Source organism: Rana temporaria, chromosome 10 (genome assembly GCF_905171775.1).
Source record: "Rana temporaria chromosome 10, aRanTem1.1, whole genome shotgun sequence".
Lineage (NCBI taxonomy): Eukaryota > Metazoa > Chordata > Amphibia > Anura > Ranidae > Rana > Rana temporaria.
In genome coordinates, this window is record NC_053498.1 from 42,295,839 (window position 1) to 42,367,927 (window position 72,089).

The following is a 72,089-nucleotide window of genomic DNA, read 5'->3' on the forward strand; positions in this document are numbered from 1 at the left end:
CAGGGTTGCCCGCTATCCCCAATTATATTTGTTCTCTCGTTGGAGCCTTTTTTAAGAATTATAAGAGCAAATAATGATATACGGGGGATCCGGGTAGGGGAGGTGGATTATAAGGTGGCAGCATATGCCGATGATCTACTGTTCACATTAACATCCCCGATAACATCGCTTCCATGCTTATTAGCTGAAATAAAAAGATACGGAAAAATTTCCAATTTTAAAGTTAATTATAACAAATCAGAAGCAATGGGAGTTGAGGTGGACAGTGGATTACGGCAACAACTAGCCAGTAATTTCCCTTTTAGATGGACGGAATCCCATGTAGAATACCTAGGGACAAAAATACCAAGAAACTTGGGTAGGCTTTATGAACTAAATTTTCTACCCTTATTAAAACAAATAAAACTAGATCTACTAAGGTGGGACAAAGAAATCTTTTCATGGTTTGGCCGAATAAACATAGTTAAAATGAATACTATGCCTAGACTACTCTATTTATTTCAGACCCTTCCCATAACACTCCCGAGGGGATTTTTGAAAGATTTAAGCTCTAAATTTACGAAGTTCATATGGGCAGGAAAACCGGCCAGAGTCCGGAGGAACATATTGATCTTATCCAAAGAAAAAGGAGGAGTGGGCCTACCAGACCCTATGGGGTATTACGAGGCTTCTCATCTTGCACGAGTTGTGGACTGGTGTTCACACCAGACAAACAAACCCTGGGTGAACCTGGAACAAGAAGTTAGCAATATCCCCATAGAAGGAATGGCGTGGCTGGATATGAATAAGATATCTCAGTCTGCAAAGAAACATCCCATGATAAAGGCCACACTTAGAGTTATCAGAAGGATAGGTATGAAATCGAATCTGGTGAAGTGTATTGGCCCTATGACACCTATTCTGGGAAACCCGAGCTTTGAGCCAGGTATAAGAGACCGACAGTTTAAAAACTTAAGACGGAAGGGAGCCAGTAGGCTGATACACTTCATGAGAGAAAACCATGTAATGCAAAGTGAAGATTTAGAGATGGCATACGGAGAAGATATAGACAGTTGGAGACGAAATCAATTAAGAACGTTTCTAGGCTCTCTGAAGATCCATGAGGCAGAAATAGGAAGCCTCTCCAAATTTGAGGAAATCTGTTTAAAAAAAGAACCAATGAGACATACGCTGTCTTATATGTATAATATATTGACTGAAGTTAACGCCCCACAAGAGCTCGTCTTTATGCAGGCATGGGAAAAGGATCTGGGCATCAAGTTTACTGAGACACAGAAAAATAAGATTTTTGCATTCACACATAAGGCCTCAATTGCTTCTAGGTACCAGGAGGGGGGATACAAAGTCCTGACAAGGTGGTATAGGACACCATCAATACTAAACCGGCTCTTCCCTAATACGTCCAAAGTCTGTTGGAGATGCCAGAAGGAAGAGGGCACTATGGTACACATATTTTGGGACTGTCGGGTGATAAGAGAATTCTGGGAGATGGTCTCGGAGACGGTCCTGGAAATTACCGGGATTGACCTGGGACACAGACCCGCGGCATTCTTGTTACTCGACATTCCCATAGCAATGGAAAAATATAAACAATCCCTAATACGCCATTTGATAACAGCTGCGAAGGCCTGTATACCAATCTTATGGAAGAACACCTCGTCCCCAACCAAATCGCAATGGCTAAGTAGAATAAACGAGATACAGATGATGGAGAACCTCACAATGGGAATACAGGAACGAGAGGAGACCTACTGGAGGGTACGGACTCCATATAGGGAATACAGGGAGCGGAGCGGATAGGGGGGGAAGAGGGGAGAGACTACGGCCGACTTTTTTTTTTTTTTTTTTTTATTATATATATATATATATATTTTTTTTTTTTTTTTTTTGTCTTCTATTCTTATTTTAGTTGGGGGAAGGGGGGGGAGGGTAGGGAGGGTGATTAATAATTTTGGAGGCACAGGACACCTCTCTGAGGATGGTATAAGAAGACCGCGGGTATATACAAGAGAGGAGACCGGGGCTGTAGAAGGGGGATCAGAAGGGGTACAGGAGGTCGCAATATAAAGCATAAGAAATGTTAAGATAAGGAGTGCAATGTATGATGTAAAGATGAAGCTGTACCTAGTCTGACTTGTATGTAGAAAATATGTGTAAAATAAAGAGTTATAAAAAAAAAAAAAAAGACAGAAGACACTGGTAGAGCAGCAGGCACTGGGCAAGGTGGTGTGAAGAGAACAGCTGGAGTTAAGAGGAACTCCAACCCACTTGCAGAGTCACGTTGAACAAGTAGCGGGAACTTCCGGAATGCAGTGGTCAGAGGATAGCCGGGTTTGATAACAGGCAGGCAGCGAGGTACACAAGGATCAGCAGGAGCAAGGTCAAATGGATAGCCGGGATCTGAAGCCAGGTATTCAGGAGGAATCAGGGTCCAGAGGGAGAGTCAAGCAAGCCGGGTCGGTAACAGGAATCTGGTAGATAATACAGGCGTCAGGAAATCAGGGAACTGCTGAAGACCAGTCAGCACCACCTGATGGTCAGAGCTCTCTTTAAATAGGCATCAGGAAGGATCTCCCTATCACATGATGAGCCTATGGCTCCCATTTCTTCTACTGGCAAGATTGCCAGTACTTCTTCTATGGCCATTTCTTCTACTGGCAAGATTGCCAATACTTCTTCTACGGACATTTCCCTGACACTCCGTCCTTTCCTTACACTCCTTCTCCTGTTTCCCCCCCATGAGTCTCCCCTGAGGAGCCGGGGCTGGGACCATGGCCGCCGCAGGCGTGGGCCACAGCAGCGCCGGTAGTTTTTTTTTGTTTTGTAATTTTACTCAGGTTATGAGTTTTTATATTATTTTGTAGACCCAGCACACGGTTAGTAGTGCTGGCTACAGTGTGAATGATGTTTGAATGTGGGGGTGACATTCCTGCCGGAAAAGGGGTGTCACCCTCGGTTGTGGTGGAGAAGGGATCCCCAGGACAAGGGAGAAGTGATCCCCAGGTCTGTGTGAATGATGTATGAATGTACAGCAACATAATTGGAGCCTTGGCGTGGCGTTGCTGCTCACAAGTCCTAAATGGTGGACTTGGGCTAATCCAATTTGATGAGGATGTGGGGTGTATGAGCTAGGGACCACAGTGGTGTGCATACGTGCATTCTCCTTGTGCCATGAATAATGTGTGTGTTTAATGTGCAAAGATGCCTACTGCAAGGCATCTCCTGACTGCTGCTCCCTCAGAAGACGGGGTAGCCTCGGTTAGGGGGGGACTGTCTGGTTCGGGGGTCAGGTCATCACGTATGACAATCTCCAGGCCCTTTCTCATGGCGAAGTTGTGCAGCATGCAACATGCAGCGATGATCTGGCACACAAAGTTTGGGGAATACAACAGGGTCCCCCCAGACTTATCCAGGCATCAGAAACGTGACTTCAGGAGGCCAAAGGTGCGTTCCACCACTCCACAGGTACGTGTTTGTGCATCATTGTATCTTTGCTCTCCTGGGGTTTGGGGATTCCGGAATGGAGTCATGAGATGGGGTCCAAGTGCATATGCAGAGTCACCTGGAAGGGAAAAGACACTAGGATGTCTGTCATGCATGTGCCCCTCGTGATGTCTGCATCATGGGGGCGAACAGTCATGCCTGACACCCATGTCACTCACCAACCAGCCAGCTGTTCCCATACACGTTTTGTTCAAATTCTGTTGGGATGAGGCTTTGACGGTATATGTAGCTGTCATGGCTGAACCCTGGGTGTTTGGCACGGACATGTCATATGAGGCATTGGGCATCGACTATGACCTGTATGTTGATGGAATGCCAGTGCTTCCAATTGCGGTAAATGTGCTCTGTGTCATGGGAGGGCTGTAGTGCCACATGTGCCCAATCAATGGCCCCCACGGTGCGTGGGAATCCTGCAATTCTGACGAAATTCCACATTGCCTTCACCCGCAGGTCCTCCTGGGTGGGTCTGATGATTTGGTTGGCCATGCGTCTGAGGATTGCGGGTATAACCTGGTGCACACATCTGCTAATGGAGGATTGTGCCATCCCAGCCATGCACAACTCCACTTGTACGCTGAAACGAGCCACTGGCAAGGAAATGGAGTGTTGCCAGTACCTTGACCAGTGGCTCCACTGCATGTGAGCGGCGTGTCTGGCTGGTGATGTCATCTTTCAGGGTTGTGGTTAATTCCATGATGGCAGTAGGGGTGAATCTGAAGATGTGATACACCTCCGAATCACCCATGCCAAAGACGTTTATGCGCGGTCGGTATAACCTCTCCCGTGCCCTCCTCCTCCTCCGTGCCCTCCTCCTTCTACGCGCATCTAAAGCCAGTAGTATAGCTATGACTAGTGTTGCTCACGAATATTCGCATTGCGAATATTCGACTCGAATATAGCATATTCGAGAAATCGCGCTATATTTCGAATTTCGCGGTGAATATTCGCAATTCCGAATATTCGCATTTTTTCAATTTGATTTTTAAAACAGATCACATCCTATCGACGTCTAAAAGCATTGCTGGTATGATTAGAGACCCTGGGCCGAGTAGCTAAGCTGAGGCGATCCTATTATGTTGCCAAATTGAAAAAAAAAAAATTGCGATTTTTCGCTATTGCGAATGCGAAAATGATTGCGAATTTTCGATAACTGTGGTAGGAGAACTCTGATTGTCTCTGATGCAAAAGGGGGGGGCTTTGTGTATGTGTATGTGTATGTTATGAATATTTGTATGTTTGATATTATTATTTTTTGTAAGAAGGAAAAAATTGCGCATACCTTAAAAAAGGGGAGAATACAGCAGCAACTCAAAAATGTTATACAACATAAATTAATACAAGACAGAAAATGGAGTCGCTCTACAAGAATAAAAAATATGTCTAGTGACAAGACATGTGGGCAAATTATAAAATAAGCAAGCGCAAATAACTTGTGAAATACACAGTGAAACAAATATATAAAGAAATATAGTCCCAATAATAGAAAAATAATCTTTCATAAAAATGTCTTTGATATGTGAAGTGAAAAAAAGTCCAAAGCATGCAGCATGAACGTGTTCAATCTTCAAGGTGTTTGATTGACAAACGGCTGTGACAGATGGATAGAGTAAAGAATCACCACCAATGCAAAACACTTTTTATTTTCTATTGTAAAATATCAAGAATATTCTGAGCCAATCAGAGTGCTCCTTCCGCATTTGCCGAATATTCGCAATTATTTTGTATTGTAAAATATCAAGAATATTCTGAGCCAATCAGAGTGCTCCTTCTGCATTTGCCGAATATTCGCAATTATTTTGTATTGTAAAATATCAAGAATATTCTGAGCCAATCAGAGTGCTCCTTCCGCATTTGCCGAATATTCGCAATTATTTTGTATTGTAAAATATCACGAATATTCTGAGCCAATCAGAGTGCTCCTACAGCATTTCTCGAAATTGCGCAATAAATATCGCATTCGCATGTTGCGATATTTCGATAAAATATCACGAATATTCTGAGCCAATCAGAGCGCTCCTCCAGCATTTCTCGAAATTGCGCAATAAATATCGCATTCGCATGTTGCGATATTTCGATAAAATATCACGAATATTCTGAGCCAATCAGAGTGCTCCTACCGCAGTTATCAAAAAATCGCAATTATTTTCGCATTCGCAATAGCGAAAAATCGCAATCATTTACTTTCGATAAAATATCACGAATATTCGAATTTAGCGAATATATCTCGAATATTCGAATATATATTCGAGATATATCGCGAAATCGAATATGGCATATTCTGCTCAACACTAGCTATGACCATGGATGGCCCTGGCATGTTGGTATACAGATTGTTGTCCTGCAAGTGTGGGTGCTCAGCTCGTCCCTAACGGTGCTGCTTTAGCTGACCTGCACACGTCTGGTGCAAAGTTAAAGCTGCTTTTATGAGGGGTAACTTTAGACCGGACATACAGCTTACACGCACATAGGTAGATTCACAAAGAGTTAGGCCGGCTTATCTACAGATAAGCCGACCTAACTCTGAATCTAAGCCGACCTATGTTTAAGTGTATTCTCTAACAGAGATACACTTAAACATATCTAAGATAGGCTGGCTTGCGCCGTTCTATCTTAGATTGCAATGTTTCTTTTGGCCGCTAGATGGCGCTTCCATTGCGGCCGGCGTAGATTATTTAAATGAGGAAATACGCCGATTCACGACCGAACGCAAACGTACGCCAGGCCTATGCCGTCGAATTACGTAGTTTCCGTAAGGGATAGGCCGCCTAAAGTTAGAGCTATGCTCTAGTGGCCTAGCCAATGTTAAGTATGGCCGCCGTTCCCACCGCAAATTTCGAAATGTTAACGTCGTTTGCGTAAGTCGTCCGCGAATCGGGAGTTACGTCGTTTACGTCCGCGTCGAAATCAATAGGCCCGTACGGCCTACTTAGCCGCAATGCGCACTGGGAAATGTAGTCGCCCGGCGCATTCGCAGTGTAAAAAAAACGTCAAAAAACGTGAGGTCAAGCCTCATTTCCATACTACACGCCCCCCTCCCAGTCATTTGAATTAGGCGCCCCTTACGCCCGCTCGTTTTAGGCTACGCCGTCGAAAATTAGCAGGTAAGTGGTTTAAGAACCACTAATAATTTACGGCGGTGTAGCCTAAAAAGACTAGGCCAACCTAAAGTTAGTATTCTGTACGTGAATCTACCTAACAGCGCGTAGCCTGCGCGGACAAACGTACTTTCGTGGATCGCCGTATCTCCCTCATTTGCATGTTTGCATAGCAAAACAATGGTGCGTCCAGCGTATTTTTGCACCCACGATGCGCCGGTGTAGAAAAATTACGTCGGTCGGAAAAACCCTAGGGCCAGATTCATAGAAGAGATACGACGGCGTATCTCTGAAACGCCGTTGTATCTCTCAGAGTATCTATGCGACTGATTTATAGAATCAGTTATGCATAGATAGCCCTTAGATCCGACAAGTGCAATTGTCTTACACCGTCGGATCTTAGGATGCAATACCTCGGCCGCCGCTGGGTGGAGTTTGCGTCGTATTCCAGCGTCGGGTATGCAAATTAGCAGTTACGGCGATCCACAAAGGTTTTTCCCGTCGTTACGTCGGCACAAGTCTTAGGCCCCATACACACGAGAGGATTTATCCGCAGATACGGTCCAGCGGACCGTATCTGCGGATAAATCCTCTCGAGGATTTCAGCAGATTTCTCTGCGATGGAGTGTACACACCATCGCATTGAAATCCGCGCTGAAATCCTCTGGCGATGACGTGTCGCGCCGTCGCCGCTATTATGACGCGGCGACGGGCGCGACGCTGTCATATAAGGAATTCCACGCATGCGTCAAATCATTACGACGCGTGCGGGGAATCCCTTTGGACGAATGGATCCGGTAAGTCTGTACAGACGAGCGGATCCATCCGTTGGAATGGATTCCAGCAGATGGATTTGTTGTGCATCACAGCAAATATCCGATCTGCTGGAATCCATCCCAGAGGAGATTTCTCCGCGGAAACAGATCCGCTGGCGTGTACACACCATAGGATCTATCCGCAGAAACCCATTTGCTGGGATTTATCTGCGGATGGATTCTATCGTGTGTACGGGCCTTAGTTTCCCGTCGCAAAGTTAGGGGTGCTATTAACATGGTGTAAAATTACTCCACCATGTTAAAGTATGCCCGTCGTTCCCGCGTCGCTTTTGAATTTTTTTTTCCCGGGGTAAGTACGTTACGCAAGTCGCGATTCACAAACACGTCGGGCCGCCGTAAGTTCGCGCAAAGCACGTCGGGAAAATTGCGAACGGAGCATGCGCAGTACGTCCGGTGCGGGAGCGCGCCTAGATTAAATGGTACCCGCCCCATTTGAATTGGGCGGGCTTGCGCCGGACGTGTTTACGATACACCGCCGCAAGTTTACAGGTAAGTGCTTTGTGGATCGGGCACTTACACTGAAAACTTGCGGCGGTGTAACGTAAACGGGTTACGTTACATGGCCGCAATTCTACGTGAATCTGGCCCCTAGTTTTCAGGCGTATCTCAGTTTGGGGATACAGCGCATAGATACGATCTTGAGATACGCCGGCGTAAGTGCTTTGTGGATCTGACCCTTGGTGTTTACTGCACTTGTGCTGTAAAGCTTGCACTTAAACCTACTTGGAGTTTACTGCACTTGTGCTGTATAGTTTGCACTTAAACCTACTTGGAGTTTACTGCACTTGTGCTGTATAGTTTGCACCTAAACGTACTTGGTGTTTACTGCACTTGTGCTGTATAGTTTGCATCTAAACCTACTTGGTGTTTACTGCACTTGTGCTGTATAGTTTGCACTTTTTTTTTATAATTGCTTCTTTTCTTTATTTTTTCCAAATTGTATCACATACACAAAAACAAATAACAATGACAGAAAGAGAGAGAAAGAAAAAAATATATATAACAAGACATTTCAATACATATTTAAATAAAAATACATACATACATTACATTAACCCCCCCCAACACTCATGAGCACCATCGACCTCCCCCTCCTCCAATCCCCCCCGTCCCGCCCCCCACCTACCAAAGGCAGGGAGGGACGCCAGGGAGAGAAAGAAAGAGGGGGGGGAGGAGAGAGGAAAAGAGCGCCCCCCCTCCCCTCCCTCCCCCCGTGACCTCCCTACGGCACAAAAAATGAGGAACTTAATACCACCCAAAAAAAAATCTTTTTCTTTCCTCTCTTCTTCCTTGTGCAGAACCTAATAATCCTTAATTCGTGACTGTAGTGAATCCTAGAACCCCACTTCCCCTTCCCTTAAACCCCCTCCACCCAGATCCTTAATAGGATAAAAGGTGGAGATCGGGGGGAAAAAGAAGAGGAGAGAAAAAAAAAAGGAGGGGGGTGTATTTTTCCCTTTTTCTTTATAATTTAGTGACTTTTATTGGTGGCTGTAACCTCTCTTAAAAAAAAAAAAACAGTTCCCATTCTTATGACTCCCAAATAAAATTCCTTAAGGGGAGCCCTCTGTACTAGTCCTCCTATGTTGGCTTAATTAATTCATTATTTCCTCCTCTTTAGTGATCCAAATTAGTGCTGTGAAAAAAAGTGAGAATAAAGAAACAAAAAGAAGAGAGGAGGCCCACATCTCCCCCCTCCCTATCTCCTCCCCCTCTGGCGCCCCCAAGGTGGGGAGAAAAAAACAAAAACTAAGACAGACCTTAAAAAAAATAAAAAAAATAAAAATAAAGGAAAAATTTATCCGCTGTCTCACCCTTCCCCCTCCACCCGCCCCCGAGCCTCTCCGCCCCAACTAATCCTTCCCTATTTCAGGAGAGTAATATATCAACCCTGCCCATACATCCTTAAATTTGTCCTGTTGGTCCTTGACCGTATGTACCCATCTCTCTGCCTCCATTATCCTCTCTACCTCGGTTTTCCATTCCATTATATTAGGGACTTTAGGTTGTTTCCAGTATCTAGGTATCAGTACCTTAGCTGCATTTAATAGGTGCGGTGTGACACTTCTTTTATAGAACTTCATAGATGATGGCATCCCATGTAACAGGAAATGCAATGGGGATCGCTCTATAGGTCTTAATGTCAGTTTTTTTTTATCCAAGGGGATATCTCCTCCCAAAATCTCCTGATCTTGGGACACTGCCACCATATATGAAGAAATTACCCTCTTTGATTGCACCCCCTCCAGCAGTTGGCATTCATTGATGGATAAATCTGAACCAGACGGGTCGGTGTATGGTACCATCTAGTCAGAAACTTATACGACATTTCCTGTATATATGAACTTATTGAGGACTGGTGTGTTATTTCCATCAACCTATTCGATTGTTCCACTGTGAATTTGAGGCCCAACTCCCTTTCCCATTCACGCATGTAATATGGGATTGTCTTGTCTTGGGCACTCTGAACCATTCTGTGCATCCGGGATAACATATGGCCTGATTCCAAGCGGTTAACACACCACTCCTCAAATGTAGTCATAGAGTTTACCGATCTAATTTGGTGTTTCCATTTATTAAACAAGTCTGTCAGCTGCCGGTACCTCCATTCCATCATTGATACCTCCCTCTGCTTTTGCACCAACTCTCTTAAGGGAAGCAATTCCCCAAATGGGGCCACCTCTGAACAATTCCCTCCCCACCCCTCCAAACTACCCTTCTCCTCCCCAGGAGGGAACCATGGAAAGCCCTCCAAAGGAGTAATAGGCGATATTGGAGGAGCAAACTTTCCCAATTTATTCATTCTGTCCCAAATAGACAGCGTTGTTGTAGTTAATGGTGACACATATTCCGATAACCCCCTATATACGGTCGGGATCCAGGGTGCTCCCGCCAAATCCCTTTCTGCCAGTGTTTTCTCCAGGGAGACCCATATCTTACTCTTTGAGTCATGTCTCCAGTTCATAATACGAACCAGGGCCATGGCTCTATAATAAAGTACCATGTCTGGGAGTCCTACCCCCCCTTCCCTCTTTGATCTTTTCAAAATGTCATATGCCAGCCGGGGATGTTTATCCCCCCAGACAAAAGTCCTAAATGCTTTCTTTATTTGTTTAAAAAATATTTGTGGGAGAGCTATAGGGATGGCATACAGGACATAGATAAGCCTTGGAATTATACTCATTTTAAGGGCACTTACTCTCCCAAACCATGTCAGTAAATGACTTCTCCATCTCTGTAAATCTCTTAATATTGACGAGAGCAGTGGTATATAATTCAACTCATATAAACTTTTAACATCTGGGGCTATATGTATTCCCAGATAAAATATAGAATCTGAACGCCATACAAAAGGGTAAGATCTTTGCAGCTTTTTCCTCATCTCTAAGGGCACCTGATTCGGCATCAACACCGATTTCTCTATATTTATTTTAAAGTTGGAGATGAAGCCAAACCTGTCTATCTCTCTAGTCAATTCCATCAGAGACTCTTGAGGTGAGGAGAGATATAGCAACAAATCATCCGCATATGCGGATATCTTGTGTTCCATTGATCCCCCTATTCCCTCTAATCCTACACAAAAAAGGTTCCTTTAATCCCCCTATTCCCTCTAATCCTACACAAAAAAGGTTCCAATACCATAGCAAATAGTAATGGGGACAGTGGACACCCCTGCCTCGTCCCATTCTTTATTTCAAAATAATCTGATAGTCTACCGTTAACTTTAACCCTTGCTCTGGGTTTTGCATACAATGCCATCACCCATCCCATCATTCTCTCCCTCAGGCCCATCTCCCTCAGAACTCCGACCATAAATCCCCACCCCACTCTATCAAAAGCCTTTTCAGCGTCCATTGAGATCACAACTGCCGGGGTTTGATTTGGGCCTTTATGTATCCAGTGTAACACATGGAGGGCTCGTATTGTATTATCTCTGGCCTCTCGGCCTTTCATAAATCCTGTCTGATCCGGATGAATCAGCTTAACAATGTGATCCTGTAGCCTCAAAGCTAAAATTTTAGATAGGAATTTAACATCGGAGTTCAGGAGGGAGATGGGCCTGTAACTAGCACAACACTGCGGGTCCTTCCCCGCTTTCGGGAGGACAGTTACATAAGCAGTTAAAGCATCTGGCGATAATGGACTCGAGATCGACACAGAATTGAGATACCTACAGAGGGGGGTCAGGATTATAGGGGAAAACTTTTTATAATACATATTAGTAAATCCATCTGGTCCTGGACTTTTGCCCTGTGCTGCCTCCAGTATCACTCTCTCTAGCTCCTCTATGGAGATGGGTTTTTCCATTTCCTCCAGGTCTGCTGTTGGTATCAATAAAGAACGATGAGCGCAAACTAAAAATCTAAAAGTGAATATAAAGACAGTCCATAGGGGACTGATAACAATCAATAAAGATATGCAGTGAATTCAAAATTAGTGAAATAACCCAAAACTGATAATAAATCCAAAAATAAAAGTCCAGATATATAAATCAAAGTTTGGATAAATCAATCTGGTGTGCCAGTGATAAAAAAAACTTCTGCACTTCGGGCATCAATGTGAACAATCTTGATAACGCTTTGCTTAGCCTGGGCTCACAGAGCGCTTACCTCCAGACACTAGGTCATGCGTGTCAACGAAATCCTCCCAAAACTGGAACAGAATCCAAACAGTGGGTAACTCGTGTTGCACGGAATCTTCCCAGTGCTGAGATAGAGTCGAGGGGCGTTCTCTGTATCCAATACCAGTATAGGTCCAGGCGCAGCGAAGTCGACTCCACAGGATAGCCACAAGGTGTATCAGGAGCAAATGTAGAAATAAAAAGCTCTCATGGTGAAGTATGCAAGCACTTTAAAATTTAATAAAGGTATAAATGTGCTTACATTGAAAAAACGAATAAAACGCCAAACAGCGGCACTTCCGGTGGACGGTCAGGGTGTCGCGTCACTTCCGGTTACGTCACGACACGTGACTTCATCAGAGGTTACTGAGTGACTAATGGATACTGCCTTATATTGATACAAACAGGAAATGGTCCAGCAGCCATTTTAGATTACAAAATGGCATTTGAACAAAGCTAGGCTGCGGCCATTTTAAAGAAGGGCAAACATAAGGGAAAAAAATACTTATTTATTTGAACTGGTGACGTAACAGAAATACGGACCAGACCATGTCACGCTAAAAACAACGGACATATTGAATATGCACAACTCAAAATGCCAAAAATTTATTATATTAAATTAAATGTAAAACCCACATTAAAACTTGTCAAAATAAAATATGTATATAAATGACAAGATAACAGACTAAGGACACCTATATTGGATAGATAAACGTTTCATAACAATTAACTAATGGGGTCCTAAACATTATTTAATTATTAATTGATGGTAGTCTGTAAATTTTAATAACCTTTCAAGATAACATTTAAAATATTAAAATATTAAAATGTAAAATACATAAAATCTTGAATTGTGAATGAGGTACTGGACTAGACTGGAGTGAGTGATACCCCTTGCTTTTACAAGTGAATACCCCTCCAATGAATAGATCACATCATTGCATTCTAAACCAGAAATCTAAAACAACAAAAAATTGCTTAAAAAACAGTTGACGTCGAACTCAACATTTAACCCATTAGGCACTAAAGTATTTAAAGAGTGAATCCACTGAGATTCTTTCTGACTTATTGTCCTAACCAAATGGGCTCCTCTCCATGGCTTGTTAAATTTATCTATCCCCCAAAACATTAGTTGTTTAGGATCTTTATTATGTTTCTCCGCAAAATGCCTACTAACGTTGTGCTTCGGGAAGCCATTTTCTATATTAACAACATGCTCCTTTATTCGAACCATTAATGCTCTCTTCGTTCTTCCTACATATTGCAAGTTGCAGGAGCACTGGAGAACATATACCACCCCTTCAGTATGGCAACTAATGAAGTCATTAATGGTATGACATTCATTTGTATGGGTGGAGATGAACTCAGTCCTTTTCTTTTGAGGACCTTTAGAATGTTTACAGGCATAACAATATTTACAGGGAACAAAGCCCTTTGTATTAAAGAACGTATAACCACTCTTAGGTGGAGGGTCAACCACATTTTTCACCAAAATTAGGTTTTTCTGGCAATATGGATTTTAAATGCCTGTCTTCTTTCAAAACATGCCAATGTCCTTTGATCAATTTTTCCACATCTTTATGCTGAATATTGTAATCCAAAATAATGACAGGGGCCATCATATCCCGCTGTTTCTTAATATTTCCCTGTAGCATCGTATTTCGATCTAGACCCGCAACTGATTGAATTTGTTCATCAATAAAGTTATCTGAGTATCCTTTGTTTTTAAATCTTGCACCTATGGTGCAAGATTTAAAAACAAAGGATACTCAGATAACTGTAAATATTGTTATGCCTGTAAACATTCTAAAGGTCCTCAAAAGAAAAGGACTGAGTTCATCTCCACCCATACAAATGAATGTCATACCATTAATGACTTCATTAGTTGCCATACTGAAGGGGTGGTATATGTTCTCCAGTGCTCCTGCAACTTGCAATATGTAGCAAGAACAAAGAGAGCATTAATGGTTCGAATAAAGGAGCATGTTGTTAATATAGAAAATGGCTTCCCGAAGCACAACGTTAGTAGGCATTTTGCGGAGAAACATAATAAAGATCCTAAACAACTAATGTTTTGGGGGATAGATAAATTTAACAAGCCATGGAGAGGAGCCCATTTGGTTAGGACAATAAGTCAGAAAGAATCTCAGTGGATTCACTCTTATAATACTTTAGTGCCTAATGGGTTAAATGTTGAGTTCGACGTCAACTGTTTTTTAAGTAATTTTTAGTTACATAGTTACATAGTTACATAGTTAGTCAGGTTGAAAAAAGACACAAGTCCATCCAGTTCAACCACAAAAAATAAAAAAATAAAAAACACAGTAAAATCCTATACACCTAACTCCATACCCACAGTTGATCCAGAGGAAGGCAAAAAACCCCAGCAGAGCATGATCCAATTTGCTAAAGCCGGGGAAAAAATTCCTTCCTGATCCCCCGAGAGGCAGTTGGATTTACCCTGGATCAACTTTACCTACAAATCTTAGTACTCAGTTATATTCTGTACATTTAGGAAATAATCCAGGCCTTTCTTAAAGCAATCTACTGAGCTGGCCAGAACCACCTCTGGAGGGAGTCTGTTCCACATTTTCACAGCTCTTACTGTGAAAAAACCTTTCCGTATTTGGAGGTGAAATCTCTTTTCCTCTAGACGTAAAGAGTGCCCCCTTGTCCTCAGTGTTGACCGTAAAGTGAATAACTCAACACCAAGTTCACTGTATGGACCTCTTATATATTTGTACATGTTGATCATATCCCCCCTTATTCTCCTCTTCTCAAGAGTGAATAAATTCAGTTCCTCTAATCTTTCCTTATAGCTGAGCTCCTCCATGCCTCTTATCAGTTTGGTTGCCCTTCTCTGCACTTTCTCCAGTTCTCCGATGTCCTTTTTGAGAACTGGTGCCCAAAACTGAACTGCATATCTAGTTGTTTTAGATTTCTGGTTTAGAATGCAATGATGTGATCTATTCATTGGAGGGGTATTCACTTGTAAACGCAAGGGGTATCACTCACTCCAGTCTAGTCCAGTACCTCATTCACAATTCAAGATTTTATGTATTTTACATTTTAATATTTTAAATTTTTGGCATTTTGAGTTGTGCATATTCAATATGTCCGTTGTTTTTAGCGTGACATGGTCTGGTCCGTATTTCTGTTACGTCACCAGTTCAAATAAATAAGTATTTTTTTCCCTTATCTTTGCCCTTCTTTAAAATGGCCGCAGCCTAGCTTTTTTCAAATGCCATTTTGTAATCTAAAATGGCTGCTGGACCATTTCCTGTTTGTATCAATATAAGGCAGTATCCATTAGTCACTCAGTAACCTCTGATGAAGTCACGTGTCGTGACGTAATGCATAAGGTTAGACGTGACCGGAAGTGACGCGACACCCTGACAGTCCACCGGAAGTGCCGCTGTTTGGCGTTTTATTCTTTTTTTCAATGTAAGCACATGTATACCTTTATTACATTTTAAAGTGCTTGCATACTTCACCATGAGAGCTTTTTATTTCTACATTTGCTCCTGATACACCTTGTGGCTATCCTGTGGAGTCGACTTCGCTGCGCCTGGACCTATACTGGTATTGGATACAGAGAACGCCCCTCGACTCTATCTCAGCACTGGGAAGATTCCGTGCAACACGAGTTACCCACTGTTTGGATTCTGTTCCAGTTTTGGGAGGATTTCGTTGACACGCATGACCTAGTGTCTGGAGGTAAGCGCTCTGTGAGCCCAGGCTAAGCAAAGAGTTATCAAGATTGTTCACATTGATGCCCGAAGTGCAGAAGTTTTTTTTTATCACTGGCACACCAGATTGATTTATCCAAACTTTGATTTATATATCTGGACTTTTATTTTTGGATTTATTATCAGTTTTGGGTTATTTCACTAATTTTAAATTCACTGCATATCTTTATTGATTGTTATCAGTGTCATGAATATGCATCATGTCTGTCTGCCTACCTGATCTCCATGTGTCCATTAGAGGCAGATCCTGTTCTGGTTTCCCTTCTTATCACTTCCTCTTCCTGTATGGCTCCACCCTAGTCCATCCCAGGAAGCCTATATTAACCTTTGCTCTACAGGTCTGCAGTGCTGTTCAACAGTGTTCCAATGCTCAGTTCCTGTCTGCAGTGTATTGCTAGTTCCTGGTTGCAGAGTGCTACGATCATCTTCCGTGTACCGTTTTGGCTTGTCCCCGACTTCCCTGTCTGCCTGTGCCCCTGACTATTTGCATGTTCCACGGTTATCCTTGTCTGCCTGTTGCCCTGACCTCGGCCTGTCCATCACCACTGTTTGCTGGCTGCTTCCCCCTTCTCCCTGCGGAGTGTGACCTGAGGAATCCCGGGAACGCGACCTGGACCCAGTTGCGGCCAAGACCATCCCTACCACCAAGGGCTCTGGTGAATACAAAACTGGGTCTTAGACTCCGCGCCCTGGGTGATCTTGGGTCACGCTTCCTCCCTGCCAGCAGTAGTCGGCTATAGGGTTCACTTCCCTGCGGTGCATCCCTGACCCCTACAGGGTGCACTTGTCACCTGGCCTCAGGTGACCTGACAGTTTGAACAGCCATGAACCCGGCCGACGTGCCGCTTCCTGCAGATGATCCATTACAGGGCGTTGTTCACAGACTCGAGACGCATGAAGCTAATCAGGCTCAGGTGATGCGTTTCCTTCAGGATCTGGCTTCCCGCTTTGATCAGCTTCAGACCTCGTTGGGAGCCCCGAATCTACAACCCCAAGTACAACCAGCGGCAGCGGCTGCGCCCATCGCACCAGTCGCAGAGTCGCATTCACTGAAGCTACCACCTCCAGTCCGTTTTTCTGGAGACTCCAAGGCCTGCAGGGGGTTTCTTAGCCAGTGCACCATCCATTTTGAACTACAGCCTCAAAACTTCTTGTCTGATCGGGCAAAGGTAGCCTATATTATTTCCCTCCTTTCCGGTGAAGCTTTAGCCTGGGCTGCCCCTATGTGGGAGAGGAATGATCCGGTAGTTTCCAGCCTGTTCAACTTCCTAAAGCTCTTTCGGAACATCTTTGAAGAGCCAGCTCGGGCCTCTTCAGCAGCCAGTGCTCTGCTACGTCTCCGCCAATAATCTCGTTCAGTGGGTCAATATGCTGTTCAGTTCCGTATACTCTCTGCTGAATTGAGCTGGAACAATGAGGCCCTGGTCGCTACCTTTTTACATGGCCTCTCTGACCGAGTGAAGGACGAATTAGCGGGAAGAACCATCCCCGTCGGTCTGGACGATGTCATCTCCCTGTGCAATCAGATCGATATTCGTTTTCAGGAGAGGTCCATTGAGAAAAGACACCAGCACTCCCTAAGTCGTAGTCAGTCTGTGCTTCCCTCACTTCGTCCCGTAGACCACCCCCTGCCTGCTGAGGAACCTATGCAGTTGGGCCGGACCAGACTAACACCCGAAGAACGTGCTAGACGCAGAACTCTGGGCTTGTGCCTCTATTGTGGAGGCAAGGGCCATCTTCGTGCCTCCTGCCCGCTTCGCCCGGGAAACGCTCAGGTCTAATACATTTAGAAGGTGGAGTATTGGACCCAGAAACATCACCTTCCCGTCTGCTCCTTCCGGTGTCCCTTCATGTAGGCACTTCTCCCCTATCGATCTCTGCATATCTGGATTCCGGGGCTGCCGGCAACTTTATGGACTGGAGAACTGCTTCTTCTATGAAGCTTACCCTTTCACCCCTCACTACGCCGCTGGTAGTCTCGGCAATTGATGGCACTATTCTCCCAGGGGGTCCTATTCGCTTCCAGACACTACCCATTAGGATGTCGATAGGGATTCTCCACCAGGAGTGGATATCCTTTCTCATCCTACCTAAAGCCTCCACTCCCATTGTATTGGGCCTTCCTTGGCTACAGCTCCACTCTCCCCATGTGGACTGGGCTTCTGGGCAGATTCTGGCTTGGGGTCCTTCATGTTTCTCGTCATGTCTTTCCAAGGTGACTCCTAAGGGGGAACTTCCGGTTGCTACCACATCAGTATCTTCGGATCTTCCCACTGCTTACAGCGATTACCGGGATGTGTTCTGTAAGAAATCAGCCGAGGTGCTTCCTCCCCACAGATCTTTTGACTGTGCCATTGACCTTGTTCCTGGAGCAATTCTGCCCAGGGGTCGCACATACCCTTTGTCCATCCCAGAGACCCAGGCCATGTCTGAGTATGTCGCAGAAAACCTTGACAGAGGTTTCATTCGGAAATCGTCATCGCCTGCAGGAGCAGGGTTCTTTTTTGTTGCCAAGAAGGATGGTACCTTGAGACCCTGTATTGATTATCGAGGATTAAACGCTGTTACTATTAAGAATCGTTACCCCTTACCCTTGATATCTGAATTGTTCGATAGGTTGAGGGGTGCCTCCATTTTCACTAAGTTGGATCTCAGGGGGGCGTACAACCTCATTCGAATACGAGAAGGCGATGAGTGGAAGACTGCGTTTAACACTCGAGACGGCCATTATGAGTATCTGGTCATGCCTTTCGGGTTATGTAATGCCCCAGCCGTGTTTCAAAACTTTGTCAACGAAATCTTCAGGGACCTGCTGTACCAGTTTGTTGTCATCTATCTGGATGACATTCTAATCTTTTCGGAAAATCTGCATGTCCACAGGAACCATGTTCGCACTGTACTCCAGCGCCTCAGAGAGAATAATCTCTATGCCAAACTGGAGAAATGCTCCTTTGAATGTTCTGAGGTCCTGTTTCTAGGATGCTTTGTTTCAAGCTTGGGCCTTCGTATGGATCCTGGGAAGGTCTTAGCCATTACCAATTGGCCTCTTCCTGCTAGCCTCAAGGCCACACAGCGCTTTCTTGGTTTCACAAATTATTATAGGCAGTTCATCAGGAATTATTCTTCCATTGCCGCGCCTATTATCGCTTTGACCAAGAAGGGTGCTAATGCCAAAGACTGGCCTCCCGAAGCTGTCTCTGCGTTTCACGATCTGAAACAGGCCTTCGTCTCTGGACCTCTTTTGAGGAGACCAAACCCTGAGGAGGCATTCTTTATTGAAGTGGACGCTTCTTCTGTGGGAGTGGGAGCGGTGCTTCTTCAACTTTTTGAGAAGAGACGTCAACCATGTGCGTTCTTTTCCAAAAAAAATTCTCAGGCAGAGAGAAATTATGCCATCGGTGACCGGGAACTTCTCGCAATTAAATTGGCGCTAGAAGAGTGGCATCATCTTTTGGAGGGTTCTCCTCACTCCATAACGATCTTCACCGATCACAAGAATCTACAGTACTTACAGAATGCTAAACGTCTGAATCCCAGACAGGCCAGGTGGAGTCTCTTCTTTTCCCGTTTCAGTTTCACGATTACATACAAACCTGGTTCCTGCAACGGTCGGGCTGATGCGCTTTCTAGATCCTTTGACACCTTGGACGAAGATCTCACTCTTGAACCTGAGCCGATCATTCCAACTTCATGCATTGTTGCCCATTCTACCACCCTGGACTCAAAAATTCCTCCTGGTAAGACCTTTGTCCCCACTGAGCTAAGAGCCAAGATCCTTCGTTGGGGACATGATTCCAAGGTGGCGGGCCATGCTGGTTTCCTCCGGTCCTTCCTACTCATTAGTCGTCACTATTGGTGGCCAAATCTCCGCTCAGATGTTAAAGACTATGTCAAGGCTTGTCATGTCTGTGCTCAGTTCAAATCCTCCACACAAGCTCCTGCTGGTCTCCTCATGCCCTTGCCCATTCCCAAGGAGCCCTGGGCTCACATTGCCATGGATTTTATCACCGATCTTCCACTGTCTGACGGTAATACGGTCATTTGGGTGGTAGTCGATCGGTTCTCCAAAATGGCACATTTTGTTCCCCTTCCTGGTCTGCCTTCTGCTCCTGCTTTGGTCCCCATTTTTGTTCGAGAGATTTTCCGTCTTCATGGGGTTCCTTCTCATATTGTTTCGGACAGGGGTGTTCAATTCACGTCTCGTTTTTGGAGAGCCTTTTGCAAATCCCTCAATATTGCTTTGGATTTTTCCTCTTCTTACCATCCCCAATCCAATGGGCAGACGGAGAGGGTTAATCAGGAGTTAGAGGTTTTTCTTCGTACCTTAGTCTCCGCTCATCATGACGATTGGTCCTCTCTACTTCCATGGGCGGAATTTTCCCATAACAATCATGTGAATACCAGTTCGCAGAGAACACCCTTTTTCTCAGTTTATGGAAGACATCCTCAACTTCCACTTCCCATGACCTGTTCTCTGGATATCCCAGCTTTGGCTTCAGCTCAAGAGTCATTCAATTCCATCTGGAGCGACGTCCATGATTCCCTCCGGGCAGCTGCCGACAAATTCAAAGGCTTTGCTGACCGCCGCAGGCGTAAACCGCCTTCTCTTCAACCAGGGGATAAAGTCTGGCTCTCCACCAGAAACATCAAGCTTCGAGTTCCTTCTCTGAAGTTTGCTCCAAGATTCATTGGTCCATACACCATAATGGCTAAGCTGAATCCAGTTTGTTTCAAGCTTCAGATTCCCAAAAACCTCAAAATCTCTAACTCCTTCCATGTTTCCCTTCTGAAGCCTTTAGTCCTTAATAGGTTCTCTCGTCCTCTCCCCACCACGGCACCAGTCTCTGAGGAGAATCAGGAATATGAGGTCAGTCAAGTACTGGATTCCCGAATCTGTAGAGGCGCTCTTCAGTACCTTGTTCATTGGAAAGGCTTTGGTCCTGAGGAGAGGTCTTGGGTTCCTGCATCAGAGGTCTTTGCACCTCGTCTATTGAAGAATTTTCATCTGAAGTTTCCCTCTAAACCCGGACCCAGGCAGGGAAGGGGGAGGCCTCGTAAGAGGGAGGGTACTGTCATGAATATGCATCATGTCTGTCTGCCTACCTGATCTCCATGTGTCCATTAGAGGCAGATCCTGTTCTGGTTTCCCTTCTTATCACTTCCTCTTCCTGTATGGCTCCACCCTAGTCCATCCCAGGAAGCCTATATTAACCTTTGCTCTACAGGTCTGCAGTGCTGTTCAACAGTGTTCCAATGCTCAGTTCCTGTCTGCAGTGTATTGCTAGTTCCTGGTTGCAGAGTGCTACGATCATCTTCCGTGTACCGTTTTGGCTTGTCCCCGACTTCCCTGTCTGCCTGTGCCCCTGACTATTTGCATGTTCCACGGTTATCCTTGTCTGCCTGTTGCCCTGACCTCGGCCTGTCCATCACCACTGTTTGCTGGCTGCTTCCCCCTTCTCCCTGCGGAGTGTGACCTGAGGAATCCCGGGAACGCGACCTGGACCCAGTTGCGGCCAAGACCATCCCTACCACCAAGGGCTCTGGTGAATACAAAACTGGGTCTTAGACTCCGCGCCCTGGGTGATCTTGGGTCACGCTTCCTCCCTGCCAGCAGTAGTCGGCTATAGGGTTCACTTCCCTGCGGTGCATCCCTGACCCCTACAGGGTGCACTTGTCACCTGGCCTCAGGTGACCTGACAATCAGTCCCCTATGGACTGTCTTTATATTCACTTTTAGATTTTTAGTTTGCGCTCATCATTCTTTATTCAGACCTTTATTTGTTGTTAGCACATTTTAGATTTGAGCAGCATTTTGTTTTTCACTGGTCACCTTTAATTTTCACTGTTGGCTAGCGCTTTAGTCACCCACTTGTTTATTCTGCTGTTGGTATCGCTTTTAGTCCCGAGGCCTTTAAATATTCCCGAATCCCTTCCTCCTGTCCCCCCCCATCAGCCTCCCCCACGCATGGGTCTAGGTTGTATAAAGAGGTATAGAACCGATGGAATTCAGCTGCTATTGCTTGAGAGTCTACTATCTGTTTACTCCCTGCCTTTATTGTATGTACATGACGCGCCTCCTGTTGTTTCTTTAATTGTCTGGCCATTAACCTCCCGCTCTTATTTCCCTGCTCATAAAAGCGATGGGCAAAATTTCTATTTTTATTCTGAGTTTTTCGATCCAAAAGCTGTTTGAGATCCGCCCGAAGCTTCTCTAAATTTTGCGCATCTCCTGGCTTTAAATGGGCCTTGTGTTTAATTTCTATTTTATGTATTTCCTCTAAGAGTGCTGTCAATTCCTTCTGTCTATCTCTTTTAATACGTGATCCCATTGAAATTAACTCCCCTCTCATTACCGCCTTGTGGGCCTCCCATACCACCTGGTCAGACACCTCTTCCGACGTATTCATCTCAAAATATGAGGTCAACTTGCCAGATAGAGATTCTACATTTTGCTTATCATCCAATATTGCTTCATTCAGTCTCCAGGTTCTTTCCCTACTCCCGACCACTGCTGGTCTCATCCCTAAACTTATCGGTGCATGGTCCGACATAGTGATCGGCTCGATCGTCGCATAGTCCACCAAACTCAGATAATATTGGTCGATCATTATCATATCAATCCTTGAATACATATTATGTGTTTTGGAGAAATAGCTGTAGTCTCTATCCCGCTCGTGTAATACCCTCCAGCTGTCAACCAAATCTAGGGAACGTATCTTAACGCCTTCTGTGACAAAAAGGTTTTCCCAGATGAGGTATCTAAACTTGGGTCCATAGTGATATTAAAATCTCCCCCCAAGATCAACAGGCCTTCTCTAAATTTATCCAACCTATCTAGGGTTTTGATTACAAATTTAACCGTTTGACTATTTGGGGCGTAGATCGTTGCTATAGTATAACACTGGCCCTGAATCTTTCCTTTCACAAAGAGATATCGGCCTTCCGGGTCCTTTTGTACTTCCGTGGGTACAAAAGGGCATTGTTTATGTATTGCCATTGTAACCCCTCTTGCCCCTGAAATGGGCGAGGGAGCATGGAACCACTGGTTGTATATAAAAAGGGGCATACGGGGGATCGACCCTTCCACGAAGTGCGTCTCCTGTAGAAGAACAACTTCCGCCCCCAGGTGACGCAGTTCATGCCAGAGACGCCCCCTCTTACGACCTGAACAAAGACCCCTTGTATTATATGATATAATTTTCATTTTATCTGCCATCTTTTTAATCCTTTACCCACCTAAACTATATTCCCTTCTCCCCCCACCCCCCCCCCCCAAATAGAGGGGAGGGGAGGGGACAGAAAGTCAAGGGAAAACAAGCGCGGCGGGCCCTGAAACAGGACCACGGGCGGGCGAGAGAGAGAGGAGACAACGGAAAAGAAAACAAAAAGGAAAAAAAAGACCATACACTTAACAACCCCACAAATAACACATACACCCCCATATCTACATATGGGTTACCCCCTAAGAGAGTGTCCCATCCGTTCAAGGAGAACCAAGTCCCTTTCCTCGGGACCTACCTAACGGGGAAAAATTATCCCACCGACCTATAACGAGCCCCTCCTGCTCCCCAAGCTTCCCTTTCTATTGATCCCCTATATTATATCCTTTTACCCTTTTGACCTTTTACCTTTTACTTTTATACCTTTACATTCTATTCAAATTTTTAATATTTACAACAGCGCTATATGACCAATGTCCCCCCTAAACAGGAAAGAGGGGTGGGAAAATGGGGTAGGGGATCCAGCCCATCTCCCCCCAAAAAAAAGAAACGGGGGGGGAAGAGGAGGTTGGGGGAAAGAAAGAGAGGAAGTGGTGACGGGAGAAGCACAGGGGGAACAAAGAAAGAAGGAACAAAAAAAAAAACTTTCCCTGCTCTCCCCTCCCCCGCCCACCCCCCCTCTCAGATTAATACCTATCTTAGAACCACAAAACTAAACCCCCCTCCCTCCACTCCTTCCTATTTATCCCCAACCGGCACTTGCTGCCATCTTCCTGGTGACTGTCCCCTGGTTCCTTAATCTCCAATCTGGGAAGTCCACCTGTGGTAGTTCCAATACATCTAAAAAATGCTGCAGGTCATCTTTATTTTGGAGTGATGCTGTCCTCCCATTTCTTGTTGCTGTGACCTTAAAAGGGTACCCCCAACGATATCTCACGTCAACCGCTCTTAACGCCTCCAACAGAGGTTTAATAGTTCTTCGCTGCATGAGTGTTCTACGTGATATGTCTGGAAACAGTGCAATTTGACCTCCCTTGAATTCAATTCCCACTCCTTCTCTTGCTGCTCTCATAATTGCTTCCTTTACCGGGTATCTGTGCAATTTACAAATCACATCCCTTGGTCTTTCTGTGCCTTGAGGGGCTGGGAAGAGTGCTCGGTGTACCCTATCTATTTCAATCATTTCGGGTGCAGATGTTCCCAGGATTAACCGGAATAGCCTAGTAACTAATAATTGAAGTTCGTTCCTTTGCTCTATTTCTGGTAGGCCCCTGATACGTATATTTTGCCTACGCTCGCGATTCTCGTAATTATCCATTTGATCCAGCATTGCGTTCAGCACCTCTTCATGTTTTTTTGTCGTTTCTTGAAGGTCAACCACCGCCTGTCTAGTGTCCTCTTGATCCATCTCCCATTCTTCCACTCTGTGCCCCAAGGCTCCCACTTCTTCTTTAATCTCCTCCACTGCCTGTTTGCAAGATGACTCTACAGCACTTATGAGTAACATTATATCATTTTTTGTTGGGAGGGCCTTTATATGTTCTCTTAACTCCCAATCCAGTTTCAGATCTGTTTGCCCTTTCGTTATTTCTATGGTGGTATCCTTGTCATTGCGGCTTTCTTCCTGAGGTTTTATAGGGCTCTGACTTTCCCTTGCTTGTTTTTCTCCTGGGATAGCTATCCCCTGGTCACTAAACCTGGTGACCTCTCCCGGATCTCTAGAATCTACTCCAGGTGCCCTGCTATTTTGCTTAAAGTTCAAAGGGGATTGCCCTCGGCCTGGTATTGTATTACTTCTCCCTAGTCCACCTCCTCCACGTCCCTGGAATATGGGATCCCGTCCAGCCGCTTTCACTCCACTTTTTGGGTCTGAGGAGCCCTGCTTTGTCCCCTCATGCCCCAATGTCTTTTTTATACCGCCTTGATCCATATTTGGTACCGTTAGGTAAGCTCTGAGCCCGTTTGCCTGGCCCTTCCCACTGCCTGATGATTGCTTGGCAGCACGACGACGTGTGGACATTCCACTAGAACCCCCTGTTTCCGCCTGCATTCAAGTACATATGCAAGTTTTCCGTTTATATATGAGAGTGTTTTTAAATGACCCGTCTATTTCACTTTTTATAAGTGGGTCTGCCCATCTCTCTGTCAAAAAAAAAAAAAAGGGAGTAGACCCTGCAATATTTTGTACAGATGTACAGATGTCCCGGATGTACCAGAGTTAATCAGTCAATGGATTGATACAGATTGATACCCAATTTCCATTGCATATTGTTCCCATGCAGTACCGACCTTATTATTAAGAAATAAAATAGATAAACTGTGGCTTTACTATTGTTCGCATATAGTTATGCCGGTTATGCAGGTTTCTGCGCAATTAATGTCCGTACAGATTTCATAGCAAATATACTAATATTTCTATAATTGCTTTGTAGTGCAGACCAATATGCCAGTAGAAATAAAGCTTTGTAGTGCAGACCAATATGCAAACAGTTGTATGTTATGGGTGTACCCTATTAAGGGCAAATAGTTTTGCAAATTAACCAGGACAAGCCGATCTATAGTGTAGACCAATATGCCAGTAGAAATGATACTTTGTAGTGCAGACCAATATGCAAACAGTTGTATGTTATGGGTGTACCCTATTAAGGGCAAATAGTTTTGCACATTAACCAGGTCAAGCCGATCTGAATCACTTAACTTATAAGTATGCAAGTAAGTATACAGTCCATTTTGTAATTTCCACTTCAGAGGATTTACAAACTCTCTGCTTAAGGAAAACTTAACTCGGGTTAAAGCTCATTTTTCTTTCTTCTCCTCTGCACCTATGGGTTTAGAAGTTACTTGTGTATTTACTATATAGGTGGTAAGCAGATTTTTCCAGCAGCTGGTGGCTATGCAATTACTACCCGCTGGGTATACAGCTTCAAGAATTGATAGGCATATACTTGTGCAGTTTGTTATATAGTCAATATCCAGGTATTACAAATGTTCATGTAAGTAATGAGCCACTGCTATATGGCTGCCTTACAAATTTGACTAATCAGTATCTATACTTTTACTGTAAAGAGTAGGAGCTGCTTTAGGGTACAAATAAATATGCAGATTGTAACCCAGTCCATAAAGAACCTCTTTATCTCCTCTTACCACTGAAGTCTCTATTTGTTTGTCCACATTTACTGGTTACTTTTAATTTATCTGCATTTCAATCTTCCTCCATCATCCATCCCTTGTCCTTTGTCCCTCGTCTGTATTTACTCCACATCTGCTATGTATTTTTCCCTTGGCTCTGTAGCTGTATCCTCAGCTTACCTCGCACACGCCGACCGCGTGTGTGTCCCCTTTGTTATCAAGTCAGCTTCGCCGAGGGGGGAGGTAAAGAGCCCACTAAGCCAGCTGATGCGATACGATGGATGGGCTGTCTGCACACCAGCCTGCTTCGCCGACGGGGGTGGGAAGGAGAGCCCGCTGAAGAGATGGATGTGCTGTCTCTGTCATTGCTTCCACGGCATGTGCCAGGTAAGAGAGTGCAGCTGGGGATGAGAAAAAAAAAAAGACAGTGGATCCAGCTCCCATAGAGTGCCTTCACTCTGGGCTGACGGCTTCAGCCTTCAATCGTCCGCTCGTCCATCCACACATCACGCTCCTACGTGCAGCTCATTACCCGGGGAAACTCATAGGAGAGGGGAGGGGCCCTCGCACACCTCACACACGTCCGCACGGCATGAGATCTCTCGGGTGGTGTTTTCTAATCTGCCCGGAGTTCAGTTTTCAACATTGGCCAGTTGTTGGGACTCGTTCACACCAGGAGGAGGTGCGGGAAACCCTTGTTCTGTGTGCGTTTCCTGCATAAGGGCTTAAAGTGCACTCCAAATGCTGTAAAGTTTGCACTTAAACCTACTTGGAGTTTACTGCACTTGTGCTGTATAGTTTGCACCTAAACATACTTGTAGGTAGATTCAGTAACAGTTAGGCCGACTTATCTCCAGATACGCGGCATAGGTGTAAATATGCGCCGGCGCGCTTTTGTTCCGTACCCACAGAACAAGATACGCCTGAAAATAGGCTTTCTCCGACCGACGCAACTTTTCTAAGCCGGCCTAACTTGGGCGCATATTTAGGCGCGACGCATCTTCCGCTCGCATTGATTTCCTATTTAAATATGCAAATTACGGAGATACATCGATTCGCGAATGAAAGTGCGCCCGACGTAGGCTAAGCCCGGTGCGCGCAAGTGTTATGTCAGGCCTAAAGTTATTCCATCAAAAAGGTGGAATAACTTTGCACCAGACGGACACAGGTCAGCTGGAGAGCAGCTCCAGCATCAGCATTACGGACGAGCTGAGCAAGCAGAGCACCCACACTTGCAGGACAACACATCTGTGTGCCAACATGCCAGGGGCAGGCGTGGTCCTTGCACTACTAATGGGTCCACGGACTCGTAGGAGGATCGCATCTTCAGATTCAACACTGCTGCCATCCAGGATTTAGCCACAATCCTGCATGATGACATCACCAGCAAGACACATCGTGCACATGCAGTGCAGCCACTGGTCAAGGTACTGGCAACACTGCATTTCCTTGCCAGTGGATCTTTTCAGCGCACAAGTGGTGTCTTGTCTGGGATGTCACAAACCACCATGAGCAGATGTGTGCACCAGGTTGTCCCTGCAATCCTCAGATGCATGTCCCACCACTTCATCAGACCCACCCAGCAGCATCTGCAGCAGAAGGCAATGGAGGATTTCTTCAGAATTGACAGATTCCCACGCACTGTGGGGGCCATTGATTGCACACATGTGGCACTACGCCCCCCCCCCCCCGTGAGACAGAGAACATATACCGCAAACGGAAGCACTGGCATTCCATCAACGTACAGGTGAAAGCCGATGCCCAATGCCTCATATGGCACGTCCGTGCCAAACACCCAGGATCCAGCCATGACAGCTACATATACCGTCAAAGCGTCATCCCAACAGATTTTGACCAGAACATGTATGGGGACACCTGGCTGGTTGGTGAGTGACATGGGTGTCAGGCATGACTGTCCTCCCCCATGATGCAGACATCACGAGGGGCACATGCATGACTAACATCCTCCTGTCTTTTCCCTTCCAGGTGACGCGGCATATGCACTTGGACCCCATCTCATGACTCCATTCCGGAACCCCCAAACCAGAGGAGAGAGAACATACAATGAAGCACAGGCACGTACCCGTGGAGTGGTGGAACGCACCTTTGGCCTCCTGAAGTCCCGTTTCCGATGCCTGGATAAGTCTGGGGGGGCCCTCTTGTATTCCCCAAACTTTGTGTGCCAGATCATCGCTGCATGTTGCATGCTGCACAACTTCGCCGTGAGAAGGGGCCTGGAGATTGAGCTATGTGATGACCTGACCCCCCAACCACCCAGTCCCCCCTGCCTGAGGTTACCCCATCTGCTTATGGTACAGCAGTCAGGAGATGTCTCGTGGAACGAATCTTTGAACGTTAAACACACACATTCATCATGGCACAAGGAGAATGCACACCACTGTAGTCCCTAGATCACACACCCCACATCCACATCACATTGGATTAGCCCAAGTCCACCATGCAGGACTTAGGAGCAGCAACGCCGCGTCAAGGCCCCAATGATGTTGCTGTCCATTTATACGTCATTCATACGGACCTGGGGAGAACTTATCCCCACGACCGAGGGTGACACCCCTTACTGGCAGGAGTGTCACCCACACATTCACACACCAGTCACACTGTACTCTGCACTACTGCCTGTGTGCAGCAAAAAGAACATAAAAAGCTCTTAACCAGAGCAAAAAGAACATAAAAAGCTCTTAACCAGAGCAAAAAGAACACAAAAAGCTCTTAACCAGAGCAAAAATATATCCAAAAAAATATCACTTGCCCCGGCGCGGGCTACGCCTGGTGCCCAAGCTCATGGCCCTCAGTTGCCTGGGAGGAGCCTCAGTTTGGGGGGTGGGGCATCAGGTGGAAGAGCATCCCCAGGTCCCTCCCTGGCTGCCTGTCTTCCCTCCAATGCCACCGCTATGCGGCTGAGCACAGCCTCCAGGGAAGCTGTCTGGGCCTCCAGGGAAGCTGTCTGGGCCTCCAGGGAAGCTGTCTGGGCCTGTACACTCTAAGGCACTTGACCTCCCCCACAAGCTCAGCCGTTGTCGTCTGCAGCTCCCCAAGGCTGGTCACCGTTTCTGCGCTGTTTAGAGCCACATCCTGAATCACATCCGGTACTGGACCCGAGGAGGCCAGCTTGTCAGCTAGGCACCTCAACTCCACCACTAGTTCGCCCATGTGGCGGCTCTGCTGGTCCTGCTGCCTGGCCAGATTTTCTTTAAGGATTTTGGGCGCACCCCTTGTCTTTAGGGTCGCCTTCCTGGGGACAGGAGTGGCTGGGGCCCTTGCATAGGGGGAGGATCTTGAGGGGCTGGAGATGAGGGGTGTAATGGAACTATGTATTCTGCCTGGACATCTATAATCCTCATGCAGTGAGGCATACAAAGGGTTAATTGTAGAGTGACTCTTTCACTCCTAAATTCTAATGTCCCCCTTTCTTCAGCTAATTGACTCTCTTTTGTGTAGTTAACAGTCACCTGTCAGGTGTATGCTGATGGGATTATCTGTGAGTGTGTATTGTTCTAAAGGTTAATTGAATTCTATTGAGAAAGGAATGTGTCTGATCAGGTCATGTTAAATGGGTCTCGGGCCGAAATGTCTAGATACTGATTAAGTGATTAACTCAAGGAGATGTCATTATTTTAAAGTATCTGTATTGATACTGTGTGAGGAGGGGGGACGGAGAGTTTCATTGTTCCTGTAACAGCTTGTAACCACATATAAACTAGGTGAATGTACCATTAAAAATTCAGTCCTACTTGACCCTTCAAAACGTAGCCTCATCTCGTTCTTGAAAGGGCATTCTATGGGACTATTATTCTGCTCTTTTTACAGCTGCCCCCGACTCTCTCTCTCTGGATCTCGTGGATGGGATATACCGGCTTCACTCGCATACAACAACTTGCCAGGGAAAAGGACGTCTCCAACGGCTGATACCCTCTCACTACTTGGGTAGCCGTTACATTGGTTGGCAGCGGTGGGATGGTCCTTTTATCCAAAGAGCAAGTACTGAATTCAGTACGCCAGGCTGAAAAGATCCACACTAAAAGATTTATTGGAGAGTCGTGGTAGGAGTGCCAGTAACAGATCACGGAGGGAGCTGATAGCTGACCTGCTGGAGCTGGACGAAATGGATGGATCCATGGAAGGAACTGAGCCCCTTGCACCTGTCAGTGAGGAAGATGTAATTACTGGGATGGTACAGCGGAGATTATCCCTGTATCCAGAAACGTCCGTGGAACTAATCAACCAGTTGTTCCGGGAAGCAAGGGAGGAGATACAAACTAAGAGGGGACAAGAACTGGAACTGGTAAGAGCTAGACAGCCCATTACACATGCAGTTCCTACTCCCCCACCCGCGGCTACAGGAAAGAAAATACCGTTCACTGCATTTAAAGCTTTTGTAGAAAGTGAGGAGGAAATAGATGGATATTTGGCTGATTTTTGAGAGGCAGTGCTCACTACACCAGGTACCACCAGACCAATGGGTCACTATTAGGGTTGAGCGAACCCGAACTGTAAAGTTCGGGTTCGGTATGGACTTTGGGTTTTTCCCGAACCCGGACCCGAACCCGAATAGTTGGAAAAAGTCTGGGTTCGGGTTTGGAGTTCGGGTATGTTTTGGCGCGCTGCACGGCAGCCAATCGCCATTCGTGTTACTACTGTGACTGGGAACTGATCACAGCCATGCCTACTTATGGCATGGCTGTGATTGGCCAGTGCAGCATGTGACCCATCATGTGACGTGCCTCTATATTAGATAGAGGCACACAGCACAGATCGTCACTCTGCTTCACTCTAGATAGGGAAAGGCTGCTGGAATCTGCTGCATAGGGAAAGTCTTAGGTGTATCTGGCTAGTTTTCACTGGATTTCACTTATGTGAGGGAAAGGTTGCTGAATCTGCTCAGGGAAAGTGTTAGGTCTATGCTGTTATACTGCTCCATAAATATCAAGAAGCACACTTTATTTCTTTGATATCTGCATCATCTTATGGCATCTGGCTCGTTGTCACTGCTTCACTTATGTGAGGGAAAGGTTGCTGAATCATAGGGACAGTTTTAGGTCTATGTTGCTCCAGAAATATCAACAAGCACTCTATTCCTGTGACATCTGCTGTGCTTCATATAGTTTAGGAATTTTGTTCAACTATAGGGGCTGTTTGCAATCTATAGGTGACTCTGAATATTTCAACAGCAGTACACCTGCCACACCACCTGTGCACCTGTGATATACTGTGTTTCTGTCAAGTACATAGTCAGGGAGAGTTTGCTGAAATATTTGTTCTATGGTGGCAGTCAGCACTCTATAGGTGACTGAGTATTTCAACAGCACTACACCTGCCACACCACCTGTGCACCTGTGATATACTGTGTTTCTGTCAAGTACATAGTCAGGGAGAGTTTGCTGAAATATTTTTTCTATGGTGGCAGTCAGCACTCTATAGGTGACTGAGTATTTCAACAGCACTACACCTGCCACACCACCTGTGCACCTGTGATATACTGTGTTTCTGTCAAGTACATAGTCAGGGAGAGTTTCCTGAAATATTTTTCCTATGGTGGCAGTCAGCACTCTATAGGTGACTGAGTATTTCAACAGCACTACACCTGCCACACCACCTGTGCACCTGTGATATACTGTGTTTCTGTCAAGTACATAGTCAGGGAGAGTTTGCTGAAATATTTTTTCTATGGTGGCAGTCAGCACTCTATAGGTGACTGAGTATTTCAACAGCACTACACCTGCCACACCACCTGTGCACCTGTGATATACTGTGTTTCTGTCAAGTACATAGTCAGGGAGAGTTTCCTGAAATATTTTTCCTATGGTGGCAGTCAGCACTCTATAGGTGACTGAGTATTTCAACAGCACTACACCTGCCACACCACCTGTGCACCTGTGATATACTGTGTTTCTGTCAAGTACATAGTCAGGGAGAGTTTCCTGAAATATTTTTTCTATGGTGGCAGTCAGCACTCTATAGGTGACTGAGTATTTCAACAGCACTACACCTGCCACACCACCTGTGCACCTGTGATATACTGTGTTTCTGTCAAGTACATAGTCAGGGAGAGTTTGCTGAAATATTTTTTCTATGGTGGCAGTCAGCACTCTATAGGTGACTGAGTATTTAAACAGCACTACACCTGCCACACCACCTGCGCACCTGTGATATACTGTGTTTCTGTCAAGTACATAGTCAGGGAGAGTTTGCTGAAATATTTTTCCTATGGTGGCAGTCAGCACTCTATAGGTGACTGAGTATTTCAACAGCACTACACCTGCCACACCACCTGTGCACCTGTGATATACTGTGTTTCTGTCAAGTACATAGTCAGGGACAGGTTCCTGAAATATTTTTTCTATAGGGGCAGTCAGCACTCTATAGGTGACTGAGTATTTCAACAGAACTACACCTGCCACACCACCTGTGCACCTGTGATATACTGTGTTTCTGTCAAGTACATAGTCAAGGAGAGTTTCCTGAAATATTTTTCCTATAGGGGCAGTCAGCAATCTATAGGTGACTCTGTATATTTTAACAGCACTGCACCTGTCCCCTCTGATATACTGTATGTGCAGTACATTGTTTAGGGCTGGGATCCTGCTTCTTGCTATAGATGGAGAAATATATAGGTGAATCTCTGCCTATTTCACCAGCTTACACTTTTTTGTATTTAACATTTTTCAAAATTAGGGCAAGACCCTAAATTTGAGAAATATATAGGTGAATCTCTGCCCATTTCACCAACACTCCACCTTTCCCCTGTGATATACTGTCTGTGCAGTACATTGTTTAGTGATGGCTTCCTGCTTCTTGCTATAGGTGGAGAAATATATAGGTGAATCTCTGTCTATTTCACCAGCTTACACTTTTTTGTATTTAACATTTTTCAAAATTAGGGCAAGACCCTAAATCTGAGAAATATATAGGTGAATCTCTGCCCATTTCACCAGCACTCCACCTTTCCCCTGTGATATACTGTCTGTGCAGTACATTGTTTAGTGCTGGCTTCCTGCTTATTGCTATAGCTAGAGAAATATATAGGTGAATCTCTCCCTATTTCACCAGCTTACACTTTTTTGTATTTAAAATTTCTCAAAATTAGGGCAAGACCCTAAATTTAAGAAATATGAGGAAAACGTCAAATAAGGGACGTGGCCGCGGTCGTGGTGCTGCTGGTGGAGCTCCTGTTACAGGGAGAGGACGTGGTCGATCTGAGCCAGCTACAAGCACAAGTGAAACACCTTTCTCAGGTGCAAGTAGCCGACAGAGCCTGCAGCGGTATTTGGTCGGGCCTAATCCAGCTCTACGAATGATGAGGCCAGGAGCAGAACAGGCGGTAGTAGATTGGGTTGCTGACAGTGCCTCCAGTTCCTTCACATTGTTTTCCAACCAGTCTTGTGCTGAAAGCTCAGAGTTGGCGCCTGCAGCTCATGGGGGGACCATCACAGCACGTCTTGCATGATGATGATGAAACACAGTTGCCAACTGCTGGTGCTTTTGCAATTGTGCAGACCGACAAGGAGGGCAGTGGTGAGGACTGGGTGGAAGATGATGTGGAGGACGATGAGGTCCTCGACCCGACATGGAATCAACGTCATGCAGGTGACCCATGTAGTTCGGAGGAAGAGGCGGTGGTTGCACAGAGCCACCAGCACAGCAGAAGAGGGAGCAGGGTGCCAAAGCAGAGCGTCCGTCCCCTAGACAGTACGCCTGCTACTGCCCAACGCAGCAAGGGACCGAGCACACCAAAGCCAGGTCCAAGGAGTTCCCTAGCGTGGCAGTTCTTCACACAATGTGCTGATGACAAGACACGCGTGGTTTGCACATTGTGCAATCAGAGCCTGAAGCGAGGCATAAACGTTCTCAACCTGAGAACAACCTGCATGACCAGGCATCTAAGTGCAAAGCACAAGCTGCAGTGGAGTAGACACCTCAAAAACCAAGAAAGGTCTCTGGCTCCTCCTGCTTCCTCTTCTGCATCAGTCTCGGGCCTCTCTGCCTCTTCATCCACCTCCGTAGTGACAGTGCCACCTGCCACCCCTCAATTGGAGGACCGGCAAGCAACACTACCATCTGGGTCACGAAACATCTCCACAATGTCCCATGGAAGCATTCAGCTCTCCATCTCCCAAACACTGGAGCGTAAGCGGAAGTACCCCTCTACCCACCGCGATCCCTGGCCCTGAATGGCAGCATTTCAAAATTACTGGCCTTTGAAATGCTGTCATTCCGTCTGGTGGAGACGCAGAGTTTTAAAAGCCTGATGGCATTGGCTGTCCCACAGTACGTCGTGCCCAGCCGCCACTACTTTTCCAGGCCAGCTATCCCTTCCCTGCACAACCAAGTGGGGGACAAAATCAGGTGTGCACTGCGCAACGCCATCTGTGCCAAGGTCCACCTAACTACCGATACATGGACCAGTAAGCACGGTCAGGGACGTTATATCTCCCTAACAGCGCACTGGGTAAATGCAGTGGCGGCTGGGCCTGAGGCGGATAGCAGTTTGGCGCATGCCCTTCCACCACCGAGGATTGCAGGGAGCTTCAGTTTGCCTCCTGTTCCTAACTCCTTCTACTCCGCTTCCTCATCCTCTATCGCCTCCTCATCCAGTCAGCGTAACAAACTCACCACCAACTTCAGCACAGCCATGGGTAAACGCCAGCAGGCAGTTTTAAAACGTTCCTGTTTGGGGGAAAAACCACACACCGCGCAGGAGTTGTAGAGGGACATGGAACAACAGACCGATGAGTGGTTGGCGTCAGTGAGCCTCAAGCCCGGCCTGGATGGTGTGCGATAACGGGCGAAATCTCGTAGCAGCTCTGGGCCTAGCCAGTTTGACGCACATTCCTTGCCTGGCGCATGTGCTGAATTTGGTGGTGCAGAGTTTCCTGAGAACTTACCCCAATATGTCACAGCTGCTGCAGAAAGTGCGGGCCGTTTGTGCGCACTTTCGGCGTTCTCACCCTGCTGCTGCTCGCCTGGCAACGCTGCGGCGTAACTTCGACTTTCCCGCTCACCGCCTCATATGTGATGTGCCCACAAGGTGGAACTCCACCTTGCACATGCTGGCCAGACTGTGCGAGCAGCAGCAGGCGATAGTGGAGTTCTAGCTGCAGCACGCACGCGTGAGTCGCTCTGCGGAACAGAACCACTTTACCACCAATAACTGGGCCTCCATGCGAGACCTGTGTGCCTTGTTGCGCTGTTTTCAGTACTCCACCAACATGGCCAGTGCCAATGACGCCGCTCTCAGCGTGACTATCCCACTTCTATGCCTCCTTGAAAAAACGCTACGGGCGATGATGGAAGAGGATGTGGCACAGGAGGAAGAGGAGGAGGAGGAATCGGGATCATTTGCAAGGCTTTCAGGGCAGTCATTCACAAGTGGCTCCGAGGGTGGGTTCGTGCACCAACAAAGGCCAGGTACACAATTGTCTAGCAAGGGCACAGTTCTGGAGGATGACGCGGTGGAGGATGAGGAGGAAGACATGGAGGAGGAGAAGGAATCATGTTCACAGCAGGATGGCATCCAGACCAGCTCATGGCCATTACTGGTGCGTGGCTGGGGGGATACAGAGGACACAGATGATACACCTCCCACAGAGGACATCTTTTCGTTGCCTCTGGGCAGCCTGGCGCACATGAGTAATTACATGCTGCAGTGTCTCCGCAACGACCGGCGTGTTTCGCACATTATGACAGGTGCTGATTACTGGGTGGCCACGCTGCTGGATCCCCGTTACAAGGACAATGTACCATCCTTAATTCCCTCACTGGATCGTGAATGCAAGATGCGCGAGTACAAGCGCACGCTGTTAGACGCGCTGCTGGTACAATTCCCACCTGGCAGCGAGGCCACAGTGGAAGCAGAAGGTGAAGGAAGAGGAGGAGGAAGAGGTCGCCAACGCAGCAGGGGCACCGCCAGCACCTCCGAAGGCAGGGTTAGCATGGCCGAAATGTGGAAAAGCTTTGTCAGCACGCCACAACAAACAGCACCACCAGCTGATATGGAACATTTTAGCAGGAGGCAGCATTTCAGCAACATGGTGGAGCAGTATTTGAGCACACCCCTACACGTACTGAATGACGGCTATGCCCTCTTAAACTTCTGGGTCTCCAAATTGGGCACATGGCCTGAGCTTGCCCTTTACGCCTTGGAGGTGCTGGCCTGCCCTGCGGCCAGTGTATTGTCTGAACGTGTATTTAGCATGGCAGGGGGCGTTATCACAGACAAGCGCAGCCGCCTGTCCAGATCCAATGTGGACAAGCTCACGTTCATTAAAATGAACCAGGCATGGATCCCAGAGGAGTTGTCCGTACCTTGTGCAGAATAGACACCGGGCCGGCCTTACCCAGCCATTGTTTTTTTCTGAGCTTTCTAGGGTTGCCATCTCATCCCTTTCAAAGCAAAAACATATTAATTACACAGGTTCTCTGGCTGATTAAGGTGCTGTTAATTAAACTCACTTGGTGCCTTATCGAGTCTATCGACATTAAATTAGCCCCAGAACCTGTGTAACTCTGTGTTCAGGTTTAAAGGGATGAGGTAGCAACCCTAGATCTGTCTCACTATTTTGGGGTTTACCCTAATTTAAAAAATAAATCAATTAAAAACCAAAACCTGCTGTGTTGGCTACCTCCTCCTCCTCCTCCTCCACCGCCGCTTCCACCTTCAGTCACATTCTTAGGCTTGCGCACTGCAACTGCTTTCTTTAAGTCCCACCAGAGGTTTTCAATCGGATTTAAGTCTGGTGACTGCGATGGCCACTCCAAAATGTTCCAGCCTTTAATCTGCAACCATGCTCTAGTGGAGTTGGAGGTATGCTTGGGATCATTGTCCTGTTGAAAGGTCCAACGTCTCCCAAGCCTCAGGTTTGTGACGGACTGCAGCATCACATTGTCATCCAATATCTCCTTGGTACTGAAGAGAATTCGTGGTACCTTGCACACGCTGAAGCTTCCCTGTACCTGCAGAAGCAAAACAGCCCCAAAGCATGATTGACCCCCCGCCATGCTTCACAGTAGGCAAGGTGTTCTTTTCATCATAGGCCTTGTTCTTCCTCCTCCAAACATAGCGTTGATCCATGGGCCCAAACAGTTGTAATTTTGTTTCATCAGTCCACAGAACACAATCCCAAAACGTGTGTGGTTTGCCCACATGACTTTCGGCATACTGCAGTCCACTTTTATTCTTTGGAGACAGCAAGGGGGTGCGCCTGGGAGTTCTGGCATGGAGGCCTTCATTGCGCAGTGTGCGCCGTATTGTCTGAGCAGAAACTTCAGTACCCACATCTGACAAATATTTTCTCAGTTCCTCAGCAGTCACACAGGGACTTTTCTCCACTCTACGCTTCAGGTAGCGCACAGCAGTCGAAGTCAGCATCTTCTTTCTGCCACGACCAGGTAGCGTTTCAACAGTGCCCATTGCCTTGAATTTTGCATTTACTACTGTATTACAAAACCAATTGATATCATATTAGTTGCATATGGTTCTTTATGAAGTCCTTGTAGGATTTCATTCTGAATACAATTACAAATGTACACTAAATTCCCTAAAACCCTTTACAGCATTGGGGGGTTGAATAATTTTGAACAAAACTGTATGAACCTCGTCCTCTAAGGTCAAAATTATTATATTTTTTATTTTAATTTTTTTTTATGTTATTTTAAGTTATTTCTCTATCCACATTTATTTCCAGAGTACTTGCCATGCTCTTCCCGACATTTTGCTGCCATTTGCAGGCCTCAAGCCCTTTCCCTTAGTTTTTTAGAGACATTTTTGTAGTCAAAAGTTCGGGTCCCCATTGACTTCAATGGGGTTCGGGTTCGGGTCAAAGTCCGGGTTCGGGTTCGGTCCCGAACCCGAACTTTTTTTTCAAAGTCCGGGTTCGGGTCCAAACCCGAACATCCAGGTGTCCGATCAACTCTAGTCACTATTTTGTCGGGGAAATTGTCGGGCAAAGCCAATGAAGCCTTTCGGGCTCTCGCTCTGGAGGATATTTTACAATATCAGCAAGTTAAAAAGGCGATGCTAACCCGATATGCCGTAACGCCAGAAGCCTACCGCCGGCGCTTCCGGGAGTCCAAGAAGAAGGCTGTGGACTCCCACATGGAATGGGCCAACCAGTTACAAAGGGTGGCATTCCATTGGGTCCAAGGATGCAAGGCCAACACCGGGGAGGAAGTATTGCAGCTGTTCCTAATGCAGTGTTTCTCAATTCCAGTCCTCAGGCCCCCCCAACAGGTCAGGTTTTCAGGATTTCCCTCAGATGAAAAGGCTGTGGTGATTACTAAGGCAGTGAAACTGATCAAATCACCTGTGCAAAATAATGGAAATCCTGAAAACCTGACCTGTTGGGGGGGCCTGAGGACTGGAATTGAGAAACACTGTCCTAATGGAACATTTCTTCCAAGACCTGGCCGCAGACATACAAGACTGGATATGAGATCGCCGTCCCGCTAACTTAAACGAGGCGGCTCGGCTAGCAGATAAGTATGCGGAAACAAGGAAAGTAAGCCACGGTACTACACGGCTGGCTCATAAGGTAGAACCGCGTACTCCAACCGTCACCCCACGCCCAGAGTTTCGGGCTCCAGTCCCACCAGGACCACCACGTCCTCAGGGGCCTAACCATTACCCCCGGGATTTGTCTAGGGTGACGTGCCATCACTGCAGCAACACGGGACATATTGCTCGTTATTGCCCTCTGAGAGCTACAACTACCAACTGGAGACGCACAACACCCAACACAGAGGTCACTCCATCACGTCCCTCTGTGGCCCACTGCCTGGAGACCGAGGGGGGCCCAGAGGAATGTCTGGGAATTTTGTATGAGGCAGACCCAATACAAGCTGCCTCTCCAGATAACCGTCAGCATCACCGTCAGAAGGTACAGGTGAATTGACAAGTAGAACAAGGCCTAAGAGATACCGGGGCTACTATCACTTTGATCCAAAACATCTGGTAAAGCCAGAGAACGTGTCTACTCGCACAGTTGCCATCCGGGTCGCAGGGGGCACTGTATTCCGCTTACCCACCGCCCGGGTGCACTTAGACTGGGGAGTCGGGTCAGGAAAGACCACAGTTTGTATCATGGACAACCTACCTGCCGAGGTTGTGCTGGGCAACGACATTGGCCCTCTGACTTCGGCATATTTACCTACACCTGCTGCGGCTTGTCCCGTGACCACCCGCTCACAGACCCGTATCACAGATGATCCTACAACAGGCCAGGAGACACAGGTAAGCCAAGAACCGACATGTAACCCCACTACGGTAGAGAGACCCATAGCTTGGGACACCCCAGAGGAATTTGGGAGGGAAACTAGGGAGGACCCCACCCTTCAAAAGTATCGAGAATTAGCAGACAGTAGAGGGGATGAGCGGGAACGTTTTATATGGGATGGTGACAGGTTATACAGATTGACCGAAGGCCGAAAGAGAGGCGGTGTCCCTTCGCAAAGGCACCAACTAGTGGTACACAGAAAGTACCGGTTGGAACTTCTCCAAATCGGCCACGACATTCCGTTGGCAGGGCACCTAGGGGGTAACCACACCACCTACAGGATCACCCAGACTTTCTTTTGGCCGGGGATCTCGAAGGATGTGCGACATTACTGCAGCACCTGTGACGTATGCCAATGGGTAGGAAAAAGAGGGGACCACCCTAAGGCTCGACTGTCACCTATGCCCGTGATCGAGGAACCGTCTAGCAGGGTAGCAGTCGACCTAGTGGGACCTCTACCTAACCCCAGTCCCTCGGGTAAGAAATATATTCTTACCATAGTGGACTATGCCACTACCTACCCGGAGGCCGTCGCTCTGACGAATATCCAGGCGGACACTGTTGCCAGTGCGCTCGTAGGGATATTCACCCGAGTGGGGTTTCCTTAGGAAATCCTGTCTGACCGAGGGACCCAGTTTACCGCAGACCTAACCCAACAGTTATGGAAGGTCTGCGGTATTAAGACCTTACCACCCTCAGACCAACGGTCTCTGTGAACACTTTAATGGTACCCTCAAGCAATTGCTGCTGACCTTTATGGCGGAATACAGAGACTGGGAGCGATTTTTGCCGCACCTCTTGTTTGCCTATCGAGAGGTACCGCAGGAATCCACAGGGTTCTCTCCCTTTGAGCTGCTCTATGGACGGAGAGTGCGAGGCCCCCTCGACCTCATCCGGGAGCACTGGGAGGGTGAGACAGAACATGAAGGTGTCCCCATCGTGCCATATGTGCTGGAAATGCGGGACCGCATGGAACATTTAGCTCGGATGGCACAGGACCATCTCCAAGCGGCCCAGGGACAACAGAAACACTGGTACGATCAGGGCGCTCGCCAGAGAACGTTCCAAGTGTGCCAGAAGGTGTTGGTGCTTAGGCCTGTCAAAGGGAATAAGCTCCAGACCTCATGGCAGGGCCCTTACAAAGTAGTAGCACAAGTCTGCGATACTACATATGTAATTGTCAGCAGCCAAGATGAAAGGATCCAGAAATCCTTTCATGTAAACTTATTAAAAGAGTATCAAGAAAGACCAGCCATATGTATTCCAGCCACTGAAGACCCTGACAGCTTACCCATCCCAGATCTATTAGCAGACTCGGAACCTAAAACTCTGCTCAATACAATACAGCTAGGGGAGCAGTAACCTCCCGCAGAAAAGGGACAGATGCGACCAGGCCCGGACTGGGACAAAAAATAGGCCCGGGCATTTTAGACTTAGCAGCCCGGGGGGGGGGGGGGGCAGTTGGGGGGGGGGGGGGTGGCCGGATGTGTGGATTTCATTACTTTAACTCCGGTTTTGATGGTGGCGTACTGAAAATAGTATGAAGCAGCACAAGATGAGGGTTGCTCTAATCCAGGGGCAACCTTTTGGGCATAGTGTGCGAATAAATGCTTTCAAAGAAATTGAGAGTGCCAGATACATAAAATAAAAAAAATATATACTGTCAACTTCACACGGAAAGGAATCTTTATAGTTAAGTAAATGCTGTAAACTACTTGAAACAACTAAACTTTGCACCATCACACTTCAGATCAGCCCTAATTCCTGCAAGTAACTGGCTTTGTGACTACTGAAAAGCCTGTTATAAAGTATTCAGCCTTGTACACACCACTAAACTGAATTTGTTTCCTCAAATGATATATGCAGTGTATGTGGTATGTGTTTATGGAATGATTGTATGATATATACGTTATTTCTCACATTTTGTCCATAAATAAAGATTTTAAAAAAAGATACTTAGCAGTTTTTGAGATAGGACTACCAAATGTTATGAAGATAAAAAAAGAGTTCAGGAGTGTGTTACATAAAGAATGCAGGGCTAAGGAGTGCGCTACATGAATAATGCAGGGCTCAGCTGTGCCCATCTATGCAGCCTCACCAGTGTCCATCTATGCAGCCTGACCAGTGCCAAGCAATGCAGCCTCACCAGTGCCCATCAATGCAGCCTCACCAGTGCCCAGCAATGCAGCCTCACCAGTGCCCAGCAATGCAGTCTCACCAGTGCAGGGGATCAGAGAGAAGAGCCGGCCAGGTCATCACACTGGCTGGTGTTGCCTGCTGTGACAGCTTTAATTTATATCACTGCCATACTGCTGTCATACCAGTCCCGCCTCCTCTATCAGCTCCTACCTATGATAGACAGCACATGTCCCAGTATGGACAAGTGTGCTGTCTATCAAAGGAGCCAAACCAGGAGGTGGGACTTGTGTGATGGTTGGCACCCAGTGATTAAAATATAAGCTGTCACAGCGGGCAATGCCGGCCTGACACCCCCCAGTGTGGCACTTGGGCTGGACCGCACCCCCAATCTGCCTTGCACAGGGTGGCCATCAAAAATGTTGGGGCCCCTTGCACAGCTTTAGGCCCGTTAAGAAAAGTTCCCTTTCATACACAAGGGTCTCCTTTGTCTACGGCTACCAGGGTGGGACAATGCCTGTTCTGCTGTATTTCCCTGGATGGCACTGCTTACCATGCATGCATGGCTCATGGGTTTTGCACAGTTGCAGTCCAAGATCCACATCATGGCAATGCTGATATATTGCCATGACGTGGACACTGGCACCGACCGTTGGACATACTTTTAGTTGTTTGGAGGTAAGGCATCCTATTGATTTAATTGGGATTCCCTACATATGATGCGTGAAAAATATGCCCATGTTTGGTCACACCTGTATGTGTGAACTGAGCCTGTAAATAAACGCAAAAAAAACAATCCTCCATAAACAGAAATGATTCACTAAATTAATAAGTGTTCATATAATAGTGCTAGCATGCAGATGGCTGTGAACACTGTGCTCTGCTGTTTATTGAGGATTATTATTAGTTTGTGTGGTGAGTTTATACTTTTCAGTGTATAACATTAGGATAATACAGGGTTAAATGGAAGGGTCGAAAATTAAGTTCACAGTATGTGGACATACAGACTGATTGGGGGAGGCTTATACAGTGATGTCTGCCTGCTTGAGAGATTTGTGTCAGCTATGGGGAGAGACTGCAAATTTAGCAGCCCCCCAGACACACACACACACTCGCCTGCTGTTTCGACTCCTGAAGTGTCTCATGTCCTGCAAGAGAATCCGTCCTGTGTCCCGGCCAACATTAATCAGCTTGCCTTATCTTCACAAACTTTTCACAGTTCAGCTCAACTCCCTCGTGTCAGCAGCATTAGCTGGGCTCCGGCTTCTCTCAGAAAGGCACTGGAGATCGAGGTGAGGTGAAGGGGGAGGATCAGAGTGCAGGAGGGTGCAGAGCGAGCGTGCTGAAGACTGGGGGAGAAATAAAATGATACTCAAATCTTCTGTACAACGTCTGGCATGTGTTTAGGAGCAATGATGCTGCTGTCCCCGTAGCCCGATTTCCAGACTGAGCTGTAGCGGGACTTGGTAGACGGAGAATGCCTCCACTCCTCCCACCACCACCCGCATATGCGGGAAATCAGCGGCCGGCCCTGCATATCGGAATCTGCGGCTAACCCTGCATGTCCTAGCCAGACATGCGGCCCGGCGGCCCGCGGCCCACCTGGCAAACACCCGGTGTGCCCTATGGCCAGTCCGGGCCTGGATGCGACAATTGCTAACTGAGAAAGGGCTGACATTTTCCCAGGAGCCCGGGTACACTCTCTTAGCGACTCACTACGTAGAGACCCCAGGACAAAACCCTCTCAGACAGACTCCCTACAGAATACCGGAGGCAGTAAAAGAGGAGATGAGGAAGGAAATACAAGAAATGTTAAGACTGGGGATTATAGAACCATCTGACAGCCCCTGGGAGGAGAGGTGTATAGAGAGCGGCGGAGGACCCCGGTCTGTGTTTCTATCTTTATATTCCGATCTACAGAGAGTGACGGAGGGAGAGACTCGTAACGGGGTGGTTAACTGTTGCCGTGGAAACTGGGGGAGCCCTGAACCTGTGAGGTTGGAGATAGTTCCGGTAAAGGCCCTGGCTGGGGTTCAGCCGCAAACCAGCTTAGCTTATCTGTCTGGTAAGCGCGCAATCTTTACGATGTTCCCTATCGGTGGTGGTTCTTTCTTTCCAGTGTGCTATTATATGGTTAACTCTCAGTATAATACGGTACATCACTATGTGAGTCTTTTTTTCTTTGGGATTTCTTTACCACTTCGTCAATTGGGAGGATCCTCACCCCTGATGTCGACAGCAGTTCCATTGTAAAGACCCTGGCTGGGATTCAGCCGCAAGTTCAATTTGCTTGCCTTCTGGTAAGCACACATCCTAATTAATTTTTCATCGGTGGTGGTTACGTTTAGCTTCACTGCATCGTTTATTTTTTCACAAAATATATTCCATACAATTTGAGGACTTTTCTATGGACTTTTATTGTCTGGTCTTGTTAACATTGAATATCAATTTCAAATTCTCACTTCATCAGCGCAACTTAACCCCTTTTTCTGTAGCCCCTGGGCCTCGCCCATTGTCCTAGTACCCAAAAAGGACGGAACAACCCGATTCTGTGTCGATTACCGACGCCTCAATGACAGGACCGTGACAGATGCCTACCCCATGCCCCGAGTAGACGAGCTATTAGATTGTATTGCCAGGGGACGTTATCTGACCACAATCGATCTGTGCAAAGGGTATTGGCAGATTCCCCTGTCCAAGGAGGCTATCCCTAAGTCGGCATTTGTCACCCCATTTGGCTTATTCCAGTTCAAGGTCATGCCATTTGGGATGAAGAACGCCCCAGCCACATTTCAGCGCTTAGTGGACCGCCTCCTTGATGGCTTCCAGGATTTCGATTGCGCGTACCTGGATGACATTGCGATCTATAGTGAGACTTGGGGGGAACACTTGAGGCATGTTGAGGCTGTACTGGATCAGATTAGGGCTGCAGGCCTAACCCTGAAACCAGAAAAATTTAATTTCGCGATGGCAGAAGTCCAGTACTTGGGACACAGAGTGGCGTGTGGGAAACAACTACCAGAACCCGCTAAGGTTGAGGCTGTAGCCAATTGGCCAACACCCCACACTAAGACCCAGGTACTGGCATTCTTAGGGACAGCAGGGTATTACAGAAAATTTGTCCCTGACTATAGTACCATTGCCAAACCCCTGACGAATTTGACCAAGAAGAATTTGCCTAGAGTAGTCCTATGGTCTCCCGCCTGTGAAACAGCATTCCAAACCTTGAAACAAGCATTGATCATTGTCCTATCTGCCCCCGTCCCTAACAAAAGATTTGTCGTTCATACAGATGCGTCCACGTACGGACTGGGGGCAGTTCTAAGCCAGATTGGGGAGGATGGAGGGGAACACCCTGTTGCCCTACAACCCTACAATTTTTTCTATCCAATACCGCCCTGGCAGATTCAATGGGAATGCCGACGGACTGTCCAGGCAAATGGAACTTTTACCCTAACAGCAGACCGGACATCCCCAAGTTGACCCGACAAGGATCAATCCGGGTCTGCCGAAGTGTTCCACAAAAGGGGAGCAGTGTAACTGAACTATGTATTCTGCCTGGACATCTATAATCCTCATTCAGTGAGGCATACAAAGGGTTAATTGTAGAGTGACTCTTTCACTCCTAAATTCTAATGTCCCCCTTTCTTCAGCTAATTGACTCTCTTTTGTGTAGTTAACAGTCTCCTGTCAGGTGTATGCTGATGGGTTTACCTGTGAGTGTGTATTGTTCTAACGGTTAATTGAATTCTATTGAGAAAGGAATGTGTCTGATCAGGTCATGTTAAATGGGTCTCGGGGCTGAAACGTCTAGATACTGATTAAGTGATTAACTCAAGGAGATGTCATTATTTTAAAGTATCTGTATTGAAGCCCCTCACTATGTGAGGAGGGGGGGGCGGAGAGTTTCATTGTTCCTGTAACAGCTTGTAACCACATATAAACTAGGTGAATGTACCATTAAAAATTCAGTCCTACTTGACCCTTCAAAACGTAGCCTCGTCTCATTCTTGAAAGGGCATTCTATGGGACTATTATTCTGCTCTTTTTACAGCTGCCCCTGACTCTCTCTCTCTGCATCTCGTGGATGGGATATACCGGCTTTACTCGCATACAACAACTTGCCAGGGAAAAGGACGTCTCCAACGGCTAATACCCTCTCACTACTTGGGTAGCCGTTACAAGGGGGATGGGACAGGAGGGACTGGAGAGGTTGTGGGAGGACCCTGAGGGGCTGGAGATGATGGGGGTGGTTGGTTGTGATTGTCCTGGCAACACATGGTAATCATCCAAATACAGGAACACCTCCTGGTCCATATGGACCACCTCCTCCTCAACCACCTCCTGCGCTGAGGACTGGCCACTCCCCTCCACCAAGGCCTGTTGGCTTCCCAGGGGGTCAGCCAGAGAAACAGGATGCTCGGGGGATGGTATAGGATGGCCACTGGCAGCATCGGATGGGCCCGCTCCCTCCTGCACATCTGTGGAGGACACAAAACATTCACATGTTGGTGGACCCACACACTTGTCACATATTCCCTTCCACCCCCTTACATGCTACACACCAGATAGGAGATAAAACACACTTACCTGTCCTCAAGGCCGGTTCACTTGTGTCGTAGCCCTCCACTCCCTCCATCTGCTCCCTCTGAAGGCAGCGGGCAACGACTTGACCCTCCTCAGTCAGCCGGATCGTACAGGGTGGTCCCCCTCCAGTGCCCCTGGCATGCCGATTGATCTTAGCCAGCTTGCCTCTCACCAGACGCCGCAGGTCGTTCATTTTTTTGGAGATGTCATGGGGGGACCTGACCTCATGAGATAGGGCATTAACTTGGGCAGCTATCCTCATGAGGATCTCATCCTTCTTGGATCGACTGGTACTGGCACTATCTGCACCATGGAGGCGAGCATCATACTCCTCCATGGCAGATATGATGATTGCCCTCTCCTCTGGGGAGAAGTTTTTCTTTCGTTTCTCTTTCCTGGAACCAGGCATGGCAAAGCAGAAATTGCAAAAGCACATACACCACCACCAACAAAAAAAATGGTGTAGATTTGCGCTCGACGGGCGCATGTGTGTGATGCTGTTATGCACTGGGCTGGCTCATCTCAGGGAGAGTTACACCCAATGTTGTTTTGCGCATTCGCAGAGGAGGCGTGGCACGTGCGCACGCTCCGTTCGTTCCGGACTTGATTTGCATGGGGTCACGCTTCATTAGAATGGATCACGCCCACTTCCCTCCTACCTTCACTTGCGCCGGCTTATGCCGACACATTTAAGTTGCGCTTGCGCAACGTAGGACGCATGTGTTCCGGAATATGGGACTTCTCTCTCGAAGTTATGTCGGCGTAGCGCATCTCGGATGCGCTACGCCTGTATAAATATGCGCCGATCTACGAGAATCTGGCCCTTGGTGTTTACTGCACTTGTGCTGTATAGTTTGAACCTAAACGTACTTGGGGGCAGATCCACAAAGCACTTACGCCGGCGTATCTCGAGATGCGCGGCGTAAGTGTAAATATGCGCCGGCGTATCTATGCGCTGTATCCCCAAAACGAGATACGCCTGAAAACTAGGTTTTTACGACCGACGTAATGTTTCTACACCGGCGCATCGTGGGCGCAAAAATACGCTGGACGCACCATTGTTTTTCTATGCAAATATGCAAATGAGGGAGATACGGCGATCCACAAAAGTATGTTTGACCGGCGCAGGCTACGCGCTGTGCACATAAGCTGTATGTCCGGTCTAAAGTTTCCCCTCATAAAAGCAGCTTTAACTTTGCACCAGACGTGTGCAGGTCAGCTAAAGCAACACCGTTAGGGACGAGTTTAGCAGCCACACTTGTAGGACAACAATCTGTATGCCAACATGCCAGGGGCATCCATGGTCATAGCTATACTACTGGCTTTAGATGCGCGTAGAAGGAGGAGGGCACGGAGGAGGAGGAAGGCACGGGAGAGGATATACCGATCGCGCATAAACGTCTTTGGCATGGGTGATTCGGAGGTGTATCGCATCTTCAGATTCACGCCTACTGCCATCATGGAATTAACCACAACCCTGAAAGATGACATCACCAGCCAGACACATCGCTCACATGCAGTGGAGCCACTGGTCAAGGTACTGGCAACTCTCCATTTCCTTGCCAGTGGCTCTTTTCAGCGTACAAGTGGAGTGGTGGCTGGGATGGCACAATCCTCCATTAGCAGATGTGTGCACCAGGTTATTCCCGCAATCCTCAAACGCATGGCCAACCAAATCATCAGACCCACCCAGGAGGACCTGCGGGTGAAGGCAATGGCAGATTTCTACAGAATTGCCAGATTCCCATGCACCGTGGGGGGCATTGATTGCACACATGTGGCACTACGCCCCCCCCGTGAGACAGAGCACATATACCGCAAACGGAAGCACTGGCATTCCATCAACGTACAGGTGATAGCCGATGCCCAATGCCTTGTATGGCACGTCCGTGCCAAACACCCAGGGTCCAGCCATGACAGCTACATCCCAACAGAATTTGAACAGAACATGTATGGGGACAGCTGGCTGGTTGGTGAGTGACATGGGTGTCAGGCATGACTGTCCGCCCCCATGATGCAGACATCACGAGGGGCACATGCATGACTAACATCCTCCTGTCTTTTGCCTTCCAGGTGACTCTGCATATGCACTTGGACCCCATCTCATGACTCCATACCGGAATCCCCAAACTCCAGGAGAGGAAAGATACAATGAAGCACACGCACGTGGAGTGGTGGAACACACCTTTGGCCTCCTGAAGTCCCGTTTCCGATGCCTGGATAAGTCTGGGGGTACCCTGTTGTATTCCCCAAACTTTGTGTGCCAGATCATCGCTGCATGTTGCATGCTGCACAACTTCGCCGTGAGAAAGGGCCTGGAGATTGACATACGTGATGACCTGACCCCCCAATCAGGCATTCCCCCCCCCAAACCGAGGATACCCTGTCTTCAGCAGCAGTCAGGAGATGCCTCGTGGAATGCATCTTTGCATGTTAAACACACACATTCATCATGGCACAAGGAGAATGCATGCATGCACACCACTGTGGTCCCTAGCACACACACCCCACATCCTCATCAAATTGGATTAGCACAAGTCCACCATGCAGGACTTGTGAGCAGCAACACCATGCCAAGGCCCCAATTATGTCACTGTACATTCATACACCATTCACACGGACCTGGGAATCACTTCTCCCTGGTCCTGGGGATCCCTTCTCCACCACAACCGAGGGTGACACCCCTTTTCCGGCAGGAATGTCACCCCCACAATCATACATCATTCACACTGTAGCCTGCCTGGGCTACAAAAAATAAAACAAATCATAATCACAGTAAAATAACAAAGAAACATAAAACACTCATCACCTGAGTGAGAAAAAAAAAATACCTAACGGCGCTGGCGTGCCCCACGCCCCTGGGGCGGCCACAGCCCCGGCTTCTCAGGGGAGACTCATGGGGGGGGGGGAATCAGGGGAAGGAGGAGCATCCCCTGGTCTTTGCCCACCTGGCGGCATGCCCTCCAACGCCAGGGCGATGCGGGTGAGGCCCACATTGAGGGTTGCCGTGTTGGCCTGGACAGCCTCGGTCAGGGCGCGCACCTCCTGACCCACGCCTGCTGTGGTGGTCTGCATGTCATTGAGGCAGGTTATCAGAGCCAGGGAGTTGCAACCCATGTCCTGCACAGACTCCTTTATGGAGGCCATGCTGTCCTCCATGCGGTCCAAAGTCTGGGTAACCTGACCCAGATGGCGGGTCTGACAGGCCTGGTCCCTCCGTAGATTTTCAGGCAGAACATCTGCCACCCCCTTGTCTTCCGGGTCGCCTTCCTGCCTCCTGATGAGGGCCTACGAGAAGGGGAGACCCTTGGCGGGGAAGCCCTGTTGGGGGAGGAGTGGGAGGGGCTAGCCCTGATGGAGGCCTGACTGGTGCCAGCACCAGGGCTAGACTCCTCCAAATGGAGCGTGACCTTATTCCCAGACATCACCTCCTCCTCCTCAACCTCCTCCTGAGGAAAGCTGTGGCCACTCCCCTCCTCAGAGGACTCCTGGCTTGCCTGGGGGTCTGCATCAGACTCATGTCCGGGGGATGGTGCGGACTGGCCAGATGGCCCAGCACCCTCCTGCACATCTGTGGATGACACAAAACATTCACATGTTGGAGGATCCACACACTTGTCACATATTCCCTCCCCCCCCACACATGCTACACACCAGATATAAAAATAAAAAAAAACACTTAACTGTCCTCAAGACCTCCTCAATGGAGTCAAATCCAGGCACCCCCTCCACTTGATGCCTGTGGAGGCACTGGGCAACCACCTGCTCCTCATCAGTGAGCCTGATAGTGGTTGCTGGTCCCCCTCCAGTGCCCCTGGCATGGGCGCAAATCTTTGCCAGCTTACCTCTAACCACGCGGCGGAGATCATTAATCTTTTTCAAGATCTCATTGGGGGTCCTGATCTCACCCCCCAACGCATAGATATCATCTGCAATAATTTGCAGGATCTCCCTCCTCCTGGCCGGGGTGGTGTTCACACGCTCAGGCCCATGGAGAAACCGATCATATTTGGTCATGGCCCTGACAATGATGGGCTTCTCCCGCAGGGACCATAGTCAGCGTCATGCGCATGCGCAGTCCGGCCGGCCCTTCATTTGCATGGGGTCACGGGTCATTTCAATGGAACACGCCCACTTCCTTCCCACTTTCAATTACGCCGGCTTATGCCTCGAAATTTACATTGCGCCGGCGCAACGTTGTGCGTAAATACTATGAGGATACGGTACTTGCCTCTCTAAGTTGAGCCGGCGTAACGGAAATGAGATGAGCTACGCCGGTCTATATATGCGCCGATGTACGTGGATCTGCCCCTCGGTGTTTACTGCACTTGTGCTGTAAAGTTTGCACTTAAACCTACTTGGAGTTTACTGCACTTGTGCTGTATAGTTTGCACTTAACCCTACTTGGAGTTTACTGCACTTGTGCTGTATAGTTTTCACCTAAACGTACTTGTGGGCAGATCCACAAAGAAATAACGCCGGCGTATCTCTTGATACGCCACGTACTTTCAAATTTTGCGCGTCGTACCTTTGTTTTGTATCTTCAAAACAAGATACGACGGCATCTCGGCTAGATCCGACAGGCGTACGTCTTAGTACGCCGTCGGATCTAAGATGCAATTTTCCGGTAGCCGCCAGGTGGCGTTTCCATCGTATTCCGCGTTGAGTATGCAAATTAGCTATTTCCGACGATCCACGAATGTACGAGCGGCCGTCGCATTATTTTACGTCGTTTCCGTTCGGCTTTTTCCGGCGTATAGTTAAAGCTGCTATATGGTGGCGTACTCAATGTTAAGTATGGCCGTCGTTCCCGCGTCTAATTTAGAAAATTTTACATCGTTTGCGTAAGTCGCCCGTGAATGGGGCTGGTCGTTTGCATAAGTCGCCCGTGAATGGGGCTGGAGGCCATTTACGTTCACGTCAAAACCAATGACGTCCCTGCGACGTCATTTAGCGCAATGCACGGCGGGAATTTTTAGGGACGGCGCATGCGCAGTTCGTTTGGCACGGGAACGCGCTTCATTTAAATGAAACACGCCCCCTACCCGCCGCATTTGAATTCCGCGCCCTTACGCTGCGAGAGATACACTACGCCGCCGTAACTTACGACGCAAATTCTTTGAGGATTTAAAACAAAGCCAAGTAAGTTACGGCGGCATAGCGTATCTTAGATACGCTGCGCCGGTGCAGATCTTTGTGGATTCAGGTACGACTTGCGCGGGCGCAATCGCGACTTGCGCGGGCGCAATCGCGATTTGCGCCGCGCAAGTACGGATTTGCGCCCAGGCAAATTTGCGGGTGACCCAGACAGCAAGCTAAGCCTGAAATGTGCCATTTTTCCACGGAGGCAGTTTCTCTGCCCCGGCGCAATTAAGGGGCAATTTTGCTCAGGGGGCAACTTGCGCTCTCATGGTTTTCCCTCAGCAAATACGCAAATGAGGAACTATCACTGATTCAGAAACTTGCGCGTGTGAGGCGCATTTTGCGCACAAAGCGCGCAAGCTGTTCGGGCAGCGCAAATTTGCACTTTATAAAAGCAGGGGCAAGTTAGCAACAGATGGCCACAGGTCAGCTGGAGAGCAACTACAGCAGCACCAATACGGACGAGCTGAACAAGCAGAGCACCCACACTTTCTGGATCTCACATCTGTGTGCCAACATGCCAGGGGCAGCTATGGTTCTAGCAATACTAGAGAGTGAACCGACTCGTAGGAGGGCACGGGAGAGGGTATACCGAGTGCGCAGGAACATCTTTGACATGAGTGATATTGAGGTGTATCGCATGTTTAGATTCAGCCCTGAAGTCATCCTGGACTTAGCCACAATCCTGCATGATGACATCACCAGCCAGACACATCGTGGACATGCAGTGCAGCCACTGGTCAAGGTAGTGGCAACCCTCCATTTCCTGGCCAGTGGATCTTTTCAGCGCACAGGTGGAATGGTGGCTGGGATGTCCCAATCAACCATGAGCAGGTGTGTGCACCAAATTATTCCTGCAATCCTGAGACGCATGTCCCACCAGTTCATCAAACCAACCCAGGATGACCTGCGGCAGAAGGCAATCTCAGATTTCTACCAAATTGCCAGATTCCCATGCACTGTGGGTGCCATTGATTGTACCCATTTGGCACTACGGCCCCCCCGTGAACTAGAGCATATCTACTGTAATCGGAAGCACTGGCATTCCATAAATGTACAGGTGATCGTGGATGCCCATTGCCTCATATGGCATGTCCGTGCCAAACACCCAGGGTCCTGTCATGACAGTTTCATCTACCGTCAGAGCAGCATCCCCACCGAATTTGAACAGAACGTGTATGGGGACAACTGGCTGATTGGTGAGTGACATGGGTGTCAGGTATGACTGTCCCCCCCATGATGCAGACATCACGAGGGGCACATGCATGACTAACATCCTCCTGTCTTTTCCCTTCCAGGTGATGCGGCATATGCACTGGGACCCCATATGATGACCCCATTCCGGAACCCCCAAACCCCAGGAGAGGAAAGATACAATGAAGCACACGCACGTACCCGTGCAGTGGTGGAGCGCACATTTGGCCTCCTGAAGTCCTGTTTCAGATGCCTGGATAAATCCGGGGGGACCCTGTTGTATTCCCCAAACTTTGTGTGCCAGATCATCGGGGCTTGTTGTATTCTGCACAACTTTGCCGATTGACATATGTGATGACCTGACCCCCGAACCACACAATCCCCCCCAAGCAACTCTACCCGATCTACTGAGGGAAGAGCAATCAGGAGTGGTCTCGTGGAACGTCTCTTTTCACGTTAAACACACACAATAATCATGTCACAAGTAGAATGCACGCGTGCACACCACTGTGGTCCCTAGCACACACACCCCACATGCACCCAAAATTGGATTAGACCCAAGGATACCCCATGGTATTAGGGAGCAGCAATGCTGTGTCAAGGCTCCAATTATGTTGCTGTCCATTCATACACCTTTCACATGGCAGAGGGTGACACCCCTTTTCCAGCAGGAGTGACACCCCCCCATTCACACACCAGTCACACTGTAGTATACACTCCTCACCGTGTGTAGGGACTACAAAATAAAAAAAACTCAAACTTTGAGTATTATGAAAATAAAAAATAAGCTCAAAATCTGAGCATAAACGAAAAACAAGCTCATAATCTGAGACACCAAAAAAAAAGGTAAATTTTTTTTTTGGACATCCTTGGCCCAAGGGTGCCCCGGCTCTGGCTCCTCAGACGCCGTGGTTGAGCCTGTGGTGGGGATGGAGCATGGGGTGGGGATGGAGGGGGGGGGAGCATCAACCCCTACTTCCTCTCTCCTGGCAGGTGGTGCCTGCATGCCCTCCATGGCGTTGGCCAGGCGGTTGAGGACGTTGTTGGTCTGTCCCAACATCCTCATCTGCCATGTGGTGGTGATCCTGAGCTGCCGTCTGGTTAATCTCCCCTCCTCCCGCACAGCAGCAGTGTTGGCCTCCACCGCACCTGCCAACCTGCTCACCTCCGATGTTAATAATGCGGTGGCATCCTGCTGTTCAACCAGACAGGTCACAATGGCTGCGCAGTTACCACTTACATCCTCCAGGGTCTCAGTCTGTCGGTCCCCCCGGTCAGCATGGAGGGTGAGGGCCTGCTGTACAGAGGAGGAGGAGGATGCCAGGCTGTCTGCCACCCGCCTCAGGTCTCCCACCATCTTCCCTATATGGTGGGTCTGCCGGGCCTGCTCCTCCTGCAGACCCTCACGGAGGCTGGAGGGTGCACCCCTAGTTTTAAAAAGAGCCTTCCTTGGAGGAGAGGCTGGGGCATGAACTGAGGGAGCAGAAGGGGAGGGGGTCACACTGGAGGGAGGGACACTGGAGGGGGGGACACTGGAGGGAGGGACACTGGAGGGGGGGAAACTGGAGGGGGGACACTGGAGGGAGGGACACTGGAGGGAGGGACACTGGAGGGGCTTGCCCTGGAGGGGGATGATGTTATGGTCGGGGGGTGGTGGGTCGGTCAGGGATGGTGGGATCCTCCTGGAGGGACACAGATTCCTCCAGGTTGAGTATAACGGACTCCTCCACCACTTCCTCCTCCCTAGATGGACTCTGGCCGAAATCCTCCTCCACCAACATGCCCAAGATCTGCAGAGGGCCTGACTGGACCCCATGATGTTCGGGGGATGGCGTGGGTCGCCCTACAGCCGATGACGGCCCAGCCTCATCATCAACATCTGTGGATGACACAAAACAAAAATGTTGCTGGAGCAACACACTTATCATATGTCCACTTCTACCCCCTCCCATGATACACAGCGAATATGAGAAAACAAAACTTGTTACATGTTCCCTTCTACCCACTCATATGTTCACTTCTACCCCCTCCCATGATACACAGCGAATATGAGAAACAAAAACTTGTTACATGTTCCCTTCTACCCCCTCATATGTTCCCTTCTACCCCCTCCCATGATACACAGCGAATATGAGAAAAAAAATTACCAGTCCACAACTCCCCAACAGTGGAGTCATAGCCTGGCAGTCCCTCCACCTGCTCCAGCGCTAAACTCTGAGCGATCACCTCCTCCTCCGGATTGAGTCGCAAAGAGCAGGCTGGTCCTCCTCCCGTGCCCCTGCTATGTTTTTTGATGAGGACAATTTTGTCCCTGACGCGACGCCGCATGTCCGTGAATTTCTTCTGTATGTCCTCCCAAGTCCGCTCCTCAATGCCCAGGGCATTGATGTCCAAGGTTATAGCCTCAAATATTGCCCTCCTTTGGGCTACGGTGGTATTTTGGCGTTCAGAGCCATAAAGAACACCAGTATGGCGCGTCAGTGCCTCCAGCAGAATCTCCATCTCAGCTGCCACAAAGTTAGCCTTCCATTTTTTTTTTTGGCCGGGAGGTGCCATCTTACAACAAAGGGCAAAATTACCTTGCTCGGGGGGGGTGGAACAAGCAGGATGTAATTTTGCACATGACCTGCGCATCTCTGCCCCTATTTATTTGCTCAGTGCAAGCAGGTGGGCAGAATTTGCCCTGAAAATAGGACAGGCGCAGTTTCAAGCATGCGCAGACGAGAGCGCCCAAACTGCGCATGCGTGTGCCCGGCGCAAACCACGGCTGAGTGGAAAAAAATCATTTGCATAGGGGCACACCCACTTTCACTTGCGCTGGCTTGCGCCCTGATTTTTGCCTGACAAAGGAGCAAATTAACAGACAAAAGGAAACCTGAATCAGGTGGCAATCTTTCCAATTTGTCCCAGCGCAGAGCAAATCAGCTGCTCTTCACATGTGCAACTAATGGGCAAATCTACCTGAATCTGGGCCATTGTGTTTACTGCACTTGTGCTGTATAGTTTGCACCTAAACCTACTTGGCGTTTACTGCACTTGTGCTGTATAGTTTGCACTTAAACCTACTTGGGGTTTACTGCACTTGTGCTGTATAGTTTGCACCTAAACGTACTATGCACCTACGATCCGGCGGCGTACTAAGACGTACGCCTGTCGGATCGATCCCTCATTCAGTTGTATCTTGTTTTGTGTATACAAAACAAAGATACGACGCGGGAACTTTGAAATTACGCGGCGTATCAATAGATACGCCGGCGTAATTCTTTTGTGGATCTGGCCCTTGGTGTTTACTGCACTTGTGCTGTATAGTTTGCACTTAAACCTACTAAGTGTATACTGCAAGTGTGCTCTGTAGTTTGCACCTAAACCTACTTGGTGTATACTGCAAGTGTGCTCATTAGTTTGCACATAAAGCTACTTGGTGTGTACTGCACATGTCCTCTGCAGTTTGCACCTAAAGCTACGAGGTGTGTGTACTGTTTTTGTCCTCTTCAGGCCATTATAATGTCTGGAAGGACAACAAAGAGAGGCAGAGAGTCACGAGGGCAAGCAGGCTCTGCATCTAGAGGCAACAGTGCTGGTGGTGGACATGGTGCATCCTCTTCAGCACGTGGCCGTTCCCCCCCCGGTCCTTCTTTTCGGGAGCTGGCCGTGTTGAGCTTCAACATGCAGACAAATTGGTAGAGTGGATGACCAAGCCATCCTCATCCTCTCTCACCCAGGCTCAGGGTACTTTGTCTGGCAAATTAGCTGCCAAAGCGTCCTCTTCTCTCTGCTCAATGGCATCACTTACTCCTTCCCTAGTCCCACCATGTCCTCCTGAGGAGTCCCCCGAACTGTTTCAACACAGTGTTGGGTATATGCTGCATGAAGATGCGCAGCGTTTTGAAGGCTCCGATGATGGAACACAGATAGAGGAAGGCAGTAATGTGAGCCCAGAGAGAGGGGGTGCCCGAGAGGGACAGCAATCTGGCAGTCATGTTCCCCCAGCTGCAGCATACTGCCAGGTTTTCAACAGTGATGAGGAGGGAGGGGATGATGAGGTCACTGAGTCTATGTGGGTGCCTGATAGGAGAGAGGAGGAGGAAGAGGAAGAGGCACATCTCCGAGGAGGCAGGATGCCCTCCAGGGGCCAGCTTAAGGGCAGCACACCAACTGCATTACATCGCAGAGCTACGCCTGTGCAGGGCGCTGCTGTGTCTCAACGTTACTGCAAAAGTTCTTTGGTGTGGGCCTTTTTTGAGACATGTGCATCAGATCGCATTATTGCTATTTGCAACATATGTCTCAAGCATATCTCGCGTGGCCAAAACATCACCCGCTTGGGCACCACATGCTTGACCAGACATATGTCGACCTGCCATGCAGTTAGTTGGCAAGCATACCTGAAAGACCCACACCAAAGAACAAAGCTGACCTCCCCTTGCCCCTCATCAGCTGGGATCTCCAACCCCACTAGACCCTCAGTCCTCTCTGAAGCCTGCTCTGATAGGACTAAAGGTGTAGAATTAGGTGTGTCACAACCTAGTAGTACATGCGTGCAATCTACTGATGGTACCAGACAAATTTCCCTGCCCCAGCTGCTGCAGCGCCAAAAGAAGTACTCTCCCAGCCATCCACATGCCCAGTGGTTGAATGCTAGCTTAGCGAAATTGCTAGCACTTCAACTGCTGCCTTTTCAGTTGGTAGATTCTGCCCCCCTTCCGTGAGTTTGTGGAATGTGCGGTACCTCAGTGGCAAGTACCCAAACGCCACTTTTTCTCACGGAAGGCGATTCCGGCTCTCTACCGCCATGTGGAAGGCAATGTCCATGCCTCGCTGGACAGGGCGGTCAGTGGTAAGGTGCATATTACCCCTGACTCATGGTCCAGCAGGCATGAACAGGGATGTTACCTCTCTTTCACGGCGCATTGGGTGACTCTGCTGGCAGCTGGGAAGGACGCAGGGCAAGGTACAGTGGTGTTGGAGGTTGTTTCGCCACCACGCCTCCAAAACACTACTACTGGTTGTGACACACCTCTCTCCTCCACCCCCTCCTCTTCTTCTTCCTCTGTGGCCTGTTCCTATGCTGATGTTTCCTCAGAAACCAGCTGTGCTTCGTAGGCGTACGAGGGGCTACGCAGGAATGCAGGCAAAGAGATGCCATGCGGTGCTAGAGCTGGTGTGCTTGGGAGACAGGAGCCACACTGGGGCAGAGGTTCTGTCAGCTCTACAGGAGCAGGCTCACAGGTGGTTGACGCTATGCCAGCTTAAGCCAGGAATGGTGGTTAGCGACAATGGCACCAACCTCTTCTCTGCCCTGCGACAGGGACAACTGACCCATGTGCCCTGTTTTGCTCATGTTCCGAATTTGGTGGTGCAGCGGTCCTTGGGCAGGTACCCGGGCTTACAGGATGTCCTGAAGCAGGCCAGGAAAGTCTGTGTGCATTTCCAAAGGTCATATAATGCCAGTGCTCGGCTGACAGACCTCCAAAGGGAATACAACCTGCCCAAGAACTGCCTAATCTGTGACATGCCCACTGGAACTCTACATTGGCCATGCTGCAGCGGCTGCATACGCAGCAGAGGGCCATCATTGAGTACCTGTGCCAATATGGCAGCAGAACTGGCACAGGGGAGCTTGGGTTTTTTCCCCACGCCAGTGGGCCTTGATCAGGGGTGCATGCACTGTCATGTCACCATTTGAGGAGGCCACAAGGATGGTGAGCAGTGACAGTGCATGCATCAGTGAGACTGTCCCTCTTATTCACATGTTGGAGCACACACTACGTGGAATAATGGACAGGGCCCTTGAGGCAGAACAGAGGGAGGAAGAGGAGGACTTCCTTACCTCTCAAGGCCCCCTTTATCCAGACAGTGGTCCTGCTTGCCCACCTAGCACACAGGAAGAGGACAAGGAGGATGAGGTGGAGGAGGAGGAGGAGGATGATTGTATCAGCAGCATGGAGGTGGAGCCTAGCACTCAGCATCAGCAGCAGCAGTCTTCAAGGGATCACTTACAGTCCCAAGGAACCCATGGACTTTTACGTGGCTGGGATGAGGTGGCTGCGGATTCTGTCATCCTCAGTGACCCAGAGGACTGTGCCCCGAATGCCTCAGCTAACCTACGCTGCATGGCCTCCCTGATCCTGCAAAGCCTGCGTAAGGATCCTCGTATTCGTAGTATCAAGGAGAGGGATCATTACTGGCTGGCAACTCTCCTTGATCCATGTTACAAGAGTAAGGTTGCGGAGCTTATCTTGCCGTCGCAGAGGGAGCAGAAGATGAAGCATCTTCAGGAGGCCTTGCAGAAGGGTCTGTGCAATGCGTTTCCAGAACCTGGGGGATTACCAAATCCTGGTCCTGGACAACATGTTGCTGAGGCTTCGGTGAGTCACAGAAGGAGTGGTGGAGAAGGTCGCCGTCTGACCGATGCGTTCAGACAATTTTTTAGTCCGCAGCCCCAAGGTATGACCGGTTCCAGCAACCATCGCCAGCGTCTGGTTTACATGGTGCGGGAATACCTAGGGGCAAGATCAGACTTGGACACCTTCCCCACTGAAAATCCTCTGGCTTACTGGGTCTTGAGGATGGATCACTGGCCAGAGCTTGCACAGTATGCAATTGAGCTACTGGCTTGTCCTGCATCCAGCGTTCTTTCAGAACGCACATTCAGTGCTGCTGGAGGCTTTGTGACCGATCACAGGGTGCGCCTCTCCACCGACTCCGTCGATCGACTGACCTTCATAAAAATGAATCAGGCTTGGATCAACACCAGCTACCAAGCAACTGATGCTGATGTAACTGAATAATTTTTTGAAAAGTCAGATCCCTTGGAGACTGCCTATGCTGATGCTGAGTGACTGTCCTGTTATGCTGCTGACTGAATATCCTTTTCCTCCTCAATGATCTTGCTGATAGCTAGTAAGAACATTGTTGGTTCTGGGCACCGCCACCAGTGCCTGAGGCCCAATTTTTCTGCCCCTGTTTAACAGGGGCGTATATTAACAATTTTTGATGCAATTCTTTGCATGTGGCTCTTTATTGCGCTCCAATTACAGTGTCTGTGAGGGGTTGCAGTGTTGTGCCTAAGGCTCAATTTTTCTGCCCCTGTTTAACAGGGGCGTGTAATAAAAAAATTTGATGCAATACTTTGCATGTGGCTCTTTGCTGCGCTCCAATGACATTATCTGTGAGGGGTTGCAGTGTTGTGGCACCGCCACCAGTGCCTAAGGCCCAATTTTTCTGCCCCTGTTTAACAGGGGCATCTAATTACAATTTTTGATGCAATTCTTTGCATGTGGCTCTCTGTTGCACTCCAATTACAGTATCTGTGAGGGGTTGCAGTGTTGTGCCTAAGGTCCAATTTTTCTGCCCCTGTTTAACAAGGGCGTGTGATAAAAATTTCCGATTACATTTTTTGCAGCAGGGCTTATTACTGCGCTCCAAATAGAGTATCTGTAAGGCCTCGTACACACGACCGGACAGTCCGCTGAAAACGGTCCGCCGGACCGTTTTCAGCGGACATGTCCGGTCGGAGATTTCTGTCTGATCGTTGTACACACCATCAGACAGAAATGAGAGACAATCCGCGCGGACAGACAGCGCGGTGACGTGTCTGCGCCGTCGCGGCGACGATGACGCGGCGACACTGAAAGGTCAATGCTTCCACGCATGCGTCGCAGTCATTCGACGCATGCGAGGGATGGCGGCCGGTCGGACATGTACAGACGACCGAACATGTCCGACGGACAGGATTCCAGCGGGCATGTTTCTTAGCATGCTAAGAAACATTTGTACGCTCGAAAACGGTTAGGTGGACAAATGTCCGCTGGAAACCTGTCCGCTCGGCTGTACAGACGACCGAACATGTCTTCTGAAACTGGTCCGCGGACCAGTTTCAGCAGACATGTTCGGTCGTGTGTACGGGGCCTAAGGGGTTGCAGTGTTGTGGCACCGCCACCAGTGTCTAAGGCCCAAATTTTCTTCCCCTGTTCTAGTATTTTTCTTTCTTTGATTATTTTCTAATTTGAGTTTATTGTAGCTTTCTCCTACGTTATCATAGTGTCATGTTTATTTTCCTGTACTAAATACTCATCATTGTCAATGTAAACACCACAAATCTAAATTTGTTCTTTTAGGCAGCATTGATATAATAATAAGCCACACATTGTTGAGTATCCAAAAATATTTATTGTTTCACAATTAAAATGTGTCATTTTTATTTTTTCCAAAAATATCTAAATAGAAATTCTTTAATTTTTTTTTATTATTCTCAAGACATATATTTTTGCTTAGAAATATTTGTCAACATCAATTTTTTTTTTTTAGATTTTTTTGTTGTTTTTTTTAGAGATATATGTTTTTTCTTATATATCTAGGTCTGAAATTGAGGACATCCACATCTGCTTAGGGCAGATGAGAAAGAAAACACAAGCGGTGGAGCGAAAACTAAAGAATTTAATGGATGTTCTGGGGAGGGTTTAAAAAAACAAAAAAAAGTTTTTCTTGGTTTTCTATGTATGTTTTGTTTTATTTTCTTAAAGTGTAATCTCTATCTTTTTGGCTAAAACGCATGAACAATGACAACTGCTAAAAAGTTGGTCATTGTTCATGCTTTTTAACCAGATATTTGTTAATTTTATTATTGTCAAAGAAAATACACCAAAAAAAAAGGGCCGCGTAAGTTCTAGGATGCGCCGTCGTATCTATGCGCCGTATTCTTAAAACCAGATACGCCTGAATTCTGGCTCCATCCGACCGACGTAAGTCTCCTACACCATCGTATCTTGGGTGCATATTTACGCTGGCCAGTAGGGGCGCTTCCATTGATTTATGCGTCGAATATGTAAATGACCTAGATACGTCGATTCACGAACGTACTTGCGCCCGTCGCGGTAAGCTACGCCGTTTACGTAAGGCGTACGTCCGGCGTAAGTTTACCCCTCATAAAGCAGGAGTAAGTCATGTTAAATGGGCGCGGGAACAGCGTCGTATTTTACGTCGTTTACGTAAGTCGTACGTGAATAGGGCTGGGCGTAGGTTACGTTCACGTTGTACGCATTGAGCCGTCGTATCTTAGGGAGTATATGCAACGTGATTCTGAGCATGCGCGCGCATGCGCCGTTCGTACGGCCATTCATTACATGGGGTCACGATTCATTATAATACAACACGCCCACTACCTGCCTACTTTGAATTAAGCGGGCTTACGCCGGCCTATTTACGTTATGCTGGCCTAAATATGGGAGCGAGTGCTATTGGGGGCGGATTGGACACCTACAGGGCCAGATCCACGTACAGCGGGCGCAACTTAATTTTTGGGATTTAAGTTACACACCGCCGCAAAATTTCTACCTAAGTGCCCGATCCACAAAGCACTTACCTAGAAATTTTCAGCGGTGTAACTTAAATCCGTCCGGCGCAAGGCGTGCCCAATCTAATGGGGCGAGTCCCATTTAAATTAGGCGCGCTCCTGCGCCGGACGTACAGCGCATGCTCCAGACGCGATTTTCCCGACGTGCTTTGCGCGAAGTTACGTTGCGCCGAGTTTTGTGAATCGCGCCGGGTAAAAAAAGTTGCGTCGGGAAAAAAAAGAGATGCGGCGGGAAAAAAAAAATTACAAAAAAATTTGACAGCGTCGCGGGAAAGAAGGGTCTACTTTTACATGGTGTACTAACTTTACACTTTGTAAAAGCAGCCCTAATTTTGCGTTTGCAAACTAACAACTTACGGAGACTTCACGAAGGGAAACCGCTTCGTGGATCTCCGTAAGTGCTAATTTGCATACCCGACGCGGAATTTCGACGAGAAATGCCCCCAGCGGCGGCCGAGGTACTGCATCCTGAGATCCAACAGTGTAAAACTATTACACCTGCCGGATCTTAGGAAAATCTATGAGTAACTGATTCTCTGAATCAGCCGCATAGTTAGAAACAGGCATACGACGGCTTATCAGCAGATACGCCTGCGTATCCCTTTTGAGGATCTGGCCCACAGTGCCCAGGACTTAATTGGGGAGGTGTTGTCCTGCAGGTCTGAAATTGAGTACATCCACATCTGCTTAGGGCAGATGAGAAAGAAAACACAAGCGGTGGAGCGAAAACTAAAGAATTTAATGGATGTTCTGGGGAGGGTTTAAAAAAACAAAAAAGTTTAAAAGTTTTTCTTGGTTTTCTATGTATGTTTTGTTTTATTTTCTTAAAGTGTAATCTCTATTTTTCTGGCTAAAACCCATGAACTGCTAAAAAGTTGGTCATTGTTCATGCATTTTAACCAGATATTTGTTAATTGTATTATTGTCAAAGAAAATACACCAAAAAAAAAGGGCCCAGATTCACGAACGACTTACGCGGACGTATCTTCTTATACGCCGTGTAAGTTCTAGGATGCGCCATCGTATCTATGCGCCGTATTCTTAAAACCAGATACGCCTGAATTCTGGCTCCATCCGACCGACGTAAGTCTTCTACGCCATCGTATCTTGGGTGCATATTTACGCTGGTCGCTAGGGGTGCTTCCATTGATTTATGCGTCGAATATGTAAATGACCTAGATATGCCGATTCACGAACGTACTTGCGCCCGTCGCAGTAAGCTACGTTGTTTACGTAAGGCGTAAGTCCGGCGTAAGTTTACCCCTCATAAAGCAGGAGTAAGTCATGTTAAGGTATGGGCGCGGGAACAGCGTCGTATTTTACGTCGTTTACGTAAGTCGTACGTGAATAGGGCTGGGCGTAGGTTACGTTCACTGTGTACGCATTGAGCCGTCGTATCTTAGGGAGTATATGCAACGTGATTCTGAGCATGCGCCGTTCGTACGGCCATTCATTTACATGGGGTCACGATTCATTATAATACAACACGCCCACTGTGTCATTTTTATTTTTTCCAAAAATATCTAAATAGAAATTCTTTAATTTTTTTTTTATTATTCTCAAGACATATATTTTTGCTTAGAAATATTTGTCAACATCAATTTTTTTTTTTTAGATTATTTTTTTTTTTTTTTTTAGAGATATATGTTTTTTCTTATATATCTTGGCCGGGATTCAGGTACATCGGCGCATCTTTGTGCCGGCGTAGCGCATCTCATATGCGCTACGCCGACGTAACAATGAGAGGAAAGCAGAGTATTCACAAAGCACTCGCTCCCATATTTAGGCCAGCGTAACGTAAATAGGCCGGCTTAATTCAAAGTAGGCAGGTAGTGGGCGTGTTGTATTATAATGAATCGTGACCCCATGTAAATGAATGGCCGTACGAACGGCGCATGCTCAGAATCACGTTGCATATACTCCCTAAGATACGACGGCTCAATGCGTACACAGTGAACGTAACCTACGCCCAGCCCTATTCACGTACGACTTACGTAAACGACGTAAAATACGACGCTGTTCCCGCGCCCATACCTTAACATGACTTACTCCTGCTTTATGAGGGGTAAACTTACGCCGGACTTACGCCTTACGTAAACGGCGTAGCTTACTGCGACGGGCGCAAGTACGTTCGTGAATCGGCATATCTAGGTAATTTACATATTCGACGCATAAATCAATGGAAGCACCCCTAGCGACCAGCGTAAATATGCACCCAAGATACGATGGCGTAGAAGACTTACGTCGGTCGGATGGAGCCAGAATTCAGGCGTATCTGGTTTTAAGAATACGGCGCATAGATACGATGGCGCATCCTAGAACTTACACGGCGTATAAGAAGATACGTCCGCGTAAGTCGTTCGTGAATCTGGGCCCTTTTTTTTTGGTGTATTTTCTTTGACAATAATACAATTAACAAATATCTGGTTAAAATGCATGAACAATGACCAACTTTTTAGCAGTTCATGGGTTTTAGCCAGAAAAATAGAGATTACACTTTAAGAAAATAAAACAAAACATACATAGAAAACCAAGAAAAACTTTTAAACTTTTTTGTTTTTTTAAACCCTCCCAGAACATCCATTAAATTCTTTAGTTTTCGCTCCACCGCTTGTGTTTTCTTTCTCATCTGCCCTAAGCAGATGTGGATGTCCTCAATTTCAGACCTGCAGGACAACACCTCCCCAATTAAGTCCTGGGCACTGTGGGCCAGATCCTCAAAAGGGATACGCAGGCGTATCTGCTGATACGCCGTCGTATGCCTGTTTCTAACTATGCGGCTGATTCAGAGAATCAGTTACGCATAGATTTTCCTAAGATCCGGCAGGTGTAATAGTTTTACACTGTTGGATCTTAGGATGCAGTACCTCGGCCGCCGCTGGGGGCATTTCTCGTCGAAATTCCGCGTCGGGTATGCAAATTAGCACTTACGGAGATCCACGAAGCGGTTTCCCTTCGTGAAGTCTCCGTAAGTTGTTAGTTTGCAAACGCAAAATTAGGGCTGCTTTTACAAAGTGTAAAGTTAGTACACCATGTAAAAGTAGACCCTTCTTTCCCGCGACGCTGTCAAATTTTTTTGTAATTTTTTTTTTCCCGCCGCATCTCTTTTTTTTCCCAACGCAACTTTTTTTACCCGGCGCGATTCACAAAACTCGGCGCAACGTAACTTTGCGCAAAGCACGTCGGGAAAATCGCGTCTGGAGCATGCGCTGTACGTCCGGCGCAGGAGCGCGCCTAATTTAAATGGGACTCGCCCCATTAGATTGGGCACGCCTTGCGCCGGACTTAAGTTACACCGCTGAAAATTTCTAGGTAAGTGCTTTGTGGATCGGGCACTTAGGTAGAAATTTTGCGGCGGTGTAACTTAAATCCCAAAAATTAAGTTGCGCCCGCTGTACGTGGATCTGGCCCTGTAGGTGTCCAATCCGCCCCCAATAGCACTCGCTCCCATATTTAGGCCAGCATAACGTAAATAGGCCGGCGTAAGCCCGCTTAATTCAAAGTAGGCAGGTAGTGGGCGTGTTGTATTATAATGAATCGTGACCCCATGTAAATGAATGGCCGTACGAACGGCGCATGCGCGCGCATGCTCAGAATCACGTTGCATATACTCCCTAAGATACGACGGCTCAATGCGTACAACGTGAACGTAACCTACGCCCAGCCCTATTCACGTACGACTTACGTAAACGACGTAAAATACGACGCTGTTCCCGCGCCCATTTAACATGACTTACTCCTGCTTTATGAGGGGTAAACTTACGCCGGACGTACGCCTTACGTAAACGGCGTAGCTTACCGCGACGGGCGCAAGTACGTTCGTGAATCGACGTATCTAGGTCATTTACATATTCGACGCATAAATCAATGGAAGCGCCCCTACTGGCCAGCGTAAATATGCACCCAAGATACGATGGCGTAGGAGACTTACGTCGGTCGGATGGAGCCAGAATTCAGGCGTATCTGGTTTTAAGAATACGGCGCATAGATACGACGGCGCATCCTAGAACTTACTTTTTTGGTGTATTTTCTTTGACAATAATAAAATTAACAAATATCTGGTTAAAAAGCATGAACAATGACCAACTTTTAGCAGTTGTCATTGTTCATGCGTTTTAGCCAAAAAGATAGAGATTACACTTTAAGAAAATAAAACAAAACATACATAGAAAACCAAGAAAAACTTTTTTTTGTTTTTTTAAACCCTCCCCAGAACATCCATTAAATTCTTTAGTTTTCGCTCCACCGCTTGTGTTTTCTTTCTCATCTGCCCTAAGCAGATGTGGATGTCCTCAATTTCAGACCTGCAGGACAACACCTCCCCAATTAAGTCCTGGGCACTGTAGGTGTCCAATCCGCCCCCAACAGCACGAATACCTCCTGAAATTTGGAAACAAACCATGTATTACAATTATGCAGGCCTACATCTATTACCTGAAGCTGTGCTGTATGACACTGACCTGATGTGGTGGCATTTTCCACTTCCTGCACATCCGGCAGGGGTGGGGCTTGGGTCTGTGTGGGGTTTGTCTGCTCCACTCCTGCAGCTTGATTGTGCCCTATGAGATTGTAAAAAAGGGATACATGAATCAAAAAGATTAGAGGTCTGAAAGAGGAATATCAATCATTCTTTTTATAAAGTGTGGCACAATTGTCTGTTTTTACAATCCTTCTAAGCTTAACACAGGATTTTATCCATTACCAAAGCTGCTACATTCGTCTATCTTTGGGCAAGTTTCCTACATGGAAAAACACCAATAGCCGGATTCAGAAAGACTTACGGCGGCGTATCTAAAGATACGCCGTGTAAGTCCATGGATGCGCCGTCGTATCTATGCGCCGTATTCTTGTGCTAAGATACGCCTAAATTTTGGCTTCCTATGACCGACGTAAGTCTCCTACGCCGTCGTATCTTGGGTGCATATTTACGCTGGCCGTTAGGGGCGCTTCCATTGATTTACGCATTCAATATGTAAATGAGCGAGATACGCCGATTCACGAACGTACTTACCCCTGTCGCTGTAATCTACGTCGTTTACGTAAGGCGTTTTTCCGGCGTAAATATAAACCACCAAATAGCTGGTATAAGTCATGTTAGGGTATGGACGTCGGAACTGCCATCGGATTTTACGTCGTTTACGTAAGTCGTACATGAATGGGGCTGGGCGTAGGTTACGTTCATGTCGTTGCCATAGAGCGTCGTATCTTAGGGCGTAAATTCAACGTGATTCTTAGCATGCGCACGCATTCGCCGTTCGTACGGCGCTTCATTTACATGGGGTCACGATTCATTATAATACAACACGCCCACTACCTGCCTACTTTGAATTAGGCGGGCTTACGCCGGCCCATTTACGCTACGCCGCTGTAACTTAGGGAGCAAGTGCTTTGTGAATACTGTACTTGCCTCTCTATGTTACGTCGGCGTAGCGCATATGAGCTGTGCTACGCCCGCTTAAACATACGCCGCTCTACCTGAATCCGGCTACAAGTATCCACTGGATCACCTCTGTGTGACACCCTAACTAGGTTGTTCTTGTGGCCAACACTCAGTGCTGATCCTGACCTCCCTGGGGCCCTAAGCAAAATGACATGGCACATTAAAAATGAGAAGCGGGGGGCGCTGACGACAGTGACATGTCACATTAAAGAAAGTTGAGAAGCAGGGGGAGGGGGTGTTCTGCTGTCGGAAATCACATCTTACATTAAATTGAGAAGCAGGGGGTGCTGACTTCTTACCTCTTCTCCCATGCAGAGAGCGAGTTGAGAAGCGGGGTGAGGGGCGAAAATGACTTCTTACCAGGCGGGGCCTCTAGTAATTTGGGGGGCCCTTGGCAGTTTTGCGGGGCCCTACGCGACTTGCATAGTGAGCCTATAGGGGGGATCGGCCATGCCAACACTTGTGCTACTGAGTCCATATGCTACTGCTGAGCATACTCTCCTTTTACTGTATATTGACTTAAGTTGGATTATTTATGTAGCGCTACCCCTGAAGGAGCCACTGGTTGATTTGGGATCTATTTTCTTTTGGCTTAGCTTGACACATCAGAAGTCTGGTGAGTGAGATATTGTGACCTCTGCTGGGCTGGTGTCACAATAGCAGGCACACAATATGCAGTGATGTATGACAATAGAATTACCTGCTGTTATGGACGGTCCTTCCAGACAAGAAAATACACTCCACACAGTGAATATATTTAAATAAAAAGAATGAGTTTACTTTATATTAACTCAAATAGAAACAAGCATAAGTTTAAATCATTAAATGGATAACTGTTATGCAACAACACAATATGATTTTGCAAGGGCCCTTGGGGAAATCAGCAAGTGACATTAATAAAGAAAAACAGGTTGTGATGCATTTGCCTATATGTCTCAGTCTAATCCTCCCTGCTTGCCCTGTGTAATTCTGTCCTCGGCTAACAGGTTATTGACGTGCTAATGTCCCCTCACTATTTCTAAAGGTTAATTGATCTATTGTGTTGTGTGAAGGAGATCTGTGTTTAAGTGGCTTGTGTTAATTATTCTGATTGCTCCAGTGTGGTAATTATCTCTCTATATGCGGGGTCGAGCGGTCTAGTTAATGTATTCAGTACAACTAGTAATCAGCGTCCTTGATGTCATTGTCTAAAGAAAATGTGTTTTCAGCATCGGCTCCGTCGTGTCTGCCTAATCATCTGTATGGAAGCCCCAGTGTGAGGGGGCGGAGATTTGTCATTGTAACAGTTTTGGAAATGACATATAAGCTCTGTGTGATATAACATTAAAGTCTGTCTTGTTCTAGCAGTAAGCCTGGACTAATGTGTGGCTTAATGGGAGATCTCAGGAATATTCCTCCTAGTGGAATATTGGGGTGATGTTTTTATGGAAGAAGGGAATCTTTGACGGGGATATCATACCGATACCGTCACAATTGGTTGGTAGCAGTGGGATTTTCCCTTCTATTCCCCTTCACACCCGGATTCCAAGCAGACACTGGAAGAACTACTGGAAGTTCGTGGAAGGATTGCTAGCAACAAAACCAAGCGGGTCATCATAGCAGAATCAATGGAGATAGACCAGGAGGACGGGATTGCAGCAACGCCAGCAGTACAAGAGATGGAGACACCAGTGATTCAGGAGGAGGAATCGCCAGCCAACAAGCTAATGAGAGAGAAGCTAGCATGGTTCGGCCCAAACCCAACGACGGATGTGGTGCTGAAAGTGATGGACCTGTTAGCAAAGGCAGAACTACAGAAGGCTAAACAAATAAGAGACGCAGAACTACAGGAGGCTAAACAAATAAGAGACGCAGAGCTACAGAAGGATAAACAAATAAGAGACGCAGAGCTACAGTTAAAACTGGCAGCAGTCCAACAAGCAGCCGCACATCCTCCAAACAGTGAGTACAGCACAGCAGACACAAGGAAGATTCCGTTTAGCGCTTTTAAAGCTTTTGATGAAAAGGACTGTGAGATTGATAACTACCTGGCAGACTTTGAGCGACAATGTAACCTGCACCGAATAGCTAGAGGAGACTGGGTTGCAATATTGTCAGGCAAACTGTCAGGCAAAGCTTCTGATGCTTTCCGGACCGTGCAGATCAGGATATCCATAGCTACGCCCGGGTTTAAAGAAGCGCTCCTGGCTCGTTATGCAGTAACCCCAGAGTCCCACCGACAGAAGTTCAGGGACTCACGCAAAACCACGAAAGACTCTTACGCGGAATGGGCATGCCAGTTGTCCCTGTCGGCCTCTAACTGGGTTAACAGCAGCCAGGCCACCACCGCAGAGGACATTTTGCAACTAATGCTCCTGGAGAAATTTTACAATCACATCCAGACGGATGTCAAAGATTGGGTGAGAGATCGCAGGCCCATGACTCTACCAGAGGCCGCGAAGTTGGCAGATGAATATGCGGATACTCGCAAGACAAACCAGGTCACACCACGGGTACAACCTCCACGACCAACGGCGCCCTCACACCCACCAGCCGCTAGATACCAACCACCTAACAGACCGATGACATCTAGCCCTCGCTATCCACGCCAGGAGGACAACGAACAACGCTGCTTCCGGTGCAAACAGTTGGGTCACTTCAAGCAGAATTGCCCCATGAACAACAACACCAGGTCAAATTGGTCTCAACCTGGGTACCGCCCACCAGCAGCAGCCCATTGTGTAGACTCGGCTTGGGATCTCCAGCAGCTGGGTCCGGAAGAACCATCGGACACCATTTACGAAGTCCTCACGGTACAATCTGGTATTACGGACAACAGGGAACACCATTGTCAGCTGGTCATGGGCGACAGCCATGAGCCGGAGGGGCCCTGGAGGGAGCTGGGCAGAAAGAGGCACCGCCGGCTACCCCCCAAGAAGAAGAGGTCCTGGAAGCCGTATAACAAGCTGACCTGGGAGGAGAAGAAGCGACTGGAGGAGAGGGAGTCGCAGCGGGCGTCCCAGATGCGGGCCGAGATGTTCGCCAAGGGCACACCGGTGGCCCCTTACACCACCACCCAGTTCCTGATGATGAAGGACCACGTGGAGAGCCTGCAGGACATGAGCAAGCAGGAGCTGATCCGTGAGTACATGGAGCTGGAGGAGTGCATAAGTCGCATGGAGGAGGAGAACAACCACCTGAGGTCACAGCAGGCTGACCCCCCCAGGCTCCATGAACTGGAGATGGAGCTGGAGAAGCTCAAAGAGGAGAACTGGCGGCTGCGGAGGGAGCAGACCCTATGGGGCCCTGATTCCCCCCCCGAACTCTGAGCACCGGTGCTACAGCATTTCAACAAATATAACTTTTTCTTTTTATGAATCTCCTGTGATTGTAACTTCAGAGCCATAACCTGCCCCCTCCCATAGCGGGACACCTAGATGGCGGCGCACAGACCCATTCGCCGTCTTCACACTGACTTCTGGTGACTCTGCAGATCGCACAAAGACTTGGGGACTGAACGGCGTGTGATCTGACGACCCGGTGGCATACCTGAGTCTGAAGCAGTTGCCAAGGGAGGTCAGTCACGCCAAACGGAGTTAACCTCGGACTAAAAGCTCTGAACCCGTCAACCCTACTGGACCAGGGAAGGTCCAACCGGGTTTTCCGGAGCAGGGAGAAAAAGGGGGGCCATTGTGATGCATTTGCCTATATGTCTCAGTCTAATCCTCCCTGCTTGCCCTGTGTAATTCTGTCCTCGGCTAACAGGTTATTGACGTGCTAATGTCCCCTCACTATTTCTAAAGGTTAATTGATCTATTGTGTTGTGTGAAGGAGATCTGTGTTTAAGTGGCTTGTGTTAATTATTCTGATTGCTCCAGTGTGGTAATTATCTCTCTATATGCGGGGTCGAGCGGTCTAGTTAATGTATTCAGTACAACTAGTAATCAGCGTCCTTGATGTCATTGTCTAAAGAAAATGTGTTTTCAGCATCGGCTCCGTCGTGTCTGCCTAATCATCTGTATGGAAGCCCCAGTGTGAGGGGGCGGAGATTTGTCATTGTAACAGTTTTGGAAATGACATATAAGCTCTGTGTGATATAACATTAAAGTCTGTCTTGTTCTAGCAGTAAGCCTGGACTAATGTGTGGCTTAATGGGCGATCTCAGGAATATTCCTCCTAGTGGAATATTGGGGTGATGTTCTTATGGAAGAAGGGAATCTTTGACGGGGATATCATACCAATACCGTCACACAGGTCTACAGTAAAGAATGGTACCATTACTTAAACTTAAGATAGTCTATGCTCTCGAGCGCCCTCTAGCGGGCAGTCCTGCAAACAGCTAAAGTCACGTTGCGGCCGGTTGGTGCAGGTTAAAGTTATAATCCACAAGTGGTAAATAATAAGGGAGGATTGATTAAACAAAGTATCCTGAATAGCAACGTTGGTGAGCTGATCACTAGCCAGCGTCAGTCACTTCCGTATAATAACTATGAACAGTGAAAGGGGCCTCTCAACTCCATCTGGAGGCCCTACACGTGTCTCTGGCCTGTGGGGTGGCACTAGGTTAACTGTCTAAAGGGAGAGTTTCAAGCTGAGCATGTGCTCTCTCACCCGACAGGCCGACCTGCCTGAGTTCTTCTCAGAAGGTGTGTTGATAAATCACTGCTCCACAGCACAAATATCCTGGATGAGGGTTCTCCACTGTTTCAGTTGTCAGCTGGGTTGCCTCTCCGATCTCCGGGAACATGGGCTGGATGCTGGAGTCTTGCTTCCTTCCGGATGGCTGGTCTCTCTGTGAATTTAGGCCCAGGCT